General features: G+C 34.6%; 5 protein-coding genes across 7 annotated transcripts in view; 2 read left to right on the forward strand and 3 right to left on the reverse strand.

Annotated features, from left to right (window-relative positions):
• Positions 1–2542: 2542 nt before the first annotated feature.
• Positions 2543–10917, reverse strand: LOC112007350 (UDP-arabinose 4-epimerase 1). 3 transcript variants are annotated; one of them, XM_024039686.2, is made up of 11 exons: positions 10692–10917; positions 9665–9836; positions 9320–9444; positions 7939–8052; positions 7669–7776; positions 7446–7537; positions 4719–4860; positions 4365–4459; positions 4047–4176; positions 3368–3512; positions 2543–3244 (listed from the first exon to the last, which is right to left on the reverse strand). In XM_024039686.2, the coding sequence occupies exons 2-11, from the start codon at positions 9723–9725 to the stop codon at positions 3018–3020; spliced, it is 1239 nt and encodes a 412-aa protein (XP_023895454.2). In that variant the 5' UTR covers positions 9726–9836; positions 10692–10917; the 3' UTR covers positions 2543–3017. The 3 variants fall into 3 exon arrangements, with proteins under 3 accessions (XP_023895454.2, XP_065638214.1, XP_065638215.1); XM_065782142.1 differs by lacking the exon at positions 10692–10917 and adding an exon at positions 10096–10119; XM_065782143.1 differs by lacking the exons at positions 7446–7537; positions 7669–7776; positions 7939–8052; ... (1 more) ...; positions 9665–9836; positions 10692–10917 and adding exons at positions 5825–5916; positions 6048–6155; positions 6319–6534.
• On the reverse strand, positions 9765–21210 carry LOC136071170 (cold shock domain-containing protein 3-like). Its single transcript, XM_065782149.1, has 2 exons — positions 20722–21210; positions 9765–9836 (listed from the first exon to the last, which is right to left on the reverse strand). The coding sequence occupies exons 1-2, from the start codon at positions 21208–21210 to the stop codon at positions 9765–9767; spliced, it is 561 nt and encodes a 186-aa protein (XP_065638221.1).
• A 13566-nt stretch (positions 21211–34776) lies between these two features.
• On the forward strand, positions 34777–36021 carry LOC136071171 (uncharacterized). The gene is made up of 3 exons (XM_065782150.1): positions 34777–35069; positions 35479–35923; positions 35971–36021. The coding sequence occupies exons 1-3, from the start codon at positions 34777–34779 to the stop codon at positions 36019–36021; spliced, it is 789 nt and encodes a 262-aa protein (XP_065638222.1).
• Positions 36022–41658: 5637 nt separating this feature from the next.
• LOC112007339 (pentatricopeptide repeat-containing protein At1g30610, chloroplastic) lies at positions 41659–55531 on the reverse strand. Its single transcript, XM_024039676.2, has 9 exons — positions 54161–55531; positions 53130–53321; positions 50044–50125; positions 49723–49914; positions 46821–46934; positions 45941–46031; positions 45706–45863; positions 43294–43725; positions 41659–42124 (listed from the first exon to the last, which is right to left on the reverse strand). Exons 1-9 carry the CDS (start codon positions 55288–55290, stop codon positions 41723–41725), a joined length of 2793 nt encoding a protein of 930 aa, XP_023895444.2. The 5' UTR covers positions 55291–55531; the 3' UTR covers positions 41659–41722.
• Positions 55532–70581: 15050 nt separating this feature from the next.
• LOC112013029 (protein INCREASED PETAL GROWTH ANISOTROPY 1) overlaps positions 70582–72089 on the forward strand; it is a 6651-nt gene continuing 5143 nt past the window's right edge. Inside the window, exon 1 of the mRNA XM_024045421.2 lies at positions 70582–71751. Within this exon, the coding sequence (XP_023901189.2) occupies positions 70918–71751 (834 nt within the window). The 5' untranslated portion in view covers positions 70582–70917. The remainder of the gene's footprint in view (positions 71752–72089) is intronic.

A 72089-nucleotide genomic window follows, 5' to 3' on the forward strand; every position in this document is an offset into this window, starting at 1 on the left:
AGTCCAAAAAATAAAAGGAAGAAAAGCATAGATTTAGTTCGATTAACAATAACTAGAGGTGTCGCACTATGAAAGGAATCCTGAGCATTCTTAGACTGTTTTAGCAGTCGGCAAATCAGACATTTGAAGAGGGACTTTAATAAGGTTGCGCATGAGCTTGCCCGCTATGCTAATTGTAATGAAACTAGTCAAGTCTGGGAAGGTTTTTCCCCTCCATTAGTGAGACTCCTGATCCACCAGGATTGTCTATTCTGATGTAGCACAAGCTTGCTATATGTTGTACGTCAGTTCTTTGTTATTAATGGAAGTTTTCTCATTAAAAAAAAAAAAAAATTGAAAGTCAGTGAAAGACTGAAGCTCAAGCTTGAAGAATGAAGTGAGATAGTTTGATAGGCTAAAGATGATTTGATCCAAGGTTTTTTTCTTTGTTTTAATAAATGTATATCACAAGTGACTAAATTTGTCAAACTCGTTACCAATAAGTAATATCTTAAAATTATTTAACCTCAAGCTTTCATGGTAGGATCCTACCAATCTTAAAATTATTAAGCCCAAAGCTTAAATCTTACCAATTTTGCTCAAATTTTACTCTTTAAACCCAAGCTTAGATGGTACATTAGATCCAGTGCCGGCTGAACTTATAGGCCATTTAGGCCACCGCTTAAGGCCCTCACTTGTAAGAGGATCCCCAATAATACTAATATATTATATAATGTTATGAGAAAAAAAAAAAAATAAGGCCCGCCTAAATTATTTAAGCCCTGAATTGAAAATTGAGAAGAATCAAGTTATTTCTAATTGTTTCTCATAATGCAAAAAGGTTGAAAGGATATAAAGTCCAATCAAATCACCAAATCTTTAGCTTTCTCAAAAAATAAAAAAATAAAAAAAAAATCACCACATCCAAGTATTTTCTAGATCAAACCTTTATACCACATTTCATTAAGAAAACCCATGTTTATTACTTGAAATGTAGAGAGGGAGAGAAAGAGAGATTGATTTTATCAATATACAAGTAACAAAATGTAGAATAAAAGATAACCAAAGGCAAAAAAGGAAAGAATAGATAAGTAACAAAAGGCAGAAAAAAGAAAGAAGAAAAAAACACTCACTCTCTCCATCTTGATTCTAAAAAAAAAAAACTCTTTTTAGTTGGCTTACTCATCAATTAGTGTTGGCAATAGACTTGGTGTGTTCACAGATCTTCATTTCAGGTTCGTTTTTTTTTTTTTTTCTCTTCAGTCTTCCATTTCCCTCTTTGGTCTTCTTCATAGCTTGCTGCTGGGTTTTTATTTTCCTTTTCTGCTTAACTTTTGTTATACTCTTTAGTCTTTACTCTTTTTTGTTTTTACTCTTAAATTTTGATTTCTTTAATATTCTCTAGAAGACTATGAAATGGACCCACTTAAAGTATTGATCCTAGTACTACACGTTTTTTTTTTTTTTTTTTAATTTTTAAAGAAATAAGATTTAGTGGTATGGATGGATAATATTGATCCTAGTACTACACGTTTTTTTTTTTTTTTTTTAATTTTTAAAGAAATAAGATTTAGTGGTATGGATGGATAGTAGGCTGGTCTTAATGGATCAAGTTTAATATTTTCTAGAAGACTATAAATTTATAATTAAATATAATAAAATGTTCCATTTAAAACTTTCGCCTAGGGTCCCCAAATTTGTTGAGCCGGCCTGACTAGATCCCATCAATCTTGCTCAAATCTTACTCTTTAAACCCAAGCTTAGATGGTAGATCTTACCAATCTTGCTCAAATCCTACTCCATTGATCCTTACACAATTTGGATCATTTGGATAAAGTAAGATCCATTGATTTCTCATACGATTCGGATTTATGAGAATTTGATTGTTTGGACTAAAATCGTACAAACCCCACGGTTTTGTTGCACTCGGTTAATAATTAGAATTTAGAGATTGACAATACATTGATGGGGTCCTCTACAAAGGACAAAGTAACATTAAGATTAGAGGTGGCACATATAACAAAATTTGACCGACATCACCCATCATTGGTGTCGGTATCCATTCAAGGTATATATATATATATATATACACACACAAACACGAGACCATCTCATTTGATACTCTCTCAATGGGAGGGGATCCTTTTTCCCATGGAAATGAACTTATGCTTTTACATGTATTTGACTTTAAACATTGGGAGAAAATTATGAATTAAAAAATTTCGCTCATATCCAATCACAAAAGGTCATTATAAGTGTGAAAAATAAAATGAAGTTATGTACTAATATAGAAGAAAAGCATAGCTATAATTCAATCAATTAAAAATTTAACACTATAAGAGTTACACTATAGAAGTGAGACAAGCTAAAATTTGAAGAACGAATGTGGGATTTTTTGTCAAAATAATTAAAACCCAATAAGTAAAATCTAAAAATTAGCTTACACGCTAGGATCCTGCCAATCCTACTACTCTTTAGCCAGAGGCTTTAGATGTTAGGATTATAGGATCCTGCTAATCCTGCTCATTTGGCCCAAGTAAGAGTCATTCATCCACACTACAAATTTGATAGCCTTGCCACTATGTATTTCATTGATTCCAAACGCTCGGTTTTGTTCTACTCGGTTATAAACAAGAGACTGCCAATACATTGATGGGGTGCTCTACAAAAGTAACATTCAGATTAGAGGGGCATCTGTAACAAGATATGACCACCATCACCCTTCATTGGCACAGATATCCATTCTAATCAATAAGGGCAAAAAAAAAAATGTTAGAACAAAATAATCAATAAAAGCTATACCCGCGCCTAAGCATCATCATTATTGAACTATATTGTCTGTTCTAATACATGTAACAAATGAGCTTTGCTTGCATCCTACTACTACCCCATAATGATACGTATATAAAAAATTTGATCTCAATTTCAAACCCCTGTTCTAAAGAGAGCATTAGAACGCGGCCGAAATCAGCACTGCATGGGGTCTTGGCGTAAATCTTCGGCTACGGAATGCTGTGATCCTTTCAGTAAGATGATGCTTAAATATTTTCATACCCACCACGGTGCGACTGCTGCCATCTCCATGCAGTCTGCAAACTCTCTTTAAGATCAGTATATTGTGCTGTCCAGTTCAGTTCACGCATGATCTTAGATGGGTCGCTATACACTTTAGCATAGTCACCAGGCCGGCGGGGTAGGTAATCAACCTTGATTGGCTTTCCTGTAGCCTGCTTACATGCCTCCACAAACTCTTTTACCGATCTACCTGATTAAAGCAATCCAAAACGAAGTCTTAGATTTCTATCAGAGGTATTACATGATTTACATCCCTCACACACAAGACAAGGAAATGCTATAAATTAAAATTATTATACTCTGTTTATCCTACCTTTTCCAGTTCCAACATTGTAGATTCCAACCTTTTTGGGCACAGCCTTTTCAAGAGCTTTCACATGAGCATCGACCAGGTCAGTGACATCAATATAATCGCGTACGCAAGTGCCATCAGGTGTATCATAGTCTGTTCCTTTAACCTGCAAAGTGCAAAACAACAAATTAGAACAAATCAGAGTAGACACTATTATTTTAAAACTGACGTGAAGAAGCTTTCCCATCATTTATAGCAAAGTATTATCAACTAAAACCACATGGTCATAAACTTGAGAGTTAAAAGTTTAAATGCTAATCGTATTTATAGTTCTATCTCAGACAGATTTTTTTTTTTTTTTTTTTGTCTCTAGACAGCTGACTTTAAGGGCCTGTTTGGATTGAAGGGGGAGAGAGGGGGAGTGAAGGTAAGTAGAGTAGAGTAGAGTTGGCTGAAAATAGGCTAATTTTGGGCCAATTCTTATCTACTCTACTCTACTCTACTCCCCCTCCCTCAATCCAAATGGACCATAAGACAACCTTTCCACCGATTCTATTCACCAGGTCCAGGTCTCACAGACTTCTCAAATTATTCATTTAAATTCGAGGATAAGTTGCTTTTGAAGAAATGAACTGGCCATGACTTAAGCAAGATCTTTGCAACGTCAAAGAGGGACTTGTCATGTAATAACTAAGCTTACCTTCAGTCCAGGCATAGTACCACTAGCTGCATCAAAACAAGCACCAGAGATTCGTCCGTGTTCACGTAGTTCAGGTCTTGGAGCTTCACCTAATCTGCCCTCTGGATCTGACCCAATCACATTGAAGTATCTAACAATTTCAAAAAGGAAAAACAGATCCATGACAATCGGGATAATTGATTCTGGTCTATCAGAGTTCTTATTTTATAAGAAAAAAGAGAGCAGAGAGGGTGAAGTCTGGCCATCCATTATTGTTGTCACATGACAAAAAAAGAGTTAAACCGATTTAAATAAAATAAGAGTACAGCTAAACCAAACCTTAGGATCATGACTGCCATGTCTGAATTTTTAGAAAAATCCAAGATGATATCTTCTGCCATTTTTTTAGCTTTTCCATATGGATTAATGGGGACCTGAAATCATGCAACAAAGTTTAAGTCTTATAACAATAAGACCACTTAAACATATAAAATAGTACTAGGCTACTAGCATGCCACCCCAAATTTTATTGCCTCACGAAAAAAAGGAAAACAAAACCAATAATCTTCTTCTTTTTTTTTTTCCCTGTTAAGTCCAACAATAAATAAAAATAATAATATTGACGTCAATATAACCAATCTTTATCCAATTAAGAATTAAAATTAAAAAAAAAAAATGGTGTAGAACCCTCACCTGAGGAGTTACTTCCGTAATAGGCATCTTTTCAGGTTCCCCATATGTTGCACATGTACTAGAATATATCAATTTCTTCACACCATGTGCTGCCATGGCCTCTAATACTACCAAAGTATTTGATGTAATATTATGATAATACCTGTTGCAACAAGGTCAAGGATATAATTAGTAACATAATTTACAAGTTTCCACAATATGAAGCACCAATTTACTTGCTGAAGGGGAATAAAGCAAATATAAAACAAAGTAAATTTGAGCCAAGGAAAGTCACAAGATTAACTAGTTTCTCAAACATCACTCGTGAAAGGATATCATGTACCCACTGTATACAGCAAACCCTCTCACAACATGTGGGCCCCACACACTGGTGGGGACCACATGTTGTGAGAGACCCACTGCATGCACCCAGCTCAAAATCACACTCAAATATCTTAGGCATAGCAAAACAAAGCATATACACTAGAACAAATTCATATATGCAAAGCATGACTCATACAAAGTCAACCTTAATCCAAATCCAACTTTAACTTGCTGCCAGACCTGATAAAATGAATCCCAAACGGGCCAAACCCATCGATAAAGATTTCAACATTAGCAAGCTATCATCTCTCCACACCTCATTCCATATTGTGGATGGGCTTTAGGAATCAACTATGGTAAAGGAAAATTAATACATTTCAAAACATTATAGATTTAGTCACATTCCGTTTGGATATTATTACAACACAACAAAAAAGGGTGTAATCCATTAATCCCACTATGAAATTTCCCATTCATGTTAATTGGGCCAAAATTTCATAGTTTTAAATTTGCTTGAATTTGATCCAAGCAAGCCTTACAATTTCATGCTATTGTTAGAAAGTTGCTGACATTGAGAAATCTAGTCATAGCAAGTATCCTCCCAATCAGAGTGACTAACAAACTTTACATGCATCATTTACAATTATTCTCATGTAAAACATTTTAATGATAATCCCTGAGTTCTACATTCATGGTTTCCATAAAATTTAAACTTTTCAAGAGAGTTTGAATTCCTAAGATGCAAGAAATACAAGTCCCACAAGCGAAAACACTGTGTACTAGATATCAAAAGCAATACTTACTTAAGCGGGAAAAGGGTGCTTTCCCCAACATATGCTACAGCTGCAAAATGAATAACAGCATCAAATGCATTCTCTGAGAATATTTTATTAACCTGAAAAATCTGTTAAGGTTAACTCCAGGTGTGACTATTTATATTGAAGTAACTAGTCTTATATGAAGTTTATTTTATTAAGGGCACCTTCAGCGTAAAAAATATATATATAAAGGGCATAATAAGGATACAGCTTTTGCATCACCCAAGTCAGTGTAAATAAACTGAAGTCTTCCAGGTTCTGGAAACAATTCTTGGAGAACCCTTACAGCACCCAGGTTTCCCCGCGAGAGGTTGTCCTGTCAAAAGGGAAAATCTCAAAGGTATGTAATTAACTTTGAAATTGCAAAATAATTTGAAAATACAATTTAGAGGTCCTGTCGAAACAGAGAATCACACAGATATGGAATTAAAATTGAAAATGCAGAAAATAAAATTACATTTATAAGGAAAAAGGCATACCACTATAGTTACACGGTATTTGTCCTTCAGAAGTCGTAAGGTAGCATGTGAACCAATGTAGCCAGCACCTCCTGTTACTAGGACATGCGTTACCCCGTCTTCCTGATGGGAGAACTGGAAGAAAAACGAATGAAAAATGTTCAGATTTGGAAATGTTGAACTTCTTTCAATTGCAAAGAAGTCATACCCCAGACAAGTCATTCTTATCCAAGTTCCTTATCTAATGTCTTCACAGGAATCAAAGTGAGAATTGGATTGGGGGGAAAGAAAAAGGGGAAGAACACTAGAACAAATTCATATATGCAAAGCATGACTCATACAAAGTCAACCTTAATCCAAATCCAACTTTAACTTGCTGCCAGACCTGATAAAATGAATCCCAAACTGGTGGGGACCACATCGTTGTGAGATTTCCACATTAGCATGCTCTCATCTCTCCATCACACTCAAATATCTTAGGCATAGCAAAACAAAGCATATACACTAGAACAAATTCATATATGCAAAGCATGACTCATACAAAGTCAACCTTAATCCAAATCCAACTTTAACTTGCTGCCAGACCTGATAAAATGAATCCCAAACGGGCCAAACCCATCGATAGAGATTTCAACATTAGCAAGCTATCATCTCTCCACACCTCATTCCATATTGTGGATGGGCTTTAGGAATCAACTATGGTAAAGGAAAATTAATACATTTCAAAACATTATAGATTTAGTCACATTCCGTTTGGATATTATTACAACACAACAAAAAAGGGTGTAATCCATTAATCCCACTATGAAATTTCCCATTCATGTTAATTGGGCCAAAATTTCATAGTTTTAAATTTGCTTGAATTTGATCCAAGCAAGCCTTACAATTTCATGCTATTGTTAGAAAGTTGCTGACATTGAGAAATCTAGTCATAGCAAGTATCCTCCCAATCAGAGTGACTAACAAACTTCACATGCATCATTTACAATTATTCTCATGTAAAACATTTTAATGATAATCCCTGCGTTCTACATTCATGGTTTCCATAAAATTTAAACTTTTCAAGAGAATTTGAATTCCTAAGATGCAAGAAATACAAGTCCCACAAGCGAAAACACTGTGTACTAGATATCAAAAGCAATACTTACTTAAGTGGGAAAAGGGTGCTTTCCCCAACATATGCTACAGCTGCAAAATGAATAACAGCATCAAATGCATTCTCTGAGAATATTTTATTAACCTGAAAAATCTGTTAAGGTTAACTCCAGGTGTGACTATTTATATTGAAGTAACTAGTCTTATATGAAGTTTATTTTATTAAGGGCACCTTCAGCGTAAAAAATATATATATAAAGGGCATAATAAGGATACAGCTTTTGCATCACCCAAGTCAGTGTAAATAAACTGAAGTCTTCCAGGTTCTGGAAACAATTCTTGGAGAACCCTTACAGCACCCAGGTTTCCCCGCGAGAGGTTGTCCTGTCAAAAGGGAAAATCTCAAAGGTATGTAATTAACTTTGAAATTGCAAAATAATTTGAAAATACAATTTAGAGGTCCTGTCGAAAGAGAGAATCACACAGATATGGAATTAAAATTGAAAATGCAGAAAATAAAATTACATTTATAAGGAAAAGGCATACCACTATAGTTACACGGTATTTGTCCTTCAGAAGTCGTAAGGTAGCATGTGAACCAATGTAGCCAGCACCTCCTGTTACTAGGACATGCGTTACCCCGTCTTCCTGATGGGAGAACTGGAAGAAAAACGAATGAAAAATGTTCAGATTTGGAAATGTTGATCTTCCTTCAATTGCAAAGAAGTCATACCCCCGACAAGTCATTCTTATCCAAGTTCCTTATCTAATGTCTTCACAGGAATCAAAGTGAGAATTGGATTGGGGGGAAAGAAAAAGGGGAAGGGGAGGAGGGGATCGTCCACACAAACAATCATTCTAATTAAGAAAAGGATCAAACAGGAGTCTCCAAACAGCATGACAACATTATTAAGATCTGTACCTCAATCAAAAGAAGCAAATAAATATTATAGAGTCATGCATAAATTTTAGTTCTGTATATAAATCTGATATGATCAAGTGAAAGGAAATTGCAGATGTGCAAAACAATTTGATCAGACTTAAAACTCTTTCACACAAAAGTTTGCAACATTGACCTTTTGCATCAAGTAGGTTGTCAGCAACAATTAATTAAGTACAAGTTGGTGTTGACCATATGAAAATGACTAAGTGGACAGCTAAGATAAACTCAATCAGTATTATTAACACCTAAATATTACTTCTTGGTGGTCATGCTGTTGACCTTTTATATTATGTCTGCCATAAGGCAGCACCATTCATAGAAATGGGTATAACAGAATACTGTACCAACAGTAAACTGGGTCTTCAATGACTGAATTTGATCAAGATATCTGGAAATCAAGAACACCACTTGAGGAACACCCGGACAAAAAGAGTATGAATACGTGTGTCTTTGTATCTAAAGATTTTATATATATATATATATATATAAGTCTGTCTTTGTATCTAAAGATACTTTAAAATTACATTTGTGCCTCCATTGCGTGCAAAGAATAGCAGAGTTAACTTCCATGTTGTGGTCGAAATAATAAAGCCAAAATATAAACAGAAAAGTATCCTACATCAATGCATATTAAGGGCATTATGTAAGCATCCAAACCAGCGTATTTTACAGTTCAAAAACACATTACTTATAGACAGGGATGTCTTACTGCAAGGATTAAATACTAAATCTTTAACTCCGAAGTAAAGAGAAAAACATTATATGATTTTATTGTTATATGCCAAGTCTAGATATTCAAAGTGATTATATTGAACATATATCACAGTAGATTCCTTTAACAAATGAGCTTCATTGGGGATGAGCCATAAGATTGTGTGTGTGTGTGTGTGTGTGTGTGTGTGTGTGTGTGTGTGTGTGTGTGTACACTGTACAACTGAATAATTAAAATGAGAAGGTTATTTAAATATAAGACAAAGGAGTTACCGGGCTTGGAGAATTAAAACTTGGAGATTGCTTGAGCATAAGAATGCATAATGCTGTGAGGGCAGCAGCCAAAAGAATTTTGCCAACAAAGCTGCTCTTCTTTTTCGGGTCTGGGTAATCCATGCCTACAAGTATAACAGGACCACAAAACATCAAACATAAATATATAAATCCACTAATACTTTGAAAGGAGATTAAAGAGAGAGAGACATAAAGTATAATTCAAGCATCAACATAACAAAATACCATATCATAATCAGAAAGCATCCAAAATAGACTTCAAAAAATAATTTTACGTTGTAATTATTCAAATGGATTCAGACATAACAAGAAAGGAAATCCCACCTCCAAGTGACATAGATCGAGTGGACCTTGTTTGAGTTCTTCCCCTGCCAAAATTTAGCATTTGGCAACTACAAAAACAAAAACCCCTTCAATCCTAAGTTTAAGTTATTGTATAAGCAGGGCTCTTATCCTTTGTCTCAATGATCAAAGCAGATTTATTGGGCTGCAAAGCCTGCAATAAAAAAACAAACATGAATCATTATTATTATTATTTTTTTAATATATATAAAACAATGGAATACAAGCAATTATAACTGGGGCTGGGGCCCTAACAAAAAAAAAAAAAAAAAAAAAAAAAAAAAAAAAAAAAAAGCTATGATGATAACAATGATATCAAAAAGTTTAATACAACGAATAGCCAGAAGCATAAACCCAGGAAAGTTGAGCACCCAATTTCAAAACTCCATAGATGGAGAAAGAGAAAGCTATACATTGATTGTAGATCCACAACAAAGAGACCCAAAAACCAGAAACTCATATGCTATTACAATTGAATTAGACCCCAAAAGTTTTCATCTTTCATATATTTTTTTAAATTTGGGTCTGAGCTGAGCGTACGAAAAGAGGCCTATGATTGTTTGTTCTGTCAGGACATGTCTGGCAAATAAAAAAAAAATAAATAAATAAAAGAACCAATTTTTTTCAAACATGAAGGAAATCAAGCTAAACCCAGTAATTAGCAGTTGAAAATCAAACATATAAGTAAGCAAACAATACAATACAATACAAGATCCAAAGGTCCCATCAATCCAACCAAGATCAAATTTTTCTATTTATAACCAAACGAGGCCTAAGAGAAAGAAAGAAAGAGCAGAGAAAACCATTACTAACCCAATTAATTTGAGAAAAGGTAATGAATAAGGATCTCTCTCTCTCTCTCTCTATTTTAAGTCTCTCTCCTGAAAGAGAAAGAGAAACCCCCATGAAATCAAAATTTAAAGACTTTGACTTGCTACCATCCATGCATTCCTCAATCCCGCAACAAAGTTAATTAGTTTTAATGAAAGAAAAGGCAAAAGGGTGTTACCTTAAAATCTAAATTGAGTAGAACCCAAGACGATCGAAAACGTAAGAGAAGGAAAGAAACTTATATAAAATCCTCAAGAAACGTAAAAATATGACCAGACAGACAAGGCCCCTTGAATGAGCAAAAATAAATAAATAAAGGGTGTGTTTGTGTATGAAGAAGGTGAATTCTCCAAAATTGTGATTTTTGTTTGTATGGATGTATGTATGTATACTAGTACTATAGCTTAGCTTTTCCTTTTCTATTTGTATTGTAATAGACGGAGAATTCTCTGCCAACATATCGTTGTTTATATCAATGTGTTGTCACAACCCAAGTGGAGAGGACGATTCTTAATTTTTCTTTTCTTTTTTTCTTTCTTTGTTTTTGTTTTTAATTTTTTTTTTTTTTTTTTTTTGGGTTTTCTATGGTTTATATTCAATTTTTTGTTCTCAGTTTGAATTTGTGGGTATCTTTAGTTTTTAATTTTAAGTTTGTGGCTTTCAAAAAAAAAAAAAAATTTTAAGTTTATGGAGGTCATTGTCCAATAATTAAATGCCATTTGTGTTTCAATTTTGGTAGCGAAGAATGCGGTGTTTGAGACTTTTGAGTCAGTCACGAATTGCATGCTCACCACTCCATTACACAAAACACACCACATCAACACACCAGCCACCCTTCATGACCAGACTTTGACAGCGTTAAATCATATTTTGGGGCCCACACCTTTTGTGGGACTCGTTAAACTAGGACACCTCACCACAACACATTGGACTCCTTTTTTTTTTTACTTTTTCTTTCTTGTTTGGCTCTGTGGATTTCATTTCAGATCCTTTTTTTTTTTTTTTTTCTCTTTTTAAGGGAGGGCTTTTCTTATGCTTAGTTGCCTTCTGCAAAGCTTTATATTCTTCAATATTTTCAATGTCATAAATGCATTTTTGCTGATAAATTAATTAGCTTAGTTATTAAACTCAAACCGGACTGTCAGGTGGTTGGACTTGTTTATTTGATTCTTTTATTTGATCAAGCATATCTGCATATTCGACTTGTAAGCTACTGATTAAATAAGTAATTTGACTTTTAAACCAAATTACTGTTCAACTTTCGTTTAATAACTATGAAATTTATCCAAGATTCAGATCCCTCTATTCCTAATTGTAACAATCGATGTTATGGCAAAAGCTTTGGAAGTTTAAATTTTGAAAATTCTCCCGTACTCTTTCACCGATTAGGATTATAGAAATAGAGTAGGGATTGTAATTTTTCTTTTTAATATGATTTCTTTTAATTATAACTATCAATGTTATTCCAAAAACTTTGGAAGTTTTAAATTTTGAAAATTCTCCCACACTTTTTCACCGATGGGATTATAGAGATAGAGTATTGACTGTAATCTTTTTTTTAAATATGATATTTTTTAATTATAATTCAAAGGTTTTATTGGATTAATAAGTTGAATTAAAAAATTAATGGTCTCTCATCACTAAAATTATATTTTGGTAACAAATTTAATACAAACTAGCATGTAACTCATGCATACGTATGAATGCATTTAAAATTAAACACAATTTTTATCATAAAAATATAAACAATTATTCAAATTATTTTTTTAAAATAAATATAATTAGTCACATATTAAAATTTTTACCTAAATTTAATACTACTTATGATCGTTTTTATTTTTATTTTTAATAAGATAGAACATGTGGTAATCTTTGTTGTGATATGATTTTTATTGAGTATATGTGATTGGTTTTTTATTTATTTATAATTTTATAATTCATTAATATTAGACTCTTAGTATTTTGCACTTATTAACTCATTTGGCAAAAAAAATTTAAAAAATTAAGTAAGTGCATGGCACAAAATTAACCCACAATTGAATTCTAATTTAGAATCTAATTGAATTTTCTCTCAACTTTGACTTTAATTATATATATAATTTTTTTTTTTAACAAATTTTTTACTGTTGAGTGTTGACTTTCACAATTATGATTTATGTACTCTGCCATTGAGCATATAACCTACAATTACAAATTCAAATTATTTTCTTTATAATTGCAACGTCCTACTAAAAGTGGAGTGGATTATGATGATTAAAAAAAAAAAAAAAAACTGTTTCTTTATCAAATTTTCCGCTTAAGAGTAATTGGTAAGAAGGAAAAATAGTAAACTCATAAATATTTTTATAAGAATATATATATATAAAATATCTATTTATAAAATACTATGTTTTTTTGTTGACTTCTTCTAGTATTGTTATTTCTTCTAATATTGTTATTGGAGGAACAACCTTTCTCCTAAACTTTTTTTTTTGTTTTGTTTTTGGTTTTAGGAAAGTTTCTCCCACACTTCTAACTAAGTGACTCTGCAGGTAGCGTTGTAGTTCAATTGGTTTTTTCTGGTATTTTTAACAAAGATTTCTAAGGTTTAAATTATCTCTCTTTGTTGTAAATTGTAACTATCAAATTATAATTAATAAAAAAATCTAAGTGACTCCTTATTCAAAAATTAGATAATCACATAAAATGCACAACTTTTACTACAATTATCTACATGACAAATTGTGAGTGGTAGATCCATGTAAAAGTGAAATAAGCTTTAGGTCGCATAAAATAGTCGTGGCTTAGGGGTTGTTTGGCAAGATTATTTAAATATAGTTTTTTTGTTTTACCATCCATAAAATAGTGGGTCCCACATTTGAATTTATTGTTTGACTAATATTTTCTAAATACAGTTTTAAGAAAACTATATCTTATTTTCCTGATTTAAAAGATGATTTTTGTGGGGGATGAAAACCCAGACATACTTATTGGGCTGTAGGCCCTGTCTCGAGGGATACTGTACGTCCGAAGAGTAATAGCGGGTCGGGGTAGGATTCATCTGAACGCAGCCAACCCAGAAGTAAAAGAAGAATAATATCCGAAGAGGTCACATTTTGTCCGAAGAGATTACACTCCTCGGACGTAAATGGTCTCAACCCAGCCAGCGAATAGAAGGTCCGAATGGACCCTCGGGCAATCCCCACGACAAAGATAAGCTCTGAGCGTATTTGGGGATGATTAGGACGAGAAAATATCTTAAGGAAAAGCTGTCATCACCACATTAAATGCACTGCAGCTGCTTTTCTGACCGCATTAATGTGGAGAAGACCCTTGAACAGTGTAATCTCAGCTACTACCACTCACGGAGGGGCAAAGAGAGTACCTGATGGGACATGCACTCAAGTGGATGCTTAGATGAAGAACAAATGGACGATGGAGATGATAGAAAGGGGTGCTATATAAGCAAGAGAGGTCTCTGATAATAGGCATCGAGAAAAGGAGGGGAGAGAGGACTTAGACAAATTCATTGTAGTTCCAAGAATTGTAACCACTTCACATTTTAATAAACCTCTTTGGACAGACATTTGTAAAGGAAGATGAATGTAATCTTATGTCAATGAATCCTCAAACGATATAATTAATCTCTGTTTGATTCACACCTAGCCCAACTCTTTTGCCTACTCTCTACAAATTCATTAAAAATCTTGGGTTCATTGGGCTCTTAACCCATCCCTCTTGGGTCTGGGCTGCCAAATTTGACCCTACAATTTTGAAAACGACTTAGGGGGTGTTTTCAGGATAGAGAAAATGTTTTTAATAATATAGTTGTAAATAAATTGAAAACAGCAGACCCCAAATATTTGTCCAAACTCTTTTATTTCTTAAATTTAGGAGTTTATCTTTATCACAAAAAGAATTCTCACACTTCAAATTTGAAATTTATCATTAAAAATAAATAAATTAATTAATTAATTAATGAGCTCTATTCCCTTATCATTATCAAAAAAAAGAAAGTAATCTACATATGCTACACATTGCTTTTTGCCAATATTGATCTTCTAATTTTGTATTTTTTATGGCTAAAAAATTAAGTCTAGTTTCTACATTTGCTTTGATCTCATAAAGGCTCAACCTCACAGTGGTCCTTGTTGAGCCAATTTGGATTAAACGCCTTCTGCTTAACCTATTGTCAACTAAAAGCCTTGCCAAGGTGCCCACGAAATCTAAAGCAGACATGAAAAATGTGATTATCAACCCAAGACTACTCTTCTTTCAATAGGGAGCTGTGCAATACTTGGATGCCCATTTCAAAAATTATTATTTGTATTAATTTTATAAAAAAATTAATGTAAGAAATTAAATTTAAACAAAAACAAAAACAAAACAAGCAATATTACTTTGGGCACTTAATGACAATTACCTAACATAAATTAATAAGAGGACTAAATTGAATGAAGTTAAAAGTTAAAGAACTGAACTGACCAAAATTTAATTAACAAAATTGAATTCAATTTTAGTAAAATTTAAATGGTTTGATTTGTAATTTAGCCTATAAAAAAATTCTAATGTATATGTATATGTTTGTGTTTATAAAGTTTTTATTTAAGTATTGTATTTTAAAAAAATGGTTCTTAATTTCTACAACCTTTTAGGATTTTTAAATTGGTATATAAAGTTTATATAACAACTTAAAATTCCTAAAAGGTTTGGTTTTAAACAAACTTCAATATTTAAATATAATTTTTTACTTACTTTTGTCATATCCAATGTTATCCTATTTTACATGTTTTGTCTTATCCAAAAAATTCACATGTTTGTTACCGGTGCCATATGCATGACAATGTATATTCCTCATAGTAGTAGATTCCCCTATAGCATAATTCTTCGTGATTAAGAAGTTGTTTGATTATCCACTAGTTAATCCAATGTTACCGAGAAAAAAAGAAAAAGAAAAAAAAAAAGATAATACATTAAAATTCATTGCCGACATCACTTTCTTCTATGATAAATTTATAAATTAGTTAATTTCTATGTTGGTATTGAGAATTGGATAAACTACAAAGATGCAAGATAACAAAAAGGGAAAGGGGTAAATCCTCATATTTATATATATTTCTTTAGGAGAGAGAATTTTATGAATGAATTTGCACTCTCTATTTGATTGAATATGATACAACTAGTTTTATCTATTAAGAATTGGGACAAAATTAATAGAAAAATGAATGTGAAATGGATTTGGTATGTTGTAGGCTTGATGTTGTGTATGTACCTTCAATTATATTGTTTTCACGCAGGTATTTTCTCTTTTTCATTAATAGCATCTGGCGTTATTTATAATGTCTAACAGGACTTACTCCATTGTAATCCGATACAATATACTAGCAATGCTATTTCAGGTATGGTCCAACAATGACTTAGGATTGGAAAAAAAAAATATATATATATATATATGCGTGTGTGTATTTTTACATTTTCTATAAAATATTTTTAAATTTTCTTATGAATTTAATTATTTTATTTTAATTTTTTTCAATTTTTTATTATTAATTTTATGAATTTTAAGAGTAATAAAATTAAAAAGAAACAAAAAAAAAAAAATACATTATTGTAGGTGCTTAATGGTGATCATCTAAAAACATTGAATAATGTTAAAAGTTTAAGGACTAAATTGAACAAAATTTAAGTTACAAAACTTAATTGAATTTTAGGCAAAGTTGGAGGGTGTAATTTTAATATAGCATATAACAAATCTAATGTATATGTATATGCATATGTTTATATTTATGTTTATGTAGTTTTTTTGTTAAATATTGTAATTAAAAGAAATGGTTCTTAATATTCTAAATTATAACACTTTAGAATTTTTAAAATGGTATATGAAAGTAAACATGATTTGTTATAATTAATTAAGAATCTTATGAAAAATATATAAATACAAAAAATTTAAAGTGCAATGTTTTTTGTAACCTTCTTCTCAAAAAAAAAAAAAAAATGGTTGTACCTTTAAGGTTACAACTTCTCTCAATATCTTTTTATTTGATGTGAGTTTACATATCCACCATTGGATTACATTTTCTTCTTATATTTTCTATGCTTACAAAATTTTTAGAAATTTAAAGATCAATAGCTATGTCAACAATCCAATATATATAAAATTTAAGTTTTTGTAGTTCAAATTTATGCATAAAAAATAAGTTTATAAATCAAATAGTAAATAACATCTGATTGACATGAAATTTGACATGTGTATAGATGAACATGTAGAAAATGCAATTCAACGGCTAGATCTTCAAAATATGTAACCATGTTAAATTTTTATTGGGAGTTATAATCTTAGACTACTACCAAGTTTGTAACCAAACTTTGTCCAAATATAAATATTAAAAAATAAAAAGTAAATTCTTGAATTAATTTTTTATATTTTTAAATTGCAAAAGTAATTAGCTTAGTTTAAATGTCCAAGAGAACATAGAGTTTTTTAGTTAAGATCCTTTAGATTTCTTAAGATAACTTTATCATGGAGTTCATACAATGATACAATCCTATTCTTAATGAGTGAATTGAATATAATCATAATACCAATAAGTTGATAGTCAACTTTATGCATCATTCACAATGTGGTAAATTTCAATTCACTAAATTCAAAATAGATAGCTCAGTCATGAGTTCAATAAGTGCCGAGATTTGAGGGTTGAGCTCTAGTGTCAATGCTAGTTTGGCTGTTTGCCCATTCATTTTGCTCATATTGTTCATTCTTGATTTTGAACTTGCTAAAGTTACCTCAAACCTTTTGAACTTCTCCATGTATTACTTCAATCATTCAGTCCTCCTTAGCCTCATAGCTCACTTGTTCTTGCCCCGTGGCCAACTACGAGTCATTATTGATAACGACCCGGTTAATCCCTACTACCTTCATGAGCTCTAGTCCAAATGTTAAGGCTTCCTATTTAGTCTCGTTGCTGGTAGTTGGGAACTCCAAACATATTGCTTAATTCGGTTTTGCCCCTCTAAGGGAAGTCAGCACCAACTATGATATGCCTACTTGGTGATTTGAAGAATCATTTACATCAATGACCTAATATTGGTCTTCACTTTGTTCTCTGTATTGGGAGTCTTTTGTACACTCTTGCTTTGTGTCCTCATGAAGGGTGAATTCTACCACAAAGTTTGCTATGGCCTACATAATGTCAAAATTCGCTCAATTCAACAGACCACTGAATGAGTCCTCTAGACATTCGGTCTGTGTAGGGATTTATTGAGGGGATAGAAAATCAATACAATAATGGTACGTATGAGCTTAAAAATAGTATCTGCATTTTCTTGTGATTTTCACTAATGAAAAGTACTGAATTTCTCGAATGCACGTTTGCACTCTCCATCCATTCAAATGCATTTCTAAGCACTTCGAAAAATGGGAAATATTTTTCAGTTGCTCAAATTTACTACTCATGCGATAAGGTTTTATGTTTTGATTAATTGCTAATTGCCTAATTCAAGTTCACCCCCCAAAAGAGAGCCAATGACTAAAAAGCAAACTCATCTATTCAGGGAGTAAACAACACCAAATCAAGAAACTTTCAGCATGTTATAAAAAAAATCAAAATTTAAAATAGAAGGAAAAAAAAAAAACGATCCTCTATTGTCAAGAAATATATTTAATATTATGTGCATGAAATATTTCCTCAAAGAAAAAAAAAAATTTGTGTATGAAATAATGTTTTTCTTTGTAAGTATAAAGTATGCATGAAAATACATAATAGGTAATAATATACCTTGTAAATAAAAAGAGGATTACTGTGCTTGTAAAAAAAATATATATATATATATATAACATTTTAGTCAATTAAGTTTAAAATTCACTCACATTAGACTATGCAAAATTGTATAAAAATACATGGTTGCTATAATAACTATGTAAATTTATATTGACATTATTTATTTTTACGTATCCTAGATGAATGAAGAAAATAGATAGCAGTAGTTGTGTGTAAAGAAAATTAAATAATTAAATAATTAAAAAAAATTGATATTTTAATGAAATGTAGTGTAAAATAAATAATTTGATTCAAGGTGTTTTGAAAAGTGAGTATGTAAAAAAAAAACAAAAAAATGTTATTATGCTAAGATAAACGAAAAAAAAATTGCACAAATTGATGGGAATAGTCTAACATATGGATAAGTAATATTAGGTCATGACCAGTGCAGCTTCATTTGGGTTTTGTGTTTGATTGATTAATTGAGAGCGCATTGGGTTTTATGTTTTGATTAACTGCTACTTGCTTATTTCATTGGGTTTTATGTTTGATTAATTGTTACATCACTGGTCCCGCAGTTGTAGAAACTGTCCACTATGCATATGCCAATGGTCTTTTTAAATATATATATATATATATATATAATGCAAGTAGCCAGGCTGGTAGGGAATGCAGCTTTACTTTGGGGTATAAAACCAGTAAGTAACATGTTCTTCACAATGATTGGGGAGCTCCTTATGTACTCATGTGGTATTTTCTGTTTGACTTTTAAACTGAACGTGTATGGTTGATAGGAATGTTGGATATTATAAGTGTTTCCAGTTCTAGATAATATTTATATAAGTAAAATAACCCAATATAAATCAACTCATTTTTCTTTTATTCTATTTTATGCTCTATGCTCTAACAATTGCAGTATATCATGCGTTTTTTTTTTCCTTCTATTTTAAATNGAAAAGAAAAGAAAAGAAAATTGAAAGTGCATTGGGTTTATCTTTAATGTTTGATTTGACACTTGAAACTAATTTTTGAGTGTGACGGCAATGTCAAGTTCTCTTTAATTCTGCCTAAGTAATCCCGCTCATTGGCTACAAATTACAAGTCAATAGCAAGTTTGGCGAGCATTGAATTGAACGAATCAAAGCTGAACTTTACGAATTGCCGAATCCAGACGGCTTTACTGCAGACTTACACAACTAGCCCTCTATTGTCTAATAGAGAATATTTCGAATAATTAAATTTGTGCATGAAATATTTCCTCAAAGAAAAAAAAAATTTGTGTATGAAATAATGTTTTTCTTTGTAAGTATAAAGTATGCATGAAAATACATAATAGGTAATAATATACCTTGTAAATAAAAAGAGGATACTGTGCTTGTAAAAAAAATATATATATATATATATAACATTTTAGTCAATTAAGTTTAAAATTCCCTTTTTTCTGAGCATGTAAGATGCCCACTGCCGACTCTATCGTTCTAATTGTCCTAGGGGGACCGTCTCTAATAAGCTTATTCCAAAAGAGCTAACCCAGCTGCTGGAGATGGAATAGATGGTATGTAGTGGGCCCCCAGAAATTTTAAATGGAAGCCCAGGTTGTCGAAGTATGGACTATGGATTTAAGAGTTAGCCTAGTCAAGAAACATTACAAAAATCTCACCCAATAAAAGAAAAGATCCTATGCTTTATTTGAGAAACAATATGGGAAATTTCCCCAAGTAATGTGTAAGAGGGGAGAGGATGGCTAAACAATGACATGACATGTACCTACAAAAAAATATTGTAAATTACCTTTAAAAGTGACATAACAAATAAGTCAAGAATCTTAAAACTCAAATATATTTTTTTGTGTTTTTTACAAATATAACCAGAGTTTGAATTCTCCCACCTCATTATAATTATTAATTAGAAAGAAAAAAAAAAACAGACATATTTAAGGCCTACCATTTTCAGCAGAAAAAAAAAAAAAAGGCCTACCGATTATTCTCTTGAATAGAGAAAATTAAAAGATTTAGCTAAAAGGATAACCAGAAATAAAGCCCCAGTGTAATTAGTGCATGGAGCTCATTGAAGTTTGCAAAAGTAGCTTTTACAACAGTGTTCACAGCAACAACAAAAACCTTGTTTTGAACAATTAGAAGGGTTTTTCTTTGTATTAAAAAAAAAAAGAAAAGAGTTTTTCTTTAAATTTTTTTTAAAAAAAGCTATATGTAATTTTAAAAACCTATGGGAAAGTGAAATAAAAAGGAAATTGATTCCCCCCTCCAAGCTTGTTCAAAGTACAAGCCTAAAGGAAAGGGAACGTCTCTAAAGTATAATTTACTCTATTAAAAAAATTTTCCCAACAAGCAACGCAAGAAAGACGTATAAAGTAGGGAAGACAAATGCATAGGTTTTAATACAAAAGTATTGATTATTCATTATTACAAACACCTTAATGCAAAAGAAAAAAAAAAAAAAAAAATTACTTGCCAAATGACCAAGCTGGCCACAGAAATGGCACCAAGTTTCGCCAATCCATGTTTTCTGTCCAAACCCTGGCCATGCAGCAGCAATGTCGTCATTCTTTCTACCAAGGAAGCAGTACTTTGCTATATGACCCATCTCGCCGCACCTATAGCATGGCCCAAAACAAGGACGATGAGTTTCAGCATTGCTACCAGTACTCCCGCTGCCACTGCCAGTTGCAATATTAATGGCTCTTCTCCTCCTGTCTTGAAGCAAAGTTCCACCAGGACCAGTCACGTTGATTGCTTTCAGTCTTTTTTCACGCCAATGCCCGCCCACAACGTCGAATTCGACCAGTGTGCCAGCCCGTAGACGTATGTAGCCATCAGACTTCACAGAAGAGTAGTGCACAAATATATCTTCACCACCATTGATTGGCCTTATGAAACCATAGCTCCTTTCATTGCTAAACCATTTTATAGTACCACTCCATCTTCTGTATGGTTGTGGCATTACTGGATTAACTGAAGGGAGACCTAACCACCAAAGAGAGTGTTCGTAAAAAAAATCTAACACACACATTCAGAGAAAAATCTATGTGCAGCATCTAAAGAAACTATGTTCATCCAGACTATTAAGCTTATAGATAGGCAAGAGACTCAGAAAGTAGTGAAGCATGGCAAAATAATAATAATAATACTAATAACAACAACAACAACAAATGCATGAATATTGAAATTAGGCTATATAGCATATAGGTAAGCTCATAGAATGATTAACTAGAAAATAATATATACTTCAAATTCTACCATTGGAATAAAGTGACATTAAGCAATGCACTTGTTTGGTTTACTCACTTTCGACGCTGGTGAAGCCTAAGCTTGGTTCGCAAATCCTGTTTAGCTGTAACAAACAAGTGAAATGGAGGTGCATTATTGAAAAACAATTAGAAATTCAAAAGTTTTATGTTCAATATATTAATGAAAACATCTATGTGTGTGTTTTTATATAAAATTACATAAATTCATCTAGTAGATAAATTGAGGTTCGGGTGATATTATGAATATTATAAATTTCACTAGATATCATTTACAAACTGATATATTACTAATCATTCTAAAATAAAATAAAAATGTAATTCTAGCATTCATTCATTACAATTTAAAGTTTACTAATAAGATCCATTGCTATATCAACCTGTAAAGATATATAGTAAAATGTGTAGTATTTTAGCATTTTTCTATGAGTTTCTATATACTTTGTGGCCTATTTATCCCTTTGGATTCCACATTAGTTTTCATTTATTACCTCCATTCTTTAGCTGTCATTTATTACCTCCATTCTTTCAAGCTCAAGGGACACACACATATATAAAATAAGGGCGGAATTAAAATTTCATGATTGAAGGGGCCAATTAATAATAAATATTAAAAGTATGAAGGGGAATTTGGAAGAGCATTCATATATATTTTTTCGGGTGAAAATTTTAACACAATATGTAGGTGAATATTGAATTTTTGAGAATTTGCTGGGCCATGGCCCCCAAGCTACTATGTAGTTTCATCTCTACATCCATGTAGAGTCGTAAGAAAAGACTTTTTGTTTGATGACTTTTTTTTTTTTTTAAATCTAACACACACATTCAGAGAAAAATCTATGTGCAGCATCTAAAGAAACTATGTTCATCCAGACTATTAAGCTTATAGATAGGCAAGAGACTCAGAAAGTAGTGAAGCATGGCAAAATAATAATAATAATACTAATAACAACAACAACAACAAATGCATGAATATTGAAATTAGGCTATATAGCATATAGGTAAGCTCATAGAATGATTAACTAGAAAATAATATATACTTCAAATTCTACCATTGGAATAAAGTGACATTAAGCAATGCACTTGTTTGGTTTACTCACTTTCGACGCTGGTGAAGCCTAGGCTTGGTTCGCAAATCCTGTTTAGCTGTAACAAACAAGTGAAATGGAGGTGCATTATTGAAAAACAATTAGAAATTCAAAAGTTTTATGTTCAATATATTAATGAAAACATCTATGTGTGTGTTTTTATATAAAATTACATAAATTCATCTAGTAGATTAATTGAGGTTCGGGTGATATTATGAATATTATAAATTTCACTACATATCATTTACAAACTAATATATTACTAATCATTATAAAATAAAATAAAAATGTAATTCTAGCATTCATTCATTACAATTTAAAGTTTACTAATAAGATCCATTGTTATATCAACCTGTAAAGATATATGGTAAAATGTGTAGTATTTTAGCATTTTCCTATGAGTTTCTATATACTTTGTGGCCTATTTATCCCTTTGGATTCCACGTTAGTTTTCATTTATTACCTCCATTCTTTAGCTGTCATTTATTACCTCCATTCTTTCAAGCTCAAGGGACACACACATATATAAAATAAGGGCGGAATTAAAATTTCATGATTGAAGGGGCCAATTAATAATAAATATTAAAAGTATGAAGGGGAATTTGGAAGAGCATTCATATATATTTTTTCGGGTGAAAATTTTAACACAATATGTAGGTGAATATTGAATTTTTGAGAATTTGCTGGGCCATGGCCCCCAAGCTACTATGTAGTTTCATCTCTACATCCATGTAGAGTCGTAAGAAAAGACTTTTTGTTTGATGTCAATAAGTAAACAATGGAGAATCAACATTAAATTCAACAAAATCCAAGTGAAGCAAGTGGCTAGTAAAATTGAACAAACCAAGCCCTAGGAGCTTATTTGAGATCATAGATCAACTTGTGGAGACGACAAACATAACCTAAAAATTCGGAATGAACATAACTAGGGGTTGAAACATATATACCTCACCTCACTAGAGATTATAGATCAACTTGTGCTTCGTTTTTTGCGATGGAACCATCACTGTGATGCTTCAATTTATAGACGCACTTGCATCACACAATATTTTTATCTGTTGGTGGTGAGACAAGGGACCAAGTGCCTTGTCGTTGGAGACCACATAATTAATTTATCATCCTTTACTAAACACCATTGTGAAAACTGAGAAATGTTTTTATAAATAGGTGGTTTAGTAATTGTATGGTCAATATGAGCTTTTTAGCACAAATTAGGCTTAGAAACGCCACTTACGGATAGTGTTTGTATGGGCTGTTTATTAGTGGAAGAGGTAAGATAGGTGGAGGTAGTGGTGGTGGAATAGATTCTAGTGAAGAAAGAGCTGTTAGTGCTGGTACTTGAGACGAGGTGGCAGCTGGTTTTTGGGATAAGATAGCAGCTGCTGTTTGGGATGAGGGAGTAGCTTGTGAAAGAGAGATACTGATAGGTGAATTAAGGTCAGGTGCATATGAAGGTGATATGAGTAGAACGAGGTGCGAGAATAGATGGTATAGGACAAGAATGAAGATACATAAGTGATGATAACCAAGAAGAGTAATCAATGGAGGAAGATGAGTAATGAGAATGTGTTGAAGAAGAAGAAAGAGTGTTAGTTGTAGAAAAGGAAAAGACAAGACTCATCGAACAAATATGTCTAAAAATATGTGTAAACTTGATTTGTTGTTTTATAAAAAAAAATTTAGCATTCTGAAACTGAAAATTAGCCAAAGAAAATGAACTATGTTGTAGTTTATGCTTATTATAAGGACGTAGGAAAGGATAGAAAGTACATCCAAAAGTTATAAGTTGAGATAGACCTGGTTTGGCTTGAAACATATTTTCCCATGGGGATATGAAATTAAGCACTAAAGAGGGAGGTCAATTAATCAAGAAAACTGTAATACCCGGGAAAAAAAATAAAAATAAAAAGAGGGGTATTTTTTTTTTGAGAAACAAAAGAGGGATATTTAAGTAAATTTTTTATGGGGTCAACTTTTATAATTAATATTACTAAGGGGTTTTTTAGAAAATAAGACTGAAACTTTAGTTTACATAGTCTAATTTTAAGTCAGCGTATACTAACAAATGTTTTGAGAAAAAAGACTATCCAAAATACTGAATTAAAGAAGATTTGACTGCACAATTAAAATAAGGGGGTGTTTGGTAGAGTAGTTTGAAAATTGTTGTTTATTGTTTTTTAAAATACGTGTGGGTGAAAAAGTGTATTGAAATACGTGAAATGTTGTTTAAAAATTAAAAAATGTTGTTTAAAATGGCAAACCAAACAGGGCCTAAGTGTCTAAAATTTTTTTTAATCAAATCTAAATTTTATTTAAAATTAGAGTATTTATTTTACGTAGGTATTTTAACCGATAGTAAAATTATTTAATTATTTAAAAGTTTTAACGATAAACTTTTGTTTCGGTCGATTGGACACTACTGCCGACAGATTTTTCTGTACTCATCATTTTAATATATATATATATATATATACATATATACATACATACACAAGCTCTGTTGCGATAAGATAAGCGTAGCTGGAAGTTGTAGATTTTAGGCATGAAGGATCTCAACTTTCTGCACAGTTTGGCTGTTTAAGAAACTGTGCCCGAATTGATGGAATTGGAGAAAAGCAAGCAACGGAGAAAAAAAAATAAAAAATTAAAATTCTAACAAGCATGGGTTTCGGTTTGAGGTCTGACAAGTTAAAAAAAATAAAAAAAATGAAATGAAGAAGATAAAAAGCTGAAAGTGTAGCAGACGTCCTTGTCTAGTGTGACATAGTACTATTTCTAGGTGTTATAGCCTTATCTCTAAAGGCATTAATGGTGACAGAATATATATATATATATATATTATGATTAGGTGGAATTTTGGTGTGAGATAAACAGGCAATTAAGAAATATTTTTAATAGTTATAAGTTTTTTTAAAATTATTTGATTTTTGAGTAAATTGTACTTATAAATGGTTATGTGAGATTTAAAGATTTTAGAGAAAGTATTAGGAAGTTCTTTGTGGTAAGCTAATCAAAGTAAGTAACCTTATCTTAATTGAATTTTATTCTACTTATATTAATTTATTTTTAACTACTGAAAATTATTTATAATTGTTAGAATTTTTATTTCTATTGTATTACATTGTGATGCCCCAATTTAATTAATTGTGTAATGTGTGTGGATGTGTGATAAGTCCCACATCGAGTATTTACTGGATAGATCTGAACTTTATTAACAATAACAATGAGCCTCAATTGTGACTAATCCTTTTGAGATATAATGCAGATGTGGCAAGTGCTTTCCCTTGGGTCGTTACATATGATATCAAAGCTGGCCCGGTAACCCTATGTGGGCTCAGAGACATTACCCCACAAAGTGAGCCCTAACGAGGATGTTAGGGATTTAAGTGGGGGAGATTGTGATGCCTCAATTTGATTGATTGTGTGATATGTGTGGACGTGTGATGAGTCCCACATCAAGTATTTACTGCGTAGATCTAGGCTTTATTAACAATGTGGCTAGCGCTTTTTCTTGAGTCGTTATAAAAACAAATGTGGATACTGAGGGTAGCAACTTGTTATGAGATATCATCGTTAAGGCTACTTGAATCTTAATTATATGTCTATGTTTTCTTTCCACAACCATTTTTTTGTGTAGTATGGGAATATGAAAACTCGTGAAGAACATTATTTAAAGAGTAGAATCGTTGAAACTCATTTTTTAGTATATTTTCCACCACAATCTACGTGAAGGACTTGCATTTTGGTGGAAAGTTTTTATTTTTTATTTTTTTTTATGTAGTAATTTCGAAGCGCATAAATGTAGTCAGGATATTATATTTATGTTTTATCAAGAAAGCCCAAGCAAAAGTAAAATTATCAACAACTGTAAGTAATATTTGAATCCATTATATGAGGTGGGGCAGGAGTCATCAGTATGCAAGTTTATGCACCTTGTCACTGAGGCAATGCTTACAGGGTAAGAACCAACTTTGAGATTTATTTTGTAAGACCTAGACATATTATATACTGCAAAATCTATGATTTCTTAGTTGGAAGATGAACAAAATCTTGAGTAAAGGCATTGACACCCTAGCAGGAAGTTATGGTAGTTAATATAATACACAAGAACACCACTTAACCTAAAAGTTTGAGCCAATAAATTTGGTTTGACTATGTTATATAAACCATTCAATCTTGTCATTATTATTCAATGTGAAACTTTATTTACACGTATAAACCCAACATTTTATTTATTAGATTGTTTACATTGTCCTTGAGAAATGAGTAGAGGATTCACAAGTTCTAGTGATGAAACCACTCTACGTATCTTTGTGAATTGGTGCCTCTAGAGAATATAGCTTTTATAGTACAATGTTACCAACATAGATTAGACATTAATTGTAAAGGATATTTTTATACAATTGGCATATCATTTGACAAAACGCATTTTACTTGTATTTGGGTAAATCTAAGTAGGTTCAAGATGATCATTACAAATGCTTACATTGAATACATGAAGATTACTCAAGAACTGCTTAAGAAAAGTGCAATATGGTTTTGATACCTCTTCGATAGAAGCTCAATCTGTCGAGATTCATTAAAGCTCAACACATGTCTCGATCTATCAAGCTTACGAGATTCAGACTATAGACAGCAACATTTTTATTCTAAAAGGCTATTTGTTTATGGATTTGTATAATCCTTATTGGACTAGGATAGCCCAAGGTTTGTGTATACCTATTCAGAATAGGAGAGACCATTGAGCTCCTATTTAAACAAGGAGGTGGAAAAAGAAAAACCAAACTCTAGAGAGTTTCATAAGGTTTTTTTTTTGAAACCCCAGCTTCCTCCTCCTACAAAAAAAGAGTTCTTGTTGCGTTTCTTGTACACCTTTGAGTTCTGTAACCAAACAAGTCTCTCACTCCATCATTGAAGATCTTATTGGTGTTTCTATGTGAAGTTATTGCAAATCAATTACATCAATCAAAGGGTTGCTGTAGAGTTAGTCACGTACTGGGCTTCATGCAAAAGAGTTAGTCACATATTATGATCCTTGCATAATTGGTTAGTCACGTACTGGGATTTGTGCATTGAATGGAAAGATTGCTGCTACAATACAAATCCAATTAGGTATTGGAGTAAGGGTTATAGTTGGTATTTCGGGATAGACCAAAGAGTTTAGTAAGATTTTTTATACTTGTAACCACTTGTGATTGATAATAGTGGATTTTAGGGAGTGGTGACTTTAAAATTACCTAGTGGAGTTTTGTCTCGATAGTTTTTCTCATTCGTAAACAAATCACCTATGTTAAATTTTTTTTTCCGCTTGCAATTTGTATAATTGGTGATTTGTTTGTAGTTGTACTACCAGGCTATTGCATGAAATTTGATCTAATTAATTATCTTGGGTAATTAATTAATTAATTGTAAGGGATCAATTCATTTTAACCCCACAAACATGTTAGAAATGAGCTGCAGTGGGGCTTGTGAAGAAAGATTGTTAGGTATATGTGAGCAAGATGTGGTGTTCGAAGAAGAAGAAAGCTTGGATCTGAATAGAAAATATATAGAACAAGAAATACAAAGAAGAAAGAAAGGGAAAAGCATGTTGCACACACCGTGTGTAAACACAACCAATTATTACTAAAAACGTGATTTTAAGTCATGATTTCAAACTTTGAAAAGTCACATTTCAGTTGTAATGAGCGGTGTGTATAACATACATGGCCTAGAAAGACATGATCTGTATTCTATTCTCTATTCTCTCCACTAGCTTCGTCAACCTCGAGAATTTATTTACAAAAACAGTCCATGTTAATTCTCTTCTATCTCTTTCACTTTCTTTCTCATATTTTTTTAATATACGAACTCATGGATATCTTTACTAATAACTAATATACGAAATTCTAACAACATATGCAAGAAAGCTGACCTTTGTAAAAGCAGTTGCGAGATCATGATCATCAACTTTGTATGAACACTCGCCTTTACCCTGCAAACATGAAGAAAAAGGCAAAACAAAAATGTTCAATTCTCAACCACACATATAATACCAGCATTCTTAGATACTTTGTATTTCAATGATTTTGTAGGTGTGGAAAGATGAAAAAAGTTAAATAAAAGACTTATATATATTCATTACAAAAGTAGTAGAAGTTGCAGATTTTTATTGTATACTCCAAGAGTATGTTCCCTTCCTCTCACTTAGAGGTGGGTCCCATTGTGAGTGAAACATACCCCTCTATGAAAGGGAATAAGTATATTTCCGGAATACATAATAATTTTTTTGAGATTGTAAATGTAAAAGTCAAATTAATAATATTTACACAAACCAAACAGGGTCCATACCGTTTTATTCATACTATTTTCCGGTAACAATAATACAAGATTTTTTTTTTTTTTGGGTAGAAATAATAATATAAGATGGGTACATGTCATGTCACATCTATATATATTTCATAGACTAGCTTTATTTTGGACTTAATCGTTCCTTGCTCTATATAATTTATCATCACTGTAGAAGATATAATAAACATTAAACAACAGTTCGGCCAAAAAAAAAAAAAAACAATTAACAGAAATTATTCAAGCTAATATAAGTTAGCATGCATATCGGAAGATGAAGATCTAACCTTGTGTTTTTCAGATGATGGGAATGTCTCATATTGAGACCCCTCAAATGGAGCATCATCCATTTCATCCTCGTCTTTCAGTTCGTCCTCTATTACACTCTTTCCAAAAAACTCATACTGTATTGCATCAAATGATAAATCTTCTGCTGCTTCTGCATAACAACAGTTGAAAACATGTCAAAAATTCAGAATATAGTGTAAGTTGAACCATACACAACATATCAACTTCCCATTCACTATGTTGTCATAAGTACGTATATATACTAAATTTTAGCATATTCCGGCCACCTCTATTCTCCGCTCCTCTTCCACTTTCCTCCATTCCAAACTTACTAAAACCCTCGGTGCCTATTGTTCTAGATTATTCATATTCCATGTTAATCTGACTAAATTAAGTAAAAAGCAGTCTCTACACCTATCGGTGATCTAATTAAGCGGGGGATTAGGACTTATAATCATCAGAAGAAACAAAAATATAAAAGATGTTATCGCGGTAGCTAGTGTTTACAGTAAAAAGTAGATTTATGTATATAATTATAATTATAATTTGAAAGTTGAAGCTAACTTGAGTCATCCTCATGACCAGGATCCGAAGCAGATGAACCACCAATATTTCCAGCTCTGAAGTCTTCCATATTAGGAAAGGAAGTTGGAGAAATAAAAAAAAAAAAAAAACAATTAACAGAAATTATTCAAGCTAATATAAGTTAGCATGCATATCGGAAGATGAAGATCTAACCTTGTGTTTTTCAGATGATGGGAATGTCTCATATTGAGACCCCTCAAATGGAGCATCATCCATTTCATCCTCGTCTTTCAGTTCGTCCTCTATTACACTCTTTCCAAAAAACTCACACTGTATTGCATCAAATGATAAATCTTCTGCTGCTTCTGCATAACAACAGTTGAAAACATGTCAAAAATTCAGAATAGTGTAAGTTGAACCATACACAACATATCAACTTCCCATTCACTATGTTGTCATAAGTACGTATATATACTAAATTTTAGCATATTCCGGCCACCCTCTATTCTCCGCTCCTCTTCCTCTTTCCTCCATTCCAAACTTACTAAAACCCTCGGTGCCTATTGTTCTAGATTATTCATATTCCATGTTAATCTGACTAAATTAAGTAAAAAGCAGTCTCTACACCTATCGGTGATCTAATTAAGCGGGGGATTAGGACTTATAATCATCAGAAGAAACAAAAATATAAAAGATGTTATCGCGGTAGCTAGTGTTTACAGTAAAAAGTAGATTTATGTATATAATTATAATTATAATTTGAAAGTTGAAGCTAACTTGAGTCATCCTCATGACCAGGATCCGAAGCAGATGAACCACCAATATTTCCAGCTCTGAAGTCTTCCATATTAGGAAAGGAAGTTGGAGAAATAGCTAGAGGAAATCGAAGAGATTGAAACTTAAGAGGGTTCCCTTAAGAAAGAAATCTGGAGCACTGTTTAGGAATGGAAGAATTGCAAGAAAAGAATCTAGGAGTTCATATAGGGAGAGCTTTTGAAGCAGCTGACAAGTAGTCAAAGAGTAATGAAATTGTATTTGCCATTTTGGTAAGAAAATCTGTATTTCATTATTACATTTTATCATCCAGCAGCTTCATATGCATGCATATGTTCTAGCCTTTTACGGCCACGTGTTCATATATAAAACGATGAAAAATGAAAAATCTAGTAGAGATTCAAGTTTTTGTTGTGGAAACAACTAGTTCTTTCAATGCATTGCTTGAATTCATTAATGGCCTTCTTATCCATGAAGAATCAACGGTTATTTTGCCTTTAAGAAAAGAGATTTGGCTTATCTTTTTTACGTAGGACACAATCACTAGGCAACCTATGATACTCCAAATTGGATTGTTTGAGAGTATGTTATGTGGGTGTATAATAAGTCTTACTATGAGTGTTAACTAGTTAGATCTTAGGTTTATAAGTGCTTGCGAAGTATTCCCAAGTCAACTTGCTAGTACGCTCATGTGTGTCTAGTAATTTCCTCGAGAATTTACAAAAATTTGATTGTTCATTGAACATTAAAAAAAATTAATATAATTGTCAAATTATTAATTCAAAAATCTCTATAATTGTTAGGTTATTAATTCTTTAGTTTTGGCTTCGAAATAAACAAAAAGGTGAGTGCAGCATTCCCAATAAGCGTTTTGGCTTTGTAACAAACAAAAAGGTAAGTGCAGCATTCTCGAGGAGTTGTTAGTGATATTTTGGAGTAAGGTGCGGCATTTCCGGGGGGTTGTTGGTAATATTTAATTCGGAGAGAGATGGGGGACGATGTTAAGTTTGCAAGGCCATTATGGGCTGAACCACCAAAAATTATTTTATGAGACAGTCTCATATGACTTCTCTCTCACAATATGTGGGAACCACATGTGATACATTCTTCAAGGCCACACACATGTTACAATGGCAAGTATAATGGAAAACAAAGTTGTAAGGCGAAGCAAATCTAAAACAATTGCTTCAAATTTGGATTACTTTTTTGCAACATCCCACCTAATACTTCTTTTTTCCTTAAAACTAGCTAAACAAAGTTGATGTTAAAACCACAAAAAAAAAATAATAATAATTTATTTTCCTTCCAAATAAGATGTTTATTAATGTTTACCATTATTTTTTTATTTGAAAAAAGAAAAAAACTCCATAATCATAAAATTATTAAATCTTTAGTTTTGACTCCAAAACAAATAAAAAGGTACATGCAGCACTCACAAGAAGTTAATTTTTTGGAGGGAGGTGAGGATGACGCTAAGTTTGCATGGCCATTATGGGTTGGGCTACTGAAAATTATCTTATGAGACAGTCTCAAAAGATCTCTCTTCACAATATGTGGGACCCACATGAGGTACCTCTTCTTGAGCCACACACGGTTTACAATGACAATTACAATGGAAAGTAAGGTTGTAAGGCACTGGTGGCAGCTCCACATGCAAGCCAGGGTGGCAACCCCACTTGCCAAAAAATAATTATATGCTAAACTAACCTTTTATGATCACCTTAATAAAAATATTGGACACCCTGACTTGAGAATTACAAAAATTTGGGTTCAATAAAAATAAAAGCAATGCTACATTCACAAAACTTTTCACAATAATTTCATAATAAATCCAATGTGGTAAGCTATTATTAATTCTAATTTGGTTCTGATACTGATATTATTTTTTTACCCACCAATAACAGTTTTTTGCATAAGATTTATTCTAAAAATGTTGTGGACATAGTATTACTTTAAAATTAATTCTGCCCCCTAAAACATATTACTTAATCATTTTTTTAAAAGGCTTAAATAACAACAATAAATATTAACCCAAATAACACCAAACAAAAATCAAACAAAAATAAGACAAGACAAGACCAAACAACAAGTGAACAAATTATTCAACAAAAAGATAAAAATCGCTAATTTTTTAAATTTGTAACTCATTCAACCTATTCAATAATTAAAATAGCTCATAATTTCATTTTTCCTTAAAAAATTATATTAAGAAAAATATTGTGGTTGTGAGTTCTCCTTGATTGTGACGATAGTTATACTTTTTTTAGCTTTACAGTCGCAATAATTTTGCTCTCCTTACTTCTTAGTGACTCGACTCGCAGTTGTAATAAGGAAGTGGAATAAGGAGGTGTTTGGTCTTGTTAGAGAGAGAATTAAAACCATACAAGCTAATATTGTTGAAATTCAACAGAAATCTCCCACTAAAGAAAATCTGGAGCTAGAGGCATCTTTAAATCTTGAACTTAATGATTGGTTGACCAAGGAGGAGTTGAGATGGATGCAGAAATCTAGGGAATTGTGGTTAAGAGAGGGTGATAGGAATTCGAGATTCTTTGACTTATCTACCCTCATTCGTAGGAGAAGAAATCGTATCTCAGAAATTAAATTGGATGATGGATCTTGGATCAATAATAGTGCTGACATCCAAGACTATTTTGAAAGAAGTTTTAGTGCCCTATATCAGTCTAGTAATCCTCAAATCCTTGGTATGTTGGAGAACTTAATTATTCCCTATATCTCTGAAGAAGAAAATGTTGAGCTTTGTAGAATACCTACTAGGGATGAAATTAAAAAGGTGGTTTTTGGGATGAAATCCTTAAAGGCCCCAGGCCTTGATGGCTTCCCTACTATTTTTTACAAACATTATTGGGGAGTTGTGGGGGATCAAATGGTGCTTGCGACGCAAAGTTTTTTTTTTGAAATGGCTGGATGTTAAAAAGCTTCAATCAAACATACATATCTCTCATACCAAAGAGACTTGGGGCTTGCAATTTTAACCATTTCCAACCTATTGGTCTATGCAATGTGTGCTACAAAATTATAACAAAAATACTTGTTAGTAGGCTTAGGCCGCTATTGATTAGATTAGTGGATCCAGCCCAAGTAGCTTTTGTCCCTAATAGATGTATCACAGAGAACATGATCCTTGCTCAAGAGATAGTTCATAGTTTCAAGCTTATAAAAAAGAAGAAAGGTTTCTTGGGGATAAAACTAGATTTTCAGAAGGCGTATGATAGAATGGAATGGAGCTTCTTAATGAAGGTGCTTAAAGCTTTTGGTTTTAGTAATAAGTTTTCTAATTTAATTTTTCAATGCATCTCTACTGTTCAATATTTCTTGTTGCTAAATAGGGGAATTGGTCCAAACTTTATTCCTAGTCATAGCCTCAGACAAGGGGATACTCTCTCTCCGTATCTATTTATTCTTGGTAGTGAGGTTCTTATAAGGCTGATCAATAGAGAGGTGGATCGGAAAATCATATCTCCAGTGAAAGTGGCCTACAATGCTCCTGCTATTTCAAAACTTTGCTACGCGGACGATGTTATCCTTTTCTGCAAAGCTAAGACTTCTAAGCTTGCCTCGCTCAAGATGTGCCTGGAAAAATACTGTTCTTGGTCTGGTCAATTAATTAGTGTGGAGAAGTCTGGTGTCTTCCCTTCTAAGGGTGTTAGCTTTCAGTTTCTCAACCAAATAAAATGTTGGTGGGGTCTTAATTCTCTCCCTCAATGTACCTCCTATCTTGGTGTTCCCTTGTTTTTATCTAAGTGCAGATCCTAAGACCTCAAGATGGTGAAAGACAGGTTAGTGAGCAAGCTTAGTGGCTGGAAAAGTAAAAATCTATCTTGGGCAGGAAGAGCAACTCTAATTAAATCTGTTGCTCAATCCATTCCAACATACACCATGGCGGTCTTACAATTCCCCAAAAATTTATGTGACCAACTGGATGCGGTGGTTCGAAGGTTTTGGTGGAATCCTAAAACGGAGTCTAAGCATTATTGGACTCCTATCTCTTGGTCTTCTCTATGTAGACCTTTGAAGGAAGGTGGTTTGGGCTTTAGGAAATCTTGAGAGTTCAATCAGGCTCTCCTTTCAAAACTTGCTTGGTGGGTGTTGTCTGGTAAGAACTGTCTTTGTGTTAATGTTCTTGGAGGTAAATACAAAATTAGAAATAATTGGCTGTCCCATTTCTCTCGAGGTAACTCTTCTTCAATTTGGAAAAGTTTAGGAGGAGTAAAGCACATTTTCTCAAATACAGCTTGTATGTCTGTTGGTGATGGTAACTCAATAAGAATTTGGGATGACCCTTGGATTCCAGATCTACAGGGCTTTATTCCTAAGCCTAAAAATGGGGTTAATCCGGATGAGATATTGCTGGTTTCTCAACTTCTAAATTCTGATCATAATGCCTTGGATATTCATAAGTTGAAGCACTGGTTTGAGGACTCAGAAGTTGAATTAATATTAAAAATTCCATTATCTTCTTGTGTTGTTGAGGATAAGTGGACATGGACCCCCACAAGCTCGGGAGATTTGACAGTTAAATCTGCCTATTGGTTTTGTTAGGGTTTCTCAGCTAGTCAGCCACCTGAGCCTCTTTGGCATCATCTTTGGAAATCCAATCTTCATGAAAGGCTTAAAATGCTAATTTGGAGAATTGCAGCAGATTGTTTGCCTACTAAAGCCAATTTAGCTAGATGTTTGGATATTGGAGATGTGCTATGTCCTCTATGCAAGGCAAAATGTGAGTCCTCAATCCATCTTTTTGCTCTATGTCCGGTGGCAAAGGCTCTTTGGTTCAACAGTAAGTGGGGAGTAAGGTCTAATGCTCTTGGGTTTTCCTCAACCTTAAAGCTTGTTCATTTTTTTTTTCTTCCCCCCTTTTTTAAATAATTTGAATCTTGAGCAGAAAAATGAATTTTGGTTGTATGGAGCTGTTCTTTTTGATGGAATCTGGAAATTTAGGAATCAAGTTCTTTTTGAAAATATACATTTTAGTATTGATGACTTATATGCTAATATTGGAAGGCTCCTTGCTGAATTCAAGAATTCTAGACCTGTTGAGGTGGTTCCTGTGGGTCCTAAGGAGCGGCTTCATGATTGGTCTCCTCCTAGGAGATTCTTAATTAAAATTAACGTGGATGCTGCAATTGGGCCAAAATTTTCTGCTGTTGCTGTTATGGCGAGAGATTGGAGAGGGAAGTTGGTCTTTGCTTGCTCTCAAAAGGTGAATACCATTTTCCCTCTTCAAGCTGAAGCTTATGCAATGAAATGGGCTTTGTTGTTGGCAGCCAAGTTAGAATTTGAGGGTATTTACATTGAGTCTGATTCTAAGATATGCTGTGATGCTCTTACGATTTCTAGTCAAGCTTCACCTTGGAGGATTAGATCTATAGTTTTGGAGATGCAGGTTCTGCTTTCTGAGTTGTCTAATGTTTTTGTAACTTGGGTTCCTAGATCAGCCAATGTGGCTGCCCATTATCTAGCAAAGTGGTCATTGTCTTGTAATTTGTTTGGTTCTTTTGATTTTGGTTGCTGCCCCCTAATTTTGCTTGTGTTGTTTGGGGTGATTTTAGCAGCTAGTGTGTTTTATTTTGTATCTTTTTTTCTTGTTAATATAGAATTTTCCTTCATCAAAAAAAAAAGTATCTATTCTTTACCCTTATAAATTTAAAGAGCTATAAATTTTGATCGATCAAAATTGTATGAAAAAAAATTCTTGAGAGTTCTTGACATTTGTGTGTGTGTGTTTGTGTGTGTATATATATATATATATATATATTTCACTGACTAGCAAACTACTTAGTTGTGGTTGGTTGACTATTTCATTGACTTGGGGTTCTTTCTCATAAGTGGTATGCCTATATCTTGCACTCACATGCACTATACCCATATACATATGTGTTAATAGCTTTTGGCAAAAATCTCTCTCTCTATTACTAAATATAGGGTTTTTAAGGCCAAACGATAGCAAGCTATTAGACTTGGACATGCGGATCTGAGATTGCTACCAATTCCAACTTATTGATCCAAAGTTGCATAGAACAATCCAAATTGAGACAATCTTCCTGAATTCGCTTCATCTTACAACCTTGCTTTCTATTAAAATTGTCATTGTAACACGTGCATGACCTAGCTCGTAACGGCCATGCAAACTTAACGTCATCCCCACCTTCCTCTAAAATATCATTGACAACTCTTTGTGAGTGTCACACACACTTTTTTTGTTTAGTTGGAGCCAAAACGAAAGAAGTAGTAATTTGACAATTATGGAGATTTTTTTAAATAACAAAAATAATGCTAAACATTAATAAAGAGCTTATTTGGATAGAGAATAAATATTTTTGTTATAAAGTTGAATTTGTTGAGTTAGTTATAAGGAAAGAAGAAGAAAGAGGTGGGATGTTGCACAGAACCATCCAAATTGAGGCAATCTTCCCTTACAAACTTGTTTTCCATTGTAATTTTCATTGTGAAACATTCGTGGCCTAGCCTATAATGACTGTGCTAAATTAATGTCATCCAACCTTCACAATATCACTGAGCGCTCCTTGTGATGATTGCCAACCTTCACACGCACCTTTTTGTTTGTATTGAAGCCAAAACTAAATAATTAATAATTTGACAATTATAGAGATCTCTTTAGTGACAAAAATACTGCTAATTAATAAAAATCTTATTTTCATGGAAAATAATATTTTTGTTATAAAATTAACATTATTTAGTTAGTTTTAAGGAAAAATGAAGTAAGAGGTTCGATGCTGCATAGAACAATCCAAATAAAGGCAAACTTTCAATTGCAATTGTCATTGTAACACGTGTGTGTCTTGGCTTATATAATGACCATGCAAACGTAACGTCATCTCCACCTCCCTCCAAAATATCACTAACAGTTCCTTGTGAGTTCCACACACACCCTTTTGTCTATTTCAGAGCCAAAACTAAAGATTTAATAATTTAACAGTTATAGATTTAAAAAAAAAATGAAAAAGTAACTGCAAACATTAATGACATATTAATTATTTGTATGGAAAATAAATATTTTTGTTATAAAATTAACTTTTTATTTTATTTTTTATTTTTATAGTTTTAAGGAAAAAAGAAGCAAGATGTGAAATGTTGTAGAGGACAATCCAAATTTGAGGCAACCTTCTTGGATTTGCTTGGACTTACAATAGTGGCAGCTTTACGAATTCTTTTTTTAGGGTGGTCACCAAGAAATTTTAATTCTATAAAATCTAACAAAGTAATAACTTGAATATATCAATGTCACAAAAAAAAAAAGCATAAATTACACGAAGTATTTACCTCACTACCAAGAATAAATAGATACGGAGAGAGAGTATCCCCTTGTCTGAGGCTATGACTAGGAATAAAGTTTGGACCAATTCCCCTATTTAGCAACAAGAAATATTGAACAGTAGAGATGCATTGAAAAATTAAATTAGAAAACTTATTACTAAAACCAAAAGCTTTAAGCACCTTCATTAAGAAGCTCCATTCCATTCTATCATACGCCTTCTGAAAATCTAGTTTTATCCCCAAGAAACCTTTCTTCTTTTTTATAAGCTTGAAACTATGAACTATCTCTTGAGCAAGGATCATGTTCTCTGTGATACATCTATTAGGGACAAAAGCTACTTGGGCTGGATCCACTAATCTAATCAATAGCGGCCTAAGCCTACTAACAAGTATTTTTGTTATAATTTTGTAGCACACATTGCATAGACCAATAGGTTGGAAATGGTTAAAATTGCAAGCCCCAAATCTCTTTGATATGAGAGATATGTATGTTTGATTGAAGCTTTTTAACATCCAGCCATTTCAAAAAAAAAACTTTGCGTCGCAAGCACCATTTGATCCCCCACAACTCCCCAATAATGTTTGTAAAAAAGAGTAGGGAAGCCATCAAGGCCTGGGGCCTTTAAGGCTTTCATCCCAAAAACCACCTTTTTAATTTCATCCCTAGTAGGTATTCTACAAAGCTCAACATTTTCTTCTTCAGAGATACAGGGAATAATTAAGTTCTCCAACATACCAGGGATTTGAGGATTACTAGACTGATATAGGGCACTAAAACTTCTTTCAAAATAGTCTTGGATGTCAGCACTATTATTGATCCAAGATCCATCATCCAATTTAATTTCTGAGATACGATTTCTTCTCCTACGAATGAGGGTAGATAAGTCGAAGAATCTCGGATTCCTATCACCCTCTCTTAACCACAATTCCCTAGATTTCTGCATCCATCTTAACTCCTCCTTGGTCAACCAATCATTAAGTTCAAGATTTAAAGATGCCTCTAGCTCCAGATTTCCTTTAGTGGGAGATTTCTGTTGAATTTCAACAATATTAGCTTGTATGGTTTTAATTCTCTCTCTAACAAGACCAAACACCTCCTTATTCCACTTCTTTAAATCTTTTTTTGTCTCCTCCAATTTTCTTGCAAGTCTAAACCCATTAGAACCCTCTACATTTGCCTGCCAAGCATTTTCCACCACCATTCTACTCCTTTCATCCTTAGTCCACATTGCTTCAAATCTAAAAGGGCGGTTGAGATTTACAGGCTCCAGATGAGTATCAAGCAAAATAGGATTATGGTCTGAATTTGCATTTGACAGATGCTTAACTCCAGCCTTGGGGAAAAGAGTTTGCCATTCTCGATCACATAGGCATTGATCAAGGCGTTTCCTAATATTTGCTAAACCTTCACGCCTATTTGACCAAGTGAAAGCCGGCCCATTAAAACCGAGATCGATAGCTCCAGTGTTTGTCATGAAGTCTCTAAGGCAATTAATAAAACTTTCAGGGATAGAGCGTCCACCCCTTTTTTCATCTGCCCTTTTAATGCAGTTCAAGTCCCCAGTGACTAACCAAGGTCCCGAAAAGGAGCGCACCATATTCTCAAGCATCTCCCAGAAAATTATCCTTTTATTTCTCCTACAAGGCCCGTAAATAGCAAAAATCATCCATGGCGAATTGGGAGGGTCCGAATACACAAGAGTAGTAATCATATTTTGATCAGAATACACAACTTCCAGCTCCACCCCCAAACTCCAAAATAAAGCAAGACCACCAGCACGACCCACTGGCTCCACACAAAAATAATCTGCAAACTTCAGTCTAGACTTGAGTTTATTTATTCTTGGAGATTTGGATTTAGTTTCTGACAGGAAGACTAACTCCGAATTAGAATCACGGATAAGCTCCCTAAGACCCCGAACTGTCGGAGCTTTGCCTGCACCCCGACAGTTCCAAGCGAGGGTCCTCATAAAAATGTAGGGGCAAGACAACAACACCGATTCAATAAGAGACAAGACTGATGAGCAGACAATACCAACCCCAATAACCACAAAAATAAACCAGATAAAACCATTGAAAATAGGAGAAACAGGGCACTTACTTAGCTGAAACTCGGAATATAAGCTAAACAGATAGCGACCCACTTCCGAACTGATTCCAATGATAAAGTTCATTCACTGGTGATGCCCGCATCGAATCCAGCTAGACAAAGTTAGACAACTAAAGAGAAGATATGGGTTAGGTAGATGATCGTAATGAATTGAGTTTGGGGATAAAATTAGGGATTTCCGAATCAATAGAAAAGATCCCACAATAAAAAATGGAAGATGAGACCCACCCGCTGGTGGAAGAGAACAGCCACACGGAGGTGGAGAATACCCACCCAAAATGGTGGAGGAGGCCACACGGTGGTGGAAGAAGAACCCACACAAAGTGTGAAAGAGAGCAACTCCTACAAGGGAGAGGAAAGCCCAACTATGTATTAAAGCAACCATAATACTAGGGTAAACAATAGATACAACTCTTGTGATCTACCCTTAGAATATGAATCTATGTTTATTTTGTGACCTCCCATGTTTTGCATTATAGGGTATTTCCATTAACTTCAATGAAATTTGGTAGTGTGGCAAGCTCTAATAAGTAATAACACTCATTTAAATTTTCAGTGTATTATTTGGTGCATGTAGCAAGATTTCATTTATTTTTCCTAGTGAAAACCACGCATGTAGATGGGCTGGAAAATAGATCTCTCTTGGGCTAAGCAAATGAATTGTAATTCACAACTGAAAAAGAATGAGTATCTGGGCCGCATGAAAATCGATGATGAGAACAAGCCTCAATGGGTAATAAAAGGCTTATTTACTGGACTAAAGTATGCAAGTAAAAGATTTTAGAAGGAAGTGTATATCCCTAAATTATGGACAATTAGACACTATTCGCCAATTTAGAACTTAATTCCAACAAACAAAAGGAAATATTACTGAGAGTGCATCATCCCCCTCAAGAATTAAGTTTGTAACACCCATAAGAGTATGACAAGCCTCAGAAATAACCATGAGCACCACCTTCTTCACCCGAATAGCTTTATCACCTAGTGTTAGCTTATTAATTTGCACTAATAATTTTTCCCAACGAATCTCTCCCAGTGAACTCATCCAATTTGAATGAAGGAAGAGTAGAGTAAAATTGGCCAGAAATTAGTTCTACTCCATCCAAACTGACCATAAAACAAATCAGCTTCATTAAATAGGCAAATTCCATTTCACAGCATTAGACTGATTTTTATTTTTGGCTTGATACCAGACTTAGAGGTGCATTCTATAAACGTTGTTTACATGTCAAGCAAGGTAGTCCATATCAGCAATCAGTCATTTTAGGATTCCAAAAGACTTCTATTTACCGATTTAAGGGCCTTTGAGTTAGAGAAGCGCTCCATTTGGTCCCGCAAATGGGCTTGAGTGTCCAAACTTTTGGGAAAGAGATGGAGGGATTTGAATACACAAGGTAGTCCATATCAGTTTTGTTTTTCTTTTCTATATAAATAAGGTTGTGCATGCGTGTGTTTGTTTGTTTTTTTTTTTTTTTTTTTTTTTTAAGATTTACACAAATCACCATAAGAAGTAGGAATAAAGGCCAGGCCTTAGTGGGATAGCAAGTGTCTTTTACAAAAACAACAGGTTGTAAATGAGTCTTTCTTTGCCTCTGAAATGACAAGTATGCAATCTGATGTCTCTATTGGATTCAAGTCCTAGAATAAGCCTCTTCAAAAACTATCAGGGTAAGACTATCTATCAATCACCTCTCTTATATCCCACAAAAGTGGGAGTTTTAAGCACCAGGTACTCTAAGAAGTAGCAATGCTTGTTTCTGTTATATAATGGTAAAGATGAACACAAATAATAGTTAATCAGGATTTAAAAGCTAATTCAGTTTGAGCACTGCAGACAGTTTCGATTTCTTTAATCTCAGCTAATGTCATATGAGTCCTACAAAATTCTTTACAAGCTGATACGAGATTCTGGACAGCTTGGTTTGACAATTCGGTTCTGTTAGTATGGATGCTAACCTCTTGTATCAACCGAAAAAGAGCATCCTTACGAAACCTGTGAGCATTTTCCTCAAGCAAATTCAACCATGCCGAATTAGAGATTGCCTGCAGCTCAGGCATGGAATGACTAGTTATACAGGCGAGGGCAGCCATATAGTCATCATTCTCCAGCTTCATGCAAAACTTTTCTTTGACAAGGGCAGGTGGTGGAGTCCTATCTGCCTTGGTCAAGTGATTCCAAGTTGTTTCCAGTAACACTCCCTGGCAATTATGCATAGCTCCCACCAATGAATAAAAATAAAACTGAAGATTAAATTAAACTCCAAACAAGGAGATTTTCTTTTCCTAGTATTCTACAAAGGGGAAACACCAAGTGACATGCAGTGCGAGAGACATTTTGGAGATTCTAGTTATGCCAGACCCATTTGGGAGATTCTGGTTGATGATTAAACATCTCATTCTGGAACTCACATCTGTGTGTAAGCATGCATGCATGTGCACAAAAATAAGAACAAAATAAATAAAAAGGCCACGAGAGACACCCAAGTCCGTATGTAAAACTCCATAAACACTCTTGAATGATGTAGGTAATTTTTTTTTTTGTTTTTTTGAAAAACATATAGATAAAATATTTAAGAGTTAGTATATATATGAAGAGTATATAATCAGAGATCTTTTTTTCCTGGTATGATAACAAACAAACAAACAAACAAACATGTATGTTTGTGCATCGGTGTGCAAGATTTTTTGTAGGGAATATCTTTGATAATAAATTTCCAACATAACCCAAAACCAAAGTTTAGACCCTTACATTACCATACTATCAGTTTCACTTTTTCTATTCTTTCAGTGTTAGTCCAATATTATAGTTTCTTTGTTCTTTTCATTTTAATTGGCAGCATATCTAGATATCCCTGAAAGTTTAATTACTCCCTGTTACTTTCATAGCACTTAATGAACATACACTCTGCTTACAATAGAAATTGAACTAAATCTAATATCTTGGACATAGAGAATCAGATTTGGGTTTTTAAAAAATATTATTTGTTTGTTTTTACTATTATATTTATATATGGAAAATGTTCCATTCGCTCCAATGGGTAAACACCATAACACATAAGTATTATGCCCCATAAAAAAAAAAATTTAAAAATTAAAAAATTAAAAAAAAATAATAATAATAAAATAATTATGCCCCATAAAAAAAAAAATTTAAAAATTAAAAAATTAAAAAAAAATAATAATAATAAAATAAATAAATAAATAAATAAAAACAGCAGTAACCATGCCTTACTCTCAAAATTTCAGGGTGGGCTATGGATCCTCAATCAACTAATCAAAGTCAGCCACAGATTATTTCCACCATTATATTCTATCCTAAGCATTAACCTTATGCCATGAAATGAAATAAAGGGGGGAAGGGAAGATACCTTTACAGCTCCAGAAGCATTTAATATCATCCGAAGATGACGTTTTGCATTGAAGTGAAAACCATGGTGCAGCATCCCTCTGTAAATATTCTCAAAATCATCCCACCTTTTTTCTGCAATGCATGCATCCAACATGGTGTTGAATGTGTAGATATCTGGTATCACACGAGCCCTATAATCAGATTTCCTGCTGATATGGTTCCTATCCTCTGACATCATATTGAACAGCTTTTTAGCTTCTTCAAACATCCCATGTTCTAGGTAAGCTTTCAACATTATATTACAACTAACAAGATTTGGGGAGCAAAAGTTCTGCATTTCTTTGAAAATGTAAGCTCCATCTTCAATGTTTCCCGAGTCAATACAAGCTTGAATTAAGCCAGTGTAAGTCACTACTAGAGGCTTATTTGCGACCTTACATATTTTCTCCATCTGTCAAAATAATGAACGTGAAAAATGTGATCAAACTCTCAGGTGCAACCATGAATGAATTCACACACACACATTCTAGGAAAATAGCTCAGCCAGATGTTAATATTGTAATCATCCATACACTTCTTGTAGATGACTGACAATAAAATTATCAGCTTAGTACTCACATGTGACTTTTGTTAAAATGTGGAGCAGCAAATCCCAAGAAAAGGGCCAAGGGTACTGTAGGAATGTTGTACTGGGTAGGACAAAAAACAAAGGTCCCGCATTATATGCTATATTGCATTCCATTTAGTTTGCAGATCAAAGAAGCAGAAAGAAACCTGTATATCTTGACTAGCACACCCACCCACCCCCCAAAAAAAAAAAAAAAAAAAAAAAACTTAAGTGGCTTGATCCAGAGGTAATGCTGCTCATCCACCTTGCATATATTATACTTTATTATGTGATAGGGAAAGCACGCTATGTGAAAATAAACTATAAGTGAAAGTGTATGATATGCAAAAAAAAAAAAAAAATGTAGTAAGGAACCACTATGAAAGGTAGACAAGGGAGAACAATAGTTCAAACATTATATAGATTAGCCAATGATTCATCAACACTCAAGACAATGAAATCCTATAATATTAATTAAGATAGCTCACACTCAACTCAACTCAATTCAATTAAACTTAACTACAGCTTAATCCCAATAAATTGGAATTGGCCATGGATTCTCAATAACCAATGGGGGATTGGTCGAGTCTGGCAAACTCAACTTTGGGCTAGAAGTTGAGTTTGACAAACTCGACTTCCAAGTAGGACCAATTCCAAGCAGGATGCATCAATTTTGCTTTGAAGTCGAGTTTGTCAAACTCGACTTCCAGCCCAAAGTTGAGTCTGCCAAACTAGACTTCCAAAAATAGTCTAGCTAACTAAAAAACTTCAAACATATGCTATTCGCCCAATTTTTTTTCTTAAAAAGTACTATTAAGCAAATTTTGCCTCTAGCTATGTGTCTTAGGGTTAAAAGGAAAGTTTTTAATTTGAGTTTTATTTAACATGTTACAGTCAAAATTGTAAATACTGCAAGTCAGGCTAATTAAGGGTATTTTGGTAGTTAGTTGAGTAGTGGTCGAGCATTGTTGTGTTGGCAAGTGCCTTCCAACCATTGTAGTATAATTAAGTGTATAATTTCTAGGAGATCCTAAGTATCTTTAAATTTTTTTTTTTTTTTTTTTAAGTCCAACTTAATATTTTCTTAGGTTTTTAGTTTACTAGTTAAACTAGGGATTTCTAATACTACTTCCTTTTTCTGGGGGATAAGTAAGAAAAAAATTTATTAAAAAAGACTACTTTATGCGAAAAGATCACAAAGCAGCAAGGGATTACTAATACTACTATAAAACAAAGTCTTTATATATTATTTGTTCTCAATGTACTAAGAGATAAATGGAATTAATAATGTATGTTTTGTGCATTGAGGTATGTTGACCTTCAAGGTTATTGTTCACAGATTGTTGGCAGATTCAATTTTAGTTTTTTCTCACTTCTTTTGCAACCCTAAATCAGATATTTTCCCTTATTTACTACAATCCTAGTCATTCTTGAAGCCTAACCCTTCTTTCTAAAAGTTCTAACCCTAACTCCACAAATATTCTGACCACAAGAACAAATAGACAAATCCCCTGGTTTGTCCTACATTAGTTTTGTAATTGAAAACCAAGCAAAGAAGTGTTAGTTTTGGTTGTAAACTAAATACAGCAATGAAGAGAGAGAGAGCACTAACTACTTCCTAAGTAGCATTATCTTCTTGAACTACCAACTTTTCTAGTCATACAACTTCCAGAGCATTAAGAGAAGTTTTCTCCAAGCTTTTTAGCACTTAATAGCTACATTGTCACTAAAGCAAGATGAAGTGCCAGCCTACCAAAGCTTAAATGCATAAAAGGAACGTCCACATAAAAAATGTAAATGTAAGATAAAGCTTAACAAAAGTACCAGCTTCAATGCTTCTTGGCACCTTCCAGCAGTACAAAGACAGCGAGCCAGGTCATAATAAAGAGCTGCAGAACCTACTATTCCTCGCCTTTCCATGTGTTGAACAGCCAAAAGAGCTTCATCTGTTTTTCCTTCTTTCCAAAGTGTATTCACAACCACTGTTTACAACAGAAGTCATTGTCATAATGTAACCAAACATGATAGAATGTAAAAGAAAAGAAGCTAAGTAAAATACCTTTATATGTTAAAGCATTTGGAATAGAAAATTTCTGCAATTTTCTGAAAAACTCATGAACTAAGTTGTACTTGCCACATGCAAACATCACCTGCTCAAGCAAAAATGCTTCAGGTATAGAATTTTCCAGGTTAACACTAACAATTAAAAGGGATATTCAGCATAAAGCTGCAAAATATCTTCATATATATTATAAATTTATTAAAGAAAAGGATCTACCTCATGTGCTCAGGAAAAATACATAAAGTGCTCCTAGGCAATAATTGAGAGTTGCAATCTAAAAGAAAGAGAATCAATGGAATCTAAAATAGAATGTATCTCACCAGGGCCCAAAACACGGAAACATTCTAACAATGTTCTTATAAAAGAGGATTTCAGCTAGTTTCATAAACCCAGAATAATATTTTTATTTCTCAAGCAGAAGTGGCAGTTCAGTCGCATATTTTATGAACCCAGACTATCGTGTTGTCAAATTATGTTTTGAGCTCCCAAATAAGGTATCAAATGGAGCACATAACTATATAAGTCAAATAAGATTGTATTGGATGTGAAAATGGTCACTTTCATTGGGATGGAAGGAAAAGCTATTTCAACAACGTTTATATAGTTTTGGGCCAATAGCAAGCAATTCCACACATTTCTTTTGCGTAATAACTAAACACTACAAGAAAAAAATATCCCACATGGCAACTCCAGAAATTGCATGCTGGAAGTATACATATTCATGCATATCAGGAAATCAATTGAAAAACCACAATCATCTTAGTATTTTAATAAACAATTTTCACAAGAAAGAAGTAAACTGAGTACCATACCATTAAAGTGTTACTTTAATAGTGAAAGAACAGACCACAAGAAAGCAACTAATGGCAGCTATTACCTCCATGACAAGTCCATATGTTGTAGAAGAGGGCTTTTGGCCTTGTTGCTTTAACTGCTGCAAAACCCAGAATGCTCCTTCCCATTTTTTCTGCTGGACACAGGCATTTAGGACCTGTAATGAAGAGACATATAAATCATATAAGTGAGATATTTTGGTAAAACTATTTTATAACTAAAGAAATTCGTTAAGGCAATGCTAAGGGGTTGATCCATGAGTATGAAGAGAGGACCACCTTAGACTGGAAATTTCAAAAATCAAGGAATCGTTAAACTCAAGAAAAGAGAAATGATAAATATAGGCAGATTTTATCATCCGTGCAATCAAAAGAATGCAAATATGTCATCTTAACCTTGACCAAGGATATTCCCACCCCTTCAAAATAAAAGCTTTTCCTCCCTAACATAAGAAGAGCAAATCAAACAATACCAAAAGTCTTTTCAGATAAAGCTCTTTATCACAAAACTCTACTTAATCTCTACTTCCTACAACAATACCAAAAGATGTTAAGAGTACCAAAATCCAAATTCATAAAACCAACCGTCAAATCCCTAGTGCCTATGACAAGCTACATGTACTAGCTTGAGATCTAACTAAACCATACATTAAAAATTACAAAAATAATAATAACAAATAAAAAAAGCCCTGGCTTTATTACAAAACCTAAAATCACTTTGTTTGAAGCTGTTTCCAGTTTAAAGGTTAATCTAGGCAAGTCAAAGTTGGAACGAAGACAAACAGGATGGAAGTGATTGTATCTCTTGAAAGGGGGTAGAGATACTTCAATAAAAAGCACTTTTTCAAATCTACCCACTTACTTCTTATCTCTGTTTCCTATTCCAGCTGGTGTGACTCATCATATTGAAAAATATGGCACAATTTTTCATGAAGCAGGTTGGGTAATGAACCCAAACTGTTGCAGAATTTCTTAGGGGTGGTATGGGGGATGAACCCAAATTTCATTCAATTAAATGGGCTATACTATTTATGCTCCACTTTCTTCTAGTGGTTTGGGGATCAGAAATCTGAGACTTTTTAATGAAGCTTTGCTTGGGAAGTGGTTGTGGAGATTTGGGTTTGAAAGGGATGCTCTTTGGCGGCAAGTAATAGAGGCAAAGTATGGATGTGTGTGGGGTGGCTGGTGTACTGGTGCGCTATCTAGTCCCTATGGTGTAAGTTTGTGGAAAAATATTAGTCAAGGTTGTCCTTCTTTGTCTCATTTTATTCTGTATGAAATTGGTGATGGGTTGAGGGTGAAGTTTTGGCAAGACCAATGGTGTGGGGAGACACCTCTTGCAATAGTTATCCCGAATTATTTAGAATCTACCGAGATAAAAAGGAAAGTGTGGCTGAGTTTATGAAGTTTACTAATGGTTTCCTTCATTGGGATGTAAGTTTTTTTAGGGTTGTCAATGATTGGGAATTGGAGGCAAGGTCGGTTTGGTCGTCATCACAATGGACATATATGGCTAACTATTCCCCATTATTTACATTGGCGTCTTTGGTGGGAAAAAAAATAGTAGGTGCTTTGAAAATAATGAGAGATCTATGCCAGACCTCAAGTTTTTTTTTCTTTAGAATCTTATTGGATTGGTTGTTAGCTTTGCGAAACCAATCATTTTCTTCTCTTCTTGATTTACTTGAATCATGTAATTTTAATTTTTGTACTTGATCTGTTAACCACTGTACACTAACTTTGTACTAGGGTATCCCTTTTTTTATATCAATAAATCTTATTACTTACCAAAAAAAAGAAGAGGGATGCATCAATAGTGAAGCAGTGACGTGATGACATTATTTACTGGGATTGGAACTTTATTAGAATTGTTCAAGATTGGGAGTTGGAGTCGGTATAGCCTTTCTTGGACAATATTTACTCTATTTAAGTGAGAGGCCGAGAAGAGGATAAATTGTGTTGAAACCCTTCTAAACAAAGGAGGTCTGAGGTTTAATCTTATTTCAAAGCTCTAGCCCCACATGGCAGGATGTGTTTCCCTTGGAGAAGTATTTGGAGGCCTAAGGTCCCATCAAGAGTGGCATTCTTTTTGTGTACTGCAGCTTTGGTGCAGATTTTAACTGTAGACAATATGAGGAAAAGGCATGTTCTTGTGATAAATTGGTGTTGTATGTGTAAGAGGAGTGCCGAGATGGTAGATCATTTAGTGTTACATTGCTCTAGTGCTAGACAGTTGTGGTCTATGGTATTTAGCCTCTTCAGAATTCAGTGGACAATGCCTAAAGGAGTAACAGAGCTGCTAGCTTGTTGGTAGGTTGGATTGGGGCAGTATCAGTGCATAGAAATTTGGAAGGCGATTCCTCACCATTTGATGTGGTGTCATTGGCGGGAGACAAATTCCAAATGTTTTGAGGGCTGCGAATGGAATCTATTGGATCTGAAGTTGATGTTTCTTCAAACTCTATTTGAATGGATGGTTGCATACAGCTGGTTGTCTTTTTCTACTCTCTTAGATCAGATTGATCATTGCACTTTTAGAATTCAATTGTGGGTATAACTTTACTACACTCCCTATAAACTTGGGCTATGCCTCAATATATTATCATTTACTTTATCTATCTAAAAAAAAACTTGGGCTATGCCTATGCCTTTATATTATTGATTCAACAAAGTTGATTACATATCCAAAAAAAAAATCACTTACACTTTAGAAAGTGTAGAATCAGTGAAAGAAAATTACCATCTCACAATATCAAGAATTCTGTCATACTTTAGTTGCAGCTCACAGATTTAACAATTTCTAAAATAATTATAATTTTTAATTTCTATCTTCAAAAGTATGTCATGTTTCAGGCATAGAAACTATCCAACTATGCAGGTATGCACCAGTGAAGCAAATACAGACCATTATCTTTTGTGGAATGAGCTCAATCGAGTATTACTCACCGCATTGTAAACCATGATATCTGGTTCCAACTCTGGGTCCCACTTCCCAATTACCCCGGTTTTGAACTTCTTCTTGGGAGGAGATCGCATACTATCAATTACATCAAAAAGTTCCTTCAAAAACCCCGCTTTTCCAAGAGTGACAGCAATACATTGATAAGCGACTAAATCAGGATATGTAGACACTTGTTGCTGGAGAGAAATTAAACAAAAACAAATAAATAAATTGTATTTTCTCTCAAAGCTTTCTCTTTCCTCTTAGCAAGGTGTATTGCACAAGCAGAAAGCTTGCTATATGCAAAAAAAATAAATGTATAATACCTGCATTGAATGAAAGACATTGAGTGCCTCCACAGGTCTATTTGCCTTTCCAAGTACATCAAGTGTAGTCGTGTATATAAATCTACAAAATGAAGAGGAAACATAGTCAAAAGACCCTTTCTGTACAACGACCATTATCTTAAGTCACTAGAGCCAAATAGTATTTCCAGAACCACTTGCTTACTAGATTTTATATATATATATATATAAGTACCACCTGCTTACTTGAAAATGTTAAAAGATTCCAATAGAAAGGTTCCAAGAAAGGTACTTTCAAGATATTACAATCCCAGGCACTTAAATTCAACTCACCATTATTCTTAAACAGAAAATTCTTAAAATAGGGAAGTAGTTAATGCAAATGCCTTCCATACAAGTTTGGCCCTGACAAGGTTTGTTAAAAGCTAGCAATGAGTAGCGGTTTTGAGGTTAGAGGTTTCTATTTTTCTTTCTACCCTCCTATTATTTCCTTCCCTTGGAGGTTGGTGTGGCAATCGAAGGTTCCTCCAAGGGTGGCTTTCTTTTCATGGTCAGCTTCTTTAGGTAAGATTCTTACAACTGATAACCTTCGCAAAAGGCGTATTACTTTTCTTGATTGGTGTTACATGTGTAAGAGGTGTAGGGAGTCGGCAGATCATCTTCTGCTTCATTGCCCTATAGCTTTTGAGCTGTGGTCTTTGGTGTTTTGATTGTTTGGTCTTCATTGGGTTATGCCACAAAAGGTAATTCAATTACTTTGAGTCTTGGCAAGGTAAATTTGGGAGACACCGCAATATTGATTTTTGGAGACTTGTGCCGCGCTGCTAGATGTGGTGTATTTGGAGTGAAAGAAATGCAAGATGCTAGAGATTAAGTTTTTTTTCTTACATACTCTCCTTGTATGGAGTGTGGCTCTATCGCATTTTTCTTGTTTTTCCCTTCTTGTTTTACTTGATTATTGTAATTTTGGTTCTTGATTTTTGCCCCCACAGTACATCCCAATGTACTTGGGTTGGCTATTTTTTTCTTAATAAAATTTTCCATTACCTATAAAAAAAAAAATGCCTTCCATACAAGTATTGTTAACATAGATCACACCACTAATAGAAATAAAATAAATAAAATACTTAAAACGCCAATCTATCGCAAGAACATGACAATCTACTACTTACTAACAATAGTAATAATAATCACGTATATTATTTTGTTTGTTGAGCATTGAAACTTATTGCCTTGCCTTATCAACCTTGTTTGAAATATTTTTGGGGTCTTAATTCTTACATAAGCTCCTTAACTGAATATAACAGGCTCTTATTTTTTTTATATAGAGTGAACTTCAATATACTTACCAATTAGGGGTTTTTATTTTGATATTCCTTGCAACATATAAATAAATCTGAGCCAGTACAACTATATAGACAAAAAGATAAAGATACTGGCACAAAATAACAATATGAGAAACGTTCTTGCATGAGTACATGAGTAAATGTACTTCAGAAAATCATTTAAGGGCTGTTTGGCATTGCAATCAAGAAGCATTGTAATAACCTTTTCCTTAAAAGTTCACCAAAGAGACCAAAAGAAAAAGATATATGTACTAGACATATATGTATGTATGTAAATACTCATACATACATACATTACACTTTTCCACCCTAAATTATTACCCCAATTACACCTAACTCCCTAAACTATCTAAGTACATGCTTACCCCCACAAAGTTATAAATTTGTTTCAATTTCTGCCCTGCAGTCTATTTTTGTGTTGTGTCTGATGGATTTTAACATTGAAAGACCTATTTACCCCTCTATCCAAAACAAACAACTAGGGGGTAAATTGGTATTTCAATGCTGAACTTTGTTAGAGTTAACATTAAAACAGACAGCAGAGAATTAAGTGTAACGTAGTTTTTAAATTGAGGGGTTGATTGTGTGTTTCAATAGTTCAAGGGGTTAGGTATAATCGAGCTGATAGTTTAGGATGGAAAAGTATAATTTTCCCATCTATATGGGCAAACATATTATGTATGTATAAGGATAAACTATTTTGAAATATGTATTGTTTGATCAACGGCTTTAGAGCTTCTACAATATTGATAAACTACTTTGAAATTATAACTACTCAAACAAGCCAAAAATTGGTTGAAGCAAGTTCAAAACAGATTTCCCCCATAAATATGTAAGGACCTCCATCAGGACCTTTATTTTATTGGTACCTCTATATTTTTATAAGTAATAAAGATTTTCATTAATAAAAGGGAATATCTAAAGGAATGGCTTTCAAAAGATGGCACCAACACACCCCCCCAGCCCCCCCCCCCCGCCCAAAAAAAAAAAAGAGAGAGAGAAGTAGCTTCCTAAAGATGACTGCTGAAGATTCAAGTTTTGATAGGTACCTCCATGAGGACCATTACCACCAAAGCCACTACCACCTTCGCCTTCAATATTGCAACTTCTATGCAACAGTAACATCATCAACCAGGGCTAGTGTTAGTATATCCTAACACCGCGACAACAATTACCATGGCCTGCTCTGATGCAGTTGACAGAACGACAAAAAGTGCAACTAACTACACAAGATCATCAATCCCACCCTGATCAGATCCATTCTAATCCATTCTACCAACTCTAAACCCGTTAGAGCATACTCTGTAATCAAACGCTTCATCCAAATACATAGTTCAAAACTTTGTATTAATGTCCTATGATGCATCGAATACAAGGCTCGACTCTTTTCTCTAAGAGAGCTAGAGCTAAATCATCCAATTGTAACAGTTTCTCTAGAAATTCTGTCATGACATTTATGTACAACCTGTAAAATGATTTGAAACAATGTAGTTCTTTTTTTAATATAAGTAATTTGAAACAATATAGTTTGATTGTTTAAAGGAAGTTTTACGCTCAATTTAATTGTGGTGCCATTTCAAAACACATGTACCTACAACAAAATTCGTTACTCAAATGCTTAATATTCATAATACTAATTACAGAAAAGAAGAGTCTCAAAAAAAATTACAGAAAAGAAAAGAAAATGCTCTTTTAAAACATGTGTAATGTTCATCAGAGAGACCAAAAAAAAAAAAAAAAAAAAAAGAAGGAAAAAGATACCTGGGCCTGTGGGATTTGAAGCGCTCACGCATCTGAAGCCACTCAATGACTTGTAGCACCCGCCTCCAATTTCCTAGTTTTCCCAATATCTGGATAACCCTCAATATAGAATGATCACAGAATCGGATCCTTGCACTTCGCATTGTCTTTGTAAACATCCATTCAGGCATGTCTACATCTGCACCATTCAACCTGTTAAAATAAACTACTTTAACATTAACCAAATCATGAGAATTAATATTTAAGATAAGTTAGAATTAGATAATGAGATATTTAGATTGGTCATAAAACAAAGAAAGATAAGACTTGTCCAAGACATGACAAGCACAGCAGCAAATGTCATCAATATGCATTTGGAAGGGTACAAACTGCAGAGAATACTGTTTAAAAATTACAATTATTTCTTTCTAAAAAATCAAGCTTCATAGCAGTAAATTTTCTCCACATAACTATTAAATCTTAACAAATACCCAAAAAGTTCATTTTCTTGTTTTATCATTTCAGATTATGGATCACATTATCAAACAAAATTATATACTAACTCCTCATAACACCTAAATTTTGTTTGCCAAAATTAGTGAGATAATATCAACATCACAAAAGTTCCCATGACCAGTCCACTATAATTAGTATTCATAACTGGTCCTTTAAACATGCCATCATAATATTGTTGACAAAAATTCCAATTCACAACACAAAGAACTCATAGATAATTTGTAAATCAGTCTAAATATGGAAGCTCATGGATTCACGTGATACAAGTGACATTAACATATCAAGACTTTATAAAGATATACATGATGGACCTCATTATCTAACAAAAGACCAGACTATATTCCCATTACAATATTTTGGAGCACGCAGGTCTACATCTAACTAGAGGGAACTAAAACCAAACTGCAAGACATAACAAAAGTTGTTAATATTACGCCTAATTATGAGTTAAACATTATACTGAAAACAAAACAAAATAGAAATAAATTCATCCAAAACTAGGGACACTACGAGGAAAAAAAAGGAGAGCAACAGACTGCTTTGCTAGCTTCTGGATTCTCTCTTCCATCTCCATCCGTGAAACTCGTGGCTTGTCCACAACGTCACTGAATTCATCAAAATTCTTGAAGGCAGCTCTTTCCTCCTCTGCGCCATTACCATCAATTCTTTCAGAGAAAGAGTGACTTCTTCTGGTTAGTGTTCCTTTTTCACGCAAAAAATCATTATTAGCAACTTCTTCAACTTGCAAGTACTTCCTCTCTCGTCTGCCATGCCTATCAATTCCAGCACCAATTTTCTCTCCCTTCAAGGTTTTTTTGATTGATTTGTCATCCCACTGGCTATTATCAGTCCCCTTCTGTCTCAACATGCCCCAGGAACTTGCATCACCAACAATTTCACCTTCTAGTTTGATACTATGGCGCTGTCTTTGAACAGGAACTAATGCCTTTGACACTTTTTGTACCCTCCAAGCCTTTGTACTTTTACCCAAGTTGGAGTCCTCCAATTTCTGTTGAATACTACTAGTCTGATGTTGCTTCATTAATTTTCCACTTATATGGCCTTCATTGGTATCAATTTCATCAACAAATTCTTTACTTGCTTTCCCCTTGTAACCAAGCTTACCCCTTCTAACCTGACTTTCCTTGCTCGTGATCCCATAATCCTTCTTAGATAACCCTTCATGTTTTACAACTTTTAACACCTTTTCTTGATCCAAAATGCTTTTCTTTTTCTCAAATCCCTTCAATTCTACATTTCCTTTATCTCCTTCCTTTGTTTGTGTCCTAAAAAGACCCTTTTCTGTATCATTGGGCTTCTCTTTTTTCAACTTATTATTATTATTATTATCAGCTTGCTTCCTTTCCCTACGAACTCTAACAGACTCCATAGCCTTCAAATACTCATTGAAGGACGGCTTAAACTGAAGCTCCTTCTCCAGAATCCCACCACCCACCAACCTATTATCGTTATCAGACTCTCCCTTCAACAAAGCATTAATTGCTCTATTGTTTTGTACTTTAACACCAAAAACATGGACCTTCTTCACAGTTAGACCAATAGGGAAGATGGGTCTACGAGGAATCAGAACCCCATTGAAAGAAAACGAACTCCAGGTACAATTTGAAGCAAAAATAACGTTTCTTTCAAAACAAGAGACACCCATTTGCGCATTCGTTAAAATACCATTGCAAAAAGCATAAACAACAACAACAAAAGGAAGCGGATGAGAATTCAGGTTTTAAGAAACTCAAACAAGCTTTTGAACTTACAGGAACAATTTGGCTACAAGGCAAACTGTCTCAGTTTCACTTCCACTCCCACTCCCACGCACAGCCTGCCAGTGCCACCGAAAGATAAAATATTTTAAGGTTGCTCTGTCTGACTTGTGTTGTTCTGGTTTTTTTTTTTTTTGGGGGGCAGAATGGGTTATGAACTTTTGATTGGGCTCAATAACTAGGCCCAGAAAATTGAAATTTTTATGGGCGCGCGACCCAATTGCAAGGTAGGCTTCATAGTCGATATGAGCCTAAGTTTGACCGCGGCGATAAGGACTGCGAACTGTGGTTGGAGAGCGAAGGCACACTGTCAGAGGACCAAAAGCAGTTAGGAAGACCCTACGGGCTCCTCCGTTTACTCACTCCATCTCGTCGGAATGTTGTGTCCGTTCCAAATCCAAGAAGGTTCCTCCAACGCAGTCGAATAACGCTGTTTCCGATAGTGCTGGGCTTCAAAATCCGGTGGAACAGGATTCTGCCAATCAAACACTTTTTTTTTTTTTTTTTGGACAAAATTTAGCTACAAAATCGATTATAACCTTAGACAACAAACTCACTCAATAGCTTTTATAACCTTAGACAACAAACTCACTCAATAGCTTTTTATTTGAGGTGAATTTTGACAAATCCACCATTAGATTACATCTTCTTTTATATCTTCCATGTTTGTAAAATTTCAATAAAATTAAAAATTAATAGCTATATCATTAATAAATTTTTAAATTACAAATTTTTATAATTTAAAATTATGCACAAAATATAAGGTTATAGATTATATAGTAAATAATATCCGATTGACACAAAAATTGATATGTATATTAAGAACATAAAAAACATGTAATTCAACAGTTAGATTTTTAAAATATGCAATAATATTTTATTTTATTAAGTGAGTTTGTAGCCTAAGACTACAATGAATTTTGTAGCTAAACTTTGTTCTTTTATTTATTTATTTTTGTGTGTGGGGGGTATATTTTTAAATTTTCACTTAAATTTTCAAAAAAAATTAAGTATTAAAATATGTATAAATCTCGATATTGCTAATGGCTTTGTTTGTACTTCACCCTTTTTTTTTAATTGTTTTGGTTTTTTTTTGAAAAAAAAGTTTTGGGTTTCTAATCTTCTTATCCTCATTTTTATTTTATTTTTTTAAGAGAGAAATCTTTCATACATATTTTTTAATAAAAATATAATGTATTATTTTTGTTTTACCTAAGTTGGACATAATGGTAAATTTATATGAATTTTATTTTTTATCCTCTCACTTTTCTTCTTAATCGGACAAAAAAGTTTTTCATTCTTTCACTTTTCTACCTTCCCAACCAAACATATATAAGAAAAAACTAAGAATATGTTTGGTAACTATTTTTTCTCCTTACTTTCTGTTTTTAAAAACAATTTTCTATTTTTGAAACTAAAAAACTTGTTTGACAATCCAAAATAAACAAAAAATAAAAACTGTTCTCAAACTCAATTTGTAAAGGAAACTGAAAACATGCAAAAGACTGTTTTCAGTTTCTAATTTTCAAAAGTCAATGAAAATATGCATTTAATTTAATGAATCTGTCTTATTTAATAAGTTAATATTACAGTTCAAAATCTTAGTAACAACATATTTTAATATTTTCTTCAAAAAACTATCTTTTTAATTTCAACTAAGCAAACATGTTTTTGATTTCAAAAATACAAGAAAATTGTTTTTTCTTTATATTCCCAAAAACAAATTTTTGAAAATAGAAAACAAAAACTATTACCAAATATAATCTAAATCTTTTCTATCCTTTCACTTCACTATTCTCTCTCCATTTTCTATCTTCTCACTTTTCCACTCCCCCAACCAAATGAAAATGTCTAAGGTTGCTCTGTCTAATTCACAGTGCTCACTGACTCAAGCAGTTCTATTTTTTTTTCTTTTTTCTTTTTCTTTTTTTTTTTTTGTGCAAAATGGGTTATGAAATTTTGATTAGGCTCAATAACTTAGCCAAAAAAAAATTGAAACTTTGATGAGCTATTGAAGGCGATGGGTGACCCAATTGCAAGGTAGGTTTCATATTCACACATCACAACTCACTTCTCACCATACAAGACCCAAAAGCTCAATTTTACAATTTCAAGATATAACTAAAATAGTGTCTTGTCAATTTCAATTACAATGTATAGTGTTTACCGCATTATAATGGAAAAATTTTAGTTACAAAATTAGTTGTAACCTTAGACTATAACCTTATTCAATATATTTTTATTTAAGGAAAATTTTGATAAATCCACCATTGGATTACATCTTCTTTTTATACCCTCTATACTTGCAAAATTTCTAGAAAATTAAAAATTAATAGCTATGTCATCAATAAATTGTAGTGTGCGCACCAAAAACAGGCTTAAAGGGCTAGCTCATTCTTGGGCTCACAATGTATTTATAATGTGGGCTTACAATTTCCCACTTTGGGTGGTTCTAGCCTAGAGATCCAACCATACCTCTCAAACCTTTGTTTTGTTTCCCTCTCACTCTAATGACTTTGTTACCCTCAGCTCTCAACTTTCATTAGAGCTCTTTTTTCACCAACCCCTTTTCTCTCCTTAGCTTCTCATATTTATAGCCCAAAATTAGTGGAAGGATTATGATTTCCTTCAAGGTTAGTGCAATAGGAGATCCAATATCGTTAATCGTAAGTGCGTGTTTAGGTGGGAATAAAGCGTGGTGCGAGTGGCATTGGAACTGGCTCCCCACTTCAGGAGAGATGTTCGGCAACGTATCGCCGAATGACCGGGTGCAACTCCTCCAAGCAATCATGTTCCCACCCGAGGTGTATTTTGTCGGGCAATTCCCAGACGATAAGTGGTGACGTATATGTATTGTAATGACTAGCTTAACAGGTTTTGGGTTGGGCTTAATGTCATGAGGCCTAGTTTTAGACGAGTAAGTTGGGCCCATAGGCCAAGTTGTAAGGTTGAAGTTCAAGGTGCAAGGCCTAAACGGGCTCGGGGGAGCCTCGTGTCATACATTAGCCCCCCCTTTGATTCGCACCCGTCCACCGAGAATGAATCAAGGAAGCCAAGGGACTATGACTATCCTAGGAAGCTCAATGGGTTGATACCAGATGGTCAAGGGCCTCTTTAATGCGTCCTAAAAAGATGTGTTGTATTAGACAGTCGGCTAAGCTGTCATCATTGCCTGACGGTTCATGAACCAAGGCGGCACACTTGTGGCAGTTGAGGTGGGGATTCACAAGGTTTCCTGCTCCTCATTTATTAAATTGCATTTATTCCCTCTCTTCTGGCCCCTAGAAATAGTTCATTCTAAGTCATTCTTTCACTTTTACATTCTTCACTCTTTGAATTTCCTCTCTGCCGTGCATTCATCCATTCGCTTATCCTTCATCACATAATACCCCTTTCCTAAAGCCCAAAGTAAGTCCTCTTCCTTTTTCTTTTATTTTAGTTTCTTCCTTCAAATTTCATTCTTCAATTTTTGGGGTTTAGGATGGGTAAGGCTTACCTTCTAGACAATGAGGCATCGTTGGCCACGTTTAGGCGCACATTCAACATCCTTGAGGATGTGAACGTGGCATACTACCACGAGAGTGAGATTGCTCTCCATAGGGGGTCCAATACGACTTCTTTCCCTTTATGGCACTCTTAGAGGGTGGGGTTAGATTTCCTGTGGATCCCCTTCTATTCAATACCCTTAGGTTTTATAATTTGTGTCCGGACCAACTTCTTCCCAACTTTTACCGGGTAGTTAGTTGTGTTAGTAGGCTGAACCAGATATATGATTTGCAACTGAACCACCACGATATAAACCACATGTATAGTCTCTGTAGGAGTAAGAAAACCAATTACTACTTGAAATCTAGAGATATGCGGGTACGGCTGATTTCATGCCCACCTGATTCCAATAGAAATTCCGCCGGGGAGTTCATCCAGGTAAGCGGCAATTGGTTTGCCAATGAAATCCCTTACCCCCTTTCGCGGCGTAAAGTTGGTTTGTACCAATCGTTAATTTGCCTCTATTTTCGTACGCTTGATTTGCTTATCCAAATGCTAACTCATTGTATTCATGTGTGGCAGACAGTAGATTATTCACTCTGGATATCAGAGTAATGCACATAAGGGACCTGAATTTTGTACTCAGGTCTGAAATATTTGTTCATTTGGACAGGTAGCTCCACGCTTCACACCTTATGCTCGGTTGCACCCTCGCGTACAAGACATGGCAACCCATCAGTCAAGCACTCATAGTAGATAGCCCGCTGTTGTCTTATATCGACGTCCAGCACACCAATTTTCTCCCCCCTTCATTGACCTCCGGTGAAGCCCGAGATAACGGCCCTCGTTATACAACTACAGGAATAACAACATTTCTACCTTATCTTGATCCTTCATGCTTTCTCCTACTTGGAAGCTCTTGTCAACATCCAGCAATATCCTTACTTTTACCATTTCCTTGGCACAGCCAGCCCCCTTCTCTCTTCATCGATCCTATAATTGCTATAAAGGGACCCCTTGTGGTGGGTCCTCTTGCTTGCCATTCTCCTTCTGGTCTGCTTGCTTTTTCTTCCAACTAATATGGCAACTAAACATTGTCTAGCCATCTGCTGGCTCCCCCTTACTATAGTGATACCCTGCTCGGTAGGAAACTTAACTTTTACATGCAGGGTGGACGGAACAGCCCCCATTGCATGGATCCACGACCTTCCTAGTATCACCGTGTATAGGGAGAACGAAGCAACCACTATAAACGTTACTACCACCTCCTTGCCTTCCATATTCACGGGCAAAGAAATTTGCCCCTCAGGAACTACCACTTTGCCATCAAACCCAACCAAGGGTGTACTATACTTCGAAAAGTCCTCACTCTCAATCCAAGCCCTCTGAATAGGTCTAGATACATCACATCAGCACAGCTTCCCTAATCTACCATCACACTCTTTACTAGGAATCCACTTATCCGGGTCGTGACCACTAACGCATTGTCGTGCAATTGAATTGTTCCTTCTAAATCGTTGTCATTGAATGCGATAGGCTCCCAGGCAAGCTTTATCCTCTTTCTGGATGACTGTATGCCCGAGCTGCCATCCACTGGTACTACAGTTAATACTCCTCTCCTTCTTGCTATAGTGAGGTCCCCTGGGGCAGCATGGATGACCTCAATTATCCCTAGAAGAGGTGGAATGGGGTTCCCTCTTTGGGGAGCGCCTTGCCCCGTTCCTCAATCCCCTGCGTCTATCACAAATTCCTTCAAATACCCAGCCTTCGCTAGCTGCCCGAGATGATCCCTCAACACCCGGCACTGTTTGGTAGTATAACCTTTATCTTTGTGGTAAGTGCAGTACAAGTTTTGATTCCTCCTAAATGGGTCACCTCCCATCTTGTTCGGCCACTTGAAGTATGGTTCGTTGTTAATCTTATCTACAATCTTATGCACCAGTTCCTTAAATGTTACATTTACCTCCCCACTTGTGCTTCTGGCTCTTGAATCCTTAAACTCCCATGGGTCCTGGGTGGAAAGCCACCCTGCCGAGAACGATTTATCATTGGTCCTTTACCTTTGCTTTACAGTCAGTCATCCTCCAGTCGTTTGTACTCTTCAATGCGCCTCATCAACTGCCTCATGTCCTCGAGAGGCTTCTTAGTCAATGATTCCCGTAGTCCAGAATCCTCCGAAAATCCCATCCTAAAAGTGCTTGCAGCAATCTTCTCATTGCCCTCGTCGATCTCGTTGTGAAGTTCCTAGTACCGGCTAGCATAACTGCGAAGGGTTTCTCCTACCCTAATTTTCATGGATAGCAACACGTCTACTGGCTATGGTACTCGGCTGTAGGTTACAAACCAAACACCAAACTCCTGTATCAGCTCAGTGAAATTGTGGATAGAGCCCTTTTGCAACCCATTAAACTATGTCAAAGCTGTAGGGCCAAGGCTTGAGGGAAATACTTTGCACATTAACGCATCATTATGAGTGTGCAAAGACATCATCTGGATATAGTGGCTGATGTGCTCTACCGGATCCGTTTTCCCATTGTAGGAATTGAATAGAGGGCGCGTAAATCTGTCCAGCATTGAGGCCCGCTCAATGTCGTTTGAGAACGGCGACCGAGCAGCTCTACGCAATGCGTGGCTCATTGCATCCATGGTGACATTATGGGGCCGTCATTCTTCTGGGGAATCTGAATCCCGATCTACATATTCTAGTGAACGTGAACGGTCCCGGCGTTGACTGGATTCTAGTGAATGTGAATGGTCTTGGCATCGACGGGAACCAGATTGATTGGACCCCATGCCATAACGATCTTCCCCCCGTATCAGATCTTCCTTCTCGGTTGTCTTGGTCCCTTCTCCGGTGCCTACCCCCTACTTCTAACTCCAGATCTTTCACCAGCCTGCGTAACCACTCAAGCTCCTCATCTTTTTCGTCAAATTGCCTATGCCCTAAAGCACTCGATACCAACCGTTGTGTTGGTACGACCCCTCTCTAAGGCCAGACTGCTCTTCCTCTCGTTCATGATCCCTATCTTCACGCCAGGTTGATCCCCGAAAAGAACCTACTGAACCAATTTCAGCATCACTCCCAGAACGTCTTCTGGACATTTTCCCGTGAGTGAGTCTTGGTTAAACCATAGCTTTGTAGGATTCTCCATAGACAGCACCAATTGTGCGCACCTAGAACAGGCTTAAAGGGCTAGCTCGTTATTGGGCTCACAATGTATTTGTAATGTGGGCTTACGGTTTCCCACTTTGGGTGGTTCTAGCCTAGAGACCCAACCATGCCTCTCAAACCTCTGTTTTGTTTCCCTCTCACTCTGATGACTCTATTACCCTCAGCTCTCAACTTTTATTAGAGTTCTTTTTTCACCAACCCCTTTTCTCTCCTTAGTTTCTCATATTTATAGCCCAAAATTAGTGAAGGGATTATGATTGCCTTCAAGGTTAAAGCAATAGGAGGTCCAGTATCGTTAATCGTAAGTAGGTGTTTAGGTGGGAGTGGGGCGTAGTGCGAGTGGCATTGGAACTGGCTCCCCACTTCAAGAGAGATGTTCGGAAACGTATCGCCGAATAATTGGGTGCAACTCCTTCAAGCAATGATGTTGCCACCTGAGGTGTATTTTACTAGGCAATTCCTAGATGATGAGCGGTGATGTATATGTATTGTAATGACTAGCTTGACAGGTTTTGGGTCGGGCTTAATGTCATAAGGCCTGGTTTTAGACAAGTAAATTAGGCCTATGGCCAAGTTGTAAGGCTGAAGTTCAAGCAGCAAGGCCCAAACAGGTTCGGGGGATCCTTGTGCCATACAACTACAATAAACAACAATCACAACCACCTGCAACCGTCACCGCTATCGCCGCCGCCAACGCCACCGCCATTACCGCCGCAACCGCCGACTCTTCTACTACCGCTGCCTCCATAAACTCTTCCACCACCGCCGCCACAAGCTCTTCCGCCGCCGCCGCCACTGCCACATAATAGCAAATAATCGTCTAGTGTTAATAAGTGATTTTTTAAACCCCAAATTATACCTATACTTTTTTTTTTTTTTACTAAAACAATTTCTCAATCATCATGATAGCCTATTATCGTCTCAATTGTCTGGAAGCAATTTTGGAACAATGTGAACTATGAAATGGAAGAATTTTATAAAAAAAAACATATAAAATAGAACACATATTATAGTAAGAACAATGTAGTCCACAGATTACTCACGTACATAACTTAAACCAAATTACAATAAAACTCATACACTCGCACAAGTTCTTATAACTCATGCTTCTCAACATACAAAAAAGAAAGTTCCTACAACTCGCCTTGCAATCGCCATAAATGTTTAATGAGGTTCGACTGGAGTTGAAAATGAATTTCTCAGTCTCTAATGCATCCATACCTCTTAATGTATGACAAAAATCTATCACTTTGTTCATGTAACACTTGTAGAGGAGGATTATCCACTCCATCAATTTGTTCATAATCCAAGTCTACCACTTCATTATCATCTTGCTCATCTTCAACAATCATGTTATGGAGAATTATGCACGCTTTCATGATCTTTTGGAGTGTTTCAAGATGGAAAAATCATGCAGGTCTACGTACAATTGTGAAACGTACTCGAAGCACTCCAAATGCACGTTTAACATCCTTCCTACATGCCACTTGGGCTGCTGCAAATAATTATACTTCTGTCCTTGTGGAGTTGTGATTATTTTCACAAATGTTGCCTACTTTGGATATATGTCATCAGTAAGGTAATATCTTATTGTGTAGTTATGACCATTGATTGAGTAATGTACTGTAGGAGCACGTCCTTCAGCAAGTTCATTAAATACATGAGACCGCTCTAACATATTAATGTCATTATTTGACCTAGGTAACCCAAAAAATGCATGCCATATCCAAAGATCATATGATGCTATTACCTCCAAAATAATAGTAGGCTCATGAATATGACTACAATATTGACATTTCCATACAGATGGACAATTTTTTCACTTCTAATGCATGCAATCAATTGAACCTAACATACAGGAAAAACCTCAGCGTTCACCATGAGCTAACAGTTTAGCAATGTCTTCATTATTTGGCTTTCTTTAGTATTCCTCAGAGAAAACGTCAATTACCGCAGTAACAAATTTTTTTCAAACTTTCTATTGTAGTAATTTCTCCAATCCGCACATATTCATCTATCAAATCACCCAATACTCCATACGCAAGCATTCTAAGTGCAGTAGTTATCTTTTGTAATGAAGATAAACTAATTTTGTTGGCACTATTTCTTTTTTGGACAAAGTAAGAATCATGAGCTTCTACCTTAGATTGAATACGGAGAAAAAGAGAACGCTTCATCCGAAATCTCCTATAAAATAAAGTGGGTGGATATATTGGTGTGGGAGCAAAATAATCAAGAAAAAGCCTCTCATGGCCTACCGAATAATTACGTCGGATAAAACGACAACGTTTAGGTTGTGATTTTTCCATAACAAGTTCTTCGATTATCTCATCTTCATCTAAGTCATCAAGAAGGAACTTGTGAATCAAATAGTGATTCATGGATGCAGCCTTCAAGATAATTGGAAAGCAATTATTACTATAGATGCAAGATTAAAGTTAAGTTACATAAGCCACAACAAAATGAATATAACCAATTCACGCACAAGTCACAACACAAACACATACATCTAAAAAAAACAACTTGGAAAAGAAAATTTAGTAAATTGATGTGTTCAGAACAAAGGGTTCCTAGTTAAAAAAATTATACAATTTTATGTAGTTCTCAGATATCAACAGTCTAAATATGACATATAGAGATAGAGAATGATAAAGAAATTTCTAAACACAATTTTGTGCTTACCCTCAAGCATTTATCAAATATAAGTATATAACTAAAAAAAAAATTCTGATTAGTAGGACCAAGAAACTAATAAATGGTAAACAAATAAATTCGCTTTAAAATGATAAGTAAAATAAGAAATACTATAAATGCTCATTGTTCATAGATTTATTCTAAGACCTGTCATCTCAAAACCAAGCATATAATACTAGGAATGTTCAATGAATATAAATAATTAGATCAAAGACACTCATAGTGGTTGTAACAATAAGATATATAATAGTCTCGTTTTTCAGTCTACAAAGAATTATATCAATGCCTATCACAAGATCGAATGGAACTTAACAAAAGATAAAAAAGATTTCACTTCAAAGTCTTTGTTAGATTGCATTTCAAGTCACAACACAAACACATACATAGATTAAAGTCATGTGACATAAGCCACTACAAAATACATAAGTTACTACCAAAATACATAAAGGCATACATAAGCCACTACAAAATACATAAAAGCCTAAGCTACATCCAAAATGCAATCAAACCCATTAATTATGTGAACTTCATCTTGCCATGATTTCCTCTTGGGGTTGTTCATAAAAAGCTTTTTGTGCTCCAGTCAAGCCACTTGTATCTTTCATTATGATTCTCTCCTCCTTTAACCTTTCTGTCATCTCAAATTTTTTCTTCTCAATCATGACTTTTTCCTTCTCAATCTTAAGTTTTTCTTCACTTCTTTCCTTCTCAATTGCAAGTTTTTCCCTTTCAATAAACATTTTTCCCTCTTCCAATCGAGTTACATCCTTATCAATTTCAATTTCTTGGTCAAATATTCCCCTACATCTTTTCCGGTGGCTTTGTTCTTTCAGATGGCCTTTTCGGCCTTCCTACCAATAGGTCTCTCAAAATTGGAAGTGTTACCAAGTCCGGACCCACAATCCCCTTCACCAATAAATATTGACTCTGGAGTTGGAGGCACAGATGATCTCGATTTAGCATTGTTAGGATCGGCAAACTTTTATTGGTTCTTTAACATGAGCCAACAATGGTTAAGAAGAAAGGGTTTCTTATGCTTCTCTAAATATAAAGCCCTCGCATTGGTAATCTAAAAAAATTAAAAGGAATATAACATGATTAATATCTTCAAACTATTGGTGAATGGACATGTTAACACTATTGCAATATAATTTATACCTTATCTTCTTTGGTTATACCACTTTAATGATGTGAGTTAACTTGAGCCATACACCCGACAAACTTTTTGTCTTTTCTCTAATCACTCCCCAACAACTTAGCAAGGAGATAACAGTAAGTGTGGTACCAGATGTATTGTACTGCATGAAGTATTACCAAATTTTTTGACAAAATGTATTTTGTGTTTGTTCATTACTGTTTATGGCATCAACACTAGTATTGAGCCATGCTAACACTAAGAGTTAATCTTCCTCTACACTAAAGTTAGAGCCCCGTTTTCCTTTTGTAGAAGAGGCATTTTCAACTTGAGGTGGAGGTCGAGATGGAGAATCAGAAATTGACACAAGAGTATTTTGAGACGTTCCCAAAAGTTGTGAGTCAATTTCTATATCTTCATTCATGATACCCGTGAAATATGTTAGGTCTCTACGTAACTTTGTGTCTCTACATGACTCCATAAAATTAGAAAAAAAAAATGTAAACTTCTCTGCACGCAGAAAATTCCCAAACTAACATTTATATCAAAACTTAAAATACTTAGAATTATAACAATAGTACATGATTATGCATAAATACTTAATTTGACATGTAGCTTAATCTCATTAAAATGACCGCAAGAAATCCTTTTTGTGTGCTTCTGTTTATGGTTTTGTACAACAGAACATAAAACTAGGACAAGAACTTCTATTACAAGAAAACCACACAACAAATTCCTGCAAATAGAAAATTCCCAATACATTCCAATACAAATACATTATGTCCATTCATGGAGGCTCTGAATCAAAACGAATGGATGCTTTGAAATCAAATGACAGAACTTTTCATTGAGCAAGAACAACAACAAAATTATTACATCTAAAATAATAAACTGAAAGAATAAGAAAAAGAAATCATTGAACACATTCTTTGATGTTATAACCAAATCAAAAATCCCAAGCATCCACTACAAAATGACAGAGACAACTGACTTGAAGTGGATCAGCGGAAGAGAAGTGGGTCTGAGGCGATTGGCGGTGTGGGTCTGAGACGGATGGCGGCGTGGGTCTGAGGCTGATCGGCGGCTTGGGATGGCTGGTGGGTCGGTGACATTGACTTCAGTGGCGGCAATGTTGACAATGAGTCGGGCCGGCGGCGGTAAACAAAGTAAGCTTGAGAGATCGGAGTTGAAAGAGTGAGCTTGAGAGAGATGAGCTTCAGAGATGAGATGAGAATGAATGAGAGAGAGAAAGGCACAGTGTGAAAAAAAAAGAAAAAAAAAAAAAAAAGAAAAAGAAAAAAAGGAGCAAATGGTATTATTTTAATCATCGGGCAGAAGAAAATTCCCAAACTAACATTTATATCAAAACTTAAAATACTTAGAATTATAACAATAGTACATGATTATGCATAAATACTTAATTTGACATGTAGCTTAATCTCATTAAAATGACCGCAAGAAATCCTTTTTGTGTGCTTCTGTTTATGGTTTTGTGCAACAGAACATAAATCTAGGACAAGAACTTCTATTACAAGAAAACCACACAACAAATTCCTGCAAACAGAAAATTCCCAGTACATTCCAATACAAATACATTCTGTCCATTCATGGAGGCTCTGAATCAAAACGAATGGATGCTTTGAAATCAAATGACAGAACTTTTCATTGAGCAAGAACACCAACAAAATTATTACATCTAAAATAATAAACTGAAAGAACAAGAAAAAGAAATCATTGAACACATTCTTTGATGTTATACCCAAATAAAAAATCCCACATTCTTTGATGTTATAACCAAATCAAAAATTCCAAGCATCCACTACAAAATGACAGAGACAACTGACTTGAAGTGGATCAGCGGAAGAGAAGTGGGTCTGAGGCGATCGGCGGTGTGGGTCTGAGACAGATGGCGGCGTGGATCTGAGGCTGATCGGCGGCTTGAGATGGCTGGTGGGTCGGTGACATTGACTTCAGTGGCGGCAATGTTGACAATGAGTCGGGCCGGAGGCGGTAAACAAAGTAAGCTTGAGAGATCGGAGTTGAAAGAGTGAGCTTGAGAGAGATGAGCTTCAGAGATGAGATGAGAATGAATGAGAGAGAGAAAGGCACAGTGTGAAAAAAAGAAAAAAAAAAGAAAAAGAAAAAAAGGAGCAAGTGGTATTATTTTAATCATCGGGCAGAATAAAATAATATTTTTTTTGTTTAGATCTCATGAACAGTGCACATCTATTTATAGATGTGCAATGTAGCAATGGAGCTAAAAAAAAATAGATTTAGCTCCATCGCTAGAGCGTGATTTTAGTGTTTGAGGAGCTAAAATATAGCAATATACCAATATAGTACCACTGCTATGAGTGCTCTTACATTATATACTTAGAGCATCCGTAGCAGTGGTGCTAAAAGCCATATTGGTATTTTTAGCTCCTTAAACACCTAAAAATCATGCTCTAGCAGTGGAGCTAAACTTATTTTTTTTAGCTCCATTGCTATAGTGCACATTTATAGATAGATGTGCACTGTAACTGAGAGCTAAACAAAAAAATTAATATTTTACTCCCGGCTTGATTAAAATAATAAAAGTCTTCCCACCATGCCTCTCTCACTTCACACCATGCTCCTCTCTCTCTCAGTCACTCTCACCTTTCTGTCTCAACTTCTCCAACCCACGCCTTCGCCGGCCTCAATGTCACCGGCCCAAGCGGACCTAAGCCCCAAGTCGCCGATCCACGCTTTCGACCCACGCCTTCGCCTAGTCCTCCATCTCAACGCTCACCCAATGTTGACAAGCCTGGGTTTCTCTGGATTTCGTGGGTTTCATCGTCGATCCAAGCTCTGGGTTTCTCTGGGTTTCTTCGTCGAAGCCACCGCTGCCTTCTTCAGCCAATTGCATTGGTTTTCCGCTGATCAGACCCATCCACCTCAGACTCACTTCTCTTCTGCCAATCAGACCCACGCTAACACTGTCCTCCTCACCGAAGCCCAGCTCTGTGATTGGTGATTTTTTATTTTGTTTGTGATTGGTGATTTTATTTGGTCTAGGTTGAAGAAAAAGATTGGAGATTTCGGTTGGTGTTTTTTTTTTTTTTTTTTTTTTTTTTTTTTTTTAGTGAAAAAAAAAGAAAAAAAAAAAAAAAAGAAAAAGAAAAAAAGGAGCAAATGGTATTATTTTAATCATCGGGCAGAATAAAATAATATTTTTTTTGTTTAGATCTCATGAACAGTGCACATCTATTTATAGATGTGCAATGTAGCAATGGAGCTAAAAAAAATAGATTTAGCTCCATCGCTAGAGCGTGATTTTAGTGTTTGAGGAGCTAAAATATAGCAATATAGTACCACTGCTATGAGTGCTCTTACATTATATACTTAGAGCATCCGTAGCAGTGGTGCTAAAAAGCCATATTGGTATTTTTAGCTCCTTAAACACCTAAAAATCATGCTCTAGCATTGGAGCTAAACTTATTTTTTTTAACTCCATTGCTATAGTGCACATTTATAGATAGATGTGCACTGTAACTGAGAGCTAAACAAAAAAATTAATATTTTACTCCCGGCTTGATTAAAATAATAAAAGTCTTCCCACCATGCCTCTCTCACTTCACACCATGCTCCTCTCTCTCTCAGTCACTCTCACCTTTCTGTCTCAACTTCTCCAACCCACGCCTTCGCCGGCCTCAATGTCACCGGCCCAAGCGGACCTAAGCCCCAAGTCGCCGATCCACGCTTTCGACCCACGCCTTCGCCTAGTCCTCCATCTCAACGCTCACCCAATGTCGACAAGCCTGGGTTTCTCTGGATTTCGTGGGTTTCATCGTCGATCCAAACTCTGGGTTTCTCTGGGTTTCTTCGTCAAAGCCACCGCTGCCTTCTTCAGCCAATTGCATTGGTTTTCCGCTGATCAGACCCATCCACCTCAGACTCACTTCTCTTCTGCCAATCAGACCCACGCTAACACTGTCCTCCTCACCGAAGCCCAGCTCTGTGATTGGTGATTTTTTATTTTGTTTGTGATTGGTGATTTTGTTTGGTCTAGGTTGAAGAAAAAGATTGGAGATTTCGGTGGTGATTTTTTTTATTTTTTATTTTTTATTTTTTTTTCCTGCTGTGGATTGGTGGTGGTGGTTGTGGCTGTGGCTGATGGTAGAGGTGGTTGTGGTTGGTGCTGTTGATGTTTTTTGGGTAATGAGATATATTATTTTATTATGATGTTTATATTATTTTATTATGTTGAAAGCTAAAATAGATCCACTGCTACAGTATGTGTGTAGGTAAAATAGATAAAATAACTTTTGGTGGAGGTAAATACCTAAATTTTTAACTTTACTGCTGTGGATGCTCTTACAAAGATTAAAATCCTCTTATCCCAAATTATCAAAAACAAAAACATTTAAACAAATACTAAACTATTATTGTTTTCAAATAAGCCAAATTTATTTGTTTTTTTTCATCCCACATCTAGCAAACGACAACACAGCACAAAAACTTGTTAATTGCACACATATGTTATATATATTCGCCTTTAGTTAACTGCACACGTGGAAGTGGTGGGGCCCTCCGGGGCACAGTAAACGACCGTTGCACATCCACCTTCGGTACAGTCCCTTCTCTTGCACATTCAAATTTCAAAAATTCAAAATGGGTGCAATAAAGGTAAAAGCTGCCATTTTTTAAGGCACACACAACACAGCAGATTTCAAGTACACAATCTTGGAATTGGAGCTTTCCTTTCATTTCATTACACAATACACTCAACACACTTTTCCACATTTTTATATCGTCTTTTTGCACCATTCACCAGCTCCACCCCACACCCCCAAAACTCTTGCCAAAACTCAAAAGCCCAATTTGTTTTTTATTATTATTTAAGCTCAAATACTCCATTTGTAGAGTTCCAGAAAAGGAAAATTAGGAAAGGGCTCTCTTTGAATTTGGAACAATCAAAGAAAAATTTACATGGATTTTGAATCTTTTGATAGATAGATAGATAGATAGATTCTTAGACAGATTTTGTGGATTTAACAGAAAACAATGAGAGAAGAAAACCCATCAGAGAAGAAGGTGAAAACTTCCAAATTTGCCGATCAAAATCTGATACCAAAGCCTCAATCTCAAAACTCAAAAGGCAATAACAATGGCAGCAACCCTTCAAGGCTGAGGTCTGCTTCTTCATGGGGTTCCCAAATAGTAAAAGGCTTCTCATCAGCAACAGACAGGAAAACCAAGGCTTCTCAACAGCCCACACTCAATGTCACAGTCCACACCAAGAAACCACAGCCACTTCTCTCGAGCTCAGACTCATCCACCAACCAAAACCAGAAGAACCCTTTTGTGCCTTCCCATTCTAGAGTCAAGCGATCGCTGATCGGAGACTTGTCGTGCTCGGTTTCCGTCAATGCGGCTCAAGTCCACGTCCATCCTCACCGGAGACAGTCGTCTCGAGATTTGTTTACCGAGCTTGAGAATTTGAGGAGCCTGCTGCAACAATCTAAGGACAGGGAATTCAAGCTACAAGCTGAATTGTCAGAATGTAAGAGAAATCCTAAGGTTTTGGACCTCGAAAGAGAACTAGATGTCAAGAGGGCTGAACTGGATGATCTTGTTCGCAAAATCGGATTGTTAGAATTTGAAAAAGCTGAGAAAACAAGCCTCTCAGACCACTTATCGGAGGTTTCAAGTTCAAGGGGTGAAGAAGATAATGAGAATTCTTCTGTAACATTGTCTTCTTCTTCGACGAGTCTTGAAATGGAGGTTGTGGAGTTGAGGCGGCTCAATAAGGAGCTACAGCTTGAAAAGAGGAATCTTGCTTGCAGGCTTGCTTCTATGGACTCTCAGTTGGCTTCTCTAGCTAAGGCTTCCGAGGAGGTAATCGTTCTTTCTGATTGATATATGTCTTGGCCTATTTGCTATTTTTTTGGTTTGATTAATCTGAGACAAACCAAAGAAAGAATGGAAGATACATATTTGTTGGTGTTTAGATATTTATCCTAGTTTCCAAGAGAACTATAATGTCGAATCGATTAAGTGTAACTTAGCTATGTTTCTCCAAGTTTGTATGAGTAGGGACACTAAAGAAGAAAATTTTGTAGTCAATAATCAATTCTGATGGATGTCTCTTGGTACAGTTTAAGTTCAACCTTTTTTAAATGGGGTTGTTTGAAAGAGCTTTACCGAGAAAGCGAGGTTTGAAACCACCTTAGCAA

The sequence above is a fragment of the Quercus suber genome, unplaced genomic scaffold, assembly GCF_002906115.3.
Source record: "Quercus suber isolate HL8 unplaced genomic scaffold, Cork oak 2.0 scaffold_291, whole genome shotgun sequence".
Lineage (NCBI taxonomy): Eukaryota > Viridiplantae > Streptophyta > Magnoliopsida > Fagales > Fagaceae > Quercus > Quercus suber.

What these genes read in the sequence shown, in the direction of transcription:
- LOC112007350 (XM_024039686.2), bottom strand. Translation starts at nt 9,725, where the DNA reads ATGCTAAATTTTGGCAGGGGAAGAACTCAAACAAGGTCCACTCGATCT. An exon ending in GTTTTAATTCTCCAAGCCCG is followed by an intron (nt 8,053 to 9,319) that starts GTAACTCCTTTG and finishes TTTTTCTTCCAG; the next exon opens with TTCTCCCATCAGGAAGACGG. An exon ending in AATACCGTGTAACTATAGTG is followed by an intron (nt 7,777 to 7,938) that starts GTATGCCTTTTC and finishes CCCTTTTGACAG; the next exon opens with GACAACCTCTCGCGGGGAAA.
- LOC136071170 (XM_065782149.1), bottom strand. Translation starts at nt 21,210, where the DNA reads ATGCCACAACCATACAGAAGATGGAGTGGTACTATAAAATGGTTTAGC. An exon ending in GTGGCCAGCTTGGTCATTTG is followed by an intron (nt 9,837 to 20,721) that starts GCAAGTAATTTT and finishes TTTTTATTGCAG; the next exon opens with GCTTTGCAGCCCAATAAATC.
- LOC136071171 (XM_065782150.1), top strand. Translation starts at nt 34,777, where the DNA reads ATGTCTGTTGGTGATGGTAACTCAATAAGAATTTGGGATGACCCTTGG. An exon ending in ACAGTTAAATCTGCCTATTG is followed by an intron (nt 35,070 to 35,478) that starts GTTTTGTTAGGG and finishes CTGGAAATTTAG; the next exon opens with GAATCAAGTTCTTTTTGAAA. An exon ending in CTATAGTTTTGGAGATGCAG is followed by an intron (nt 35,924 to 35,970) that starts GTTCTGCTTTCT and finishes TTGGGTTCCTAG; the next exon opens with ATCAGCCAATGTGGCTGCCC.
- LOC112007339 (XM_024039676.2), bottom strand. Translation starts at nt 55,290, where the DNA reads ATGGGTGTCTCTTGTTTTGAAAGAAACGTTATTTTTGCTTCAAATTGT. An exon ending in TTCAAATCCCACAGGCCCAG is followed by an intron (nt 50,126 to 53,129) that starts GTATCTTTTTCC and finishes TTCATTTTGTAG; the next exon opens with ATTTATATACACGACTACAC. An exon ending in ATGTCTTTCATTCAATGCAG is followed by an intron (nt 49,915 to 50,043) that starts GTATTATACATT and finishes ATTTCTCTCCAG; the next exon opens with CAACAAGTGTCTACATATCC.